At 43.3% G+C, this 72,089-nt stretch overlaps 1 protein-coding gene and 1 pseudogene across 1 annotated transcript; both read right to left on the reverse strand.

Annotated features, from left to right (window-relative positions):
- Positions 1 to 9,329: 9,329 nt before the first annotated feature.
- LOC148453425 (uncharacterized) lies at positions 9,330 to 19,822 on the reverse strand (annotated as a pseudogene).
- A 21,354-nt stretch (positions 19,823 to 41,176) lies between these two features.
- LOC148453426 (zinc finger BED domain-containing protein 4-like) lies at positions 41,177 to 42,010 on the reverse strand. The gene has a single exon (XM_088462152.1). The coding sequence runs from the start codon at positions 42,008 to 42,010 to the stop codon at positions 41,177 to 41,179; it is 834 nt and encodes a 277-aa protein (XP_088318278.1).
- Between the last annotated feature and the right edge of the window lie 30,079 nt (positions 42,011 to 72,089).

Consider the following 72,089-nt stretch of genomic DNA (forward strand, 5'->3'; position numbering starts at 1 on the left):
GTAAAAAATCATGCTACAATAGTCGACTTATGTAAGGTTCAACAATCTAATATTTACAGACAAGGAATGAGACTTTAATAAATCAAAATATTATTTATTTTTTTGAACATTTTTAATGTGAAAAAAAAAATAAGTGCCGCTGGAGCGCCAACAAATGATCCAGGACCACGAGCATGCCTACTACATGGCCCCTCAAGCTCTGCAATCCGGAAAACAGGTCTTGGTTCCACCTCTGGTCCTCTGTGGGTTATAAAAATGTGTGGATTACTAAAATGACACCTTCATTTATATGTCACCAACCAACTTAAAAATCAGACTATACTTAAAAACAAGTGAAATAAAAAAACAACAACAAAGTAATGCCAAACGCAAAGATTGACTAAAAAAAAAAAAAATACCGTATATACTCGAGTATAAGTCGACCCGAATATAAGCCGAGGTACCTACTTTTACCCCAAAAAACTGGGAAAACTTACTGACTCGAGTATAAGCCTAGTGTGGGAAATGGCAGCAGCTGGTAGTGCCCCCAGTAGTAATTCCCCCTGGTTGTGCCCCCAGTGGTAATCCCCCCTTTCAGTGCCTCCAGTAGTAATCCCCCCCTGGTAGTACCCCCAGTAGTAATCCCCCCTTTTAGTGCCCCCTGTAGTAATCCCCCACTGGTAGTGCCCCCTGTAGTAATCCTCCCCTGGTAGTTCCCCCAGTGGTAATCCCCCCTTTTAGTGCCCCCTGTAGTAATCGCCCCCTGATAATACCCCTTGGTAGTGCCCCCTGTAGTAATCGCCCCCTGGTAGTGCCCCCTGATAATGCCCCCTGTAGTCATCGCCCCCTGGTAGTGCCCCCTGTAGTCCCCCCCCCCTAGTAGAGAGAGACGTGAAAAGATTTTAAAAAAAAATCACTTACCTGAACTCCCGCTCCTGGTCCCGCCGCTGTCCGCTCCTCCGGCCGCTTTGCATGGGAGAGACGTCGTCATGACGACGTGTCTCCCATCACCCACTGCGGGAGCCGGAAGATGGCTCCCGCAGTGGGAGCAGCAGCAGCCGCTGAGAGTCTGACAGACTCTCAGCGGCTGCTGATTACACCAAACACGCAGCTGCCGGCTCCGGCGGCTGTGTGTTTGGCAGTGTGTAGCGCTGACCGAACTCCGTCCGGTCAGCGCTACACTTGACTCGAGTATAAGCCGAGGGGGTACTTTTTCAGCACATTTTTTGTGCTGAAAAACTCGGCTTATACTCGAGTATATACGGTACCTCAAAAAATAGGGTGAACTACGCAAAAATACTATATTTGTTGGTACCGTAAACAAGAAAGACACAAGTATGAGTGTTTGGACATGTGTCATATGTGTAAGGGGAAAACATCCTAGACATTGTTTCACAAAGATATATATCCAAAACATTAGAAATACTTAACAAATTTGAAATGCACAGGCAAAAGGACAACATTAACCACAAACAAAATTATGCAAAAGCAACCATAGTTTAAAAGGGAAACATACCGGTCATAATGATGACTGGGCCTGGAGGGGGGGGTGGAGGGGAGGGTGATGAAAAGAGACGGGGGGGTGGAGGGGAGGGTGAATTTTGAGGAATGGGAATGTGATGAGAGGGACGGGCATCATGGTCTGCCAGGTCTGGGGTGGAGGGGGAATTTGGGGAAGGTTGGGGAGAGGAGGTTTGGGTGGGAGTGGGGGATAGGGGACGAGCCCGACGTCGTAGACGTCGTAGTCTGCGCTCAGCCCCTAAATGATGGATAAAAATTAATATTATTAAATATTTTATTTTTTAATTTTTAAATTTACACACCCAAAATAAAAATAAAAAAAGCGCTATACGGAAAACATGCACACGCAGGTATGTCCTAAATAAAGAAACAGGGCTATACAGAAAACATGCACACGCAGGTATGCTTACATTTAAAATGTAAAAAAAAAACCCACTTTCAACAATTTGATGACGCAAATTGGCCAAAAGGCGTGGGGATCTGCGGCATAGATTGGACCATCGCCTTTCGAGCTGGCCGATATTGCGGCGGTAGCCCAATGTACGCAGCCGGCGCCGCACCTCTGCATAGGTGAGCCGCTTGAGGAGGTTAGTGATGGGGGCCGGATGTTCTGTTATTCTCCGCTCCATCACATCTGTGAGGACCAGGAGTTTGCGGCGACAAAATGCTGCGGCTCTCATGATGGCAATGATTTTTTCAACACAAAACAGTTTTAATAAAGGTCCCAGAAAAAATTTGATTGGCTAATGTACTTTGAAAATTAACAGAAAGCATTCTATTGGTTATTGTATGAGTCATGTGACCTACACCCTCACAAATATAATGTGAGTTATGATAGGCTTGATGCAGTGACATGCGTAAGTTAATTTAAATATTATTAATAAATATGAAAAATCGGCATATAAACAAACGCAAAACAATAGTAGCATTCAAACAAACTTTAAAATTTGAAAAACCATCCCCTTGGTACAAACGTACGTATTCTGCGGAAGGAATGACACACACTAACAATAATAAAGTTTATTGAGATTGTTAAAAAAAACGGATTGCAAAGATGTGAATACCAATTAAGCTAATGAATATACTGATTGCTATTAATCGATTCAAGTATGTTTGCTGAATGAAATAGCAGGCAAACGATAAATGACAGGCCCACTTCCGGATTTGACTTGTGCGAGCATTCCCTGCAACCAAAGAGGAGACGGACGGTCGCTATTTTGAACGTTCGCTAGCTAGAGGAGGGGTTGGGAGACTATGGGGCGGAAGATTAGCTGCGAGCGAACATACGAGCGAGCGCTTGATTTTACATTTTTTCGCTCTTACGCTGAACGAACGAACGGCCACTTGCGTCCGGGTCTGAATCAGGCCCTATGTGTGGGGTGCCTCCATGTGTGACCACCCTATACGCTCTGCCATTAAGGTGCATACACACGGTCAGATGTGTCAGATGAAAGATCTGATGAACGATTTGACCAACGATTTGAACTACGAACGATTTCTGACTGCATTAAAATGAATGGAATCGTCCAAATCTGACTGCAAACACATCAGATGTCAGATATCGTTATCTGACCATCGGGAACGCGCATTGTTCATCTGACAAACATGTCAGATATGTCAGATTTTCCTTCAGATATGAACGATTTTTAAAATCGTTATCGTTCAGATCTGAAGAGAAATCTGACCATGTGTATGCACCAATAATCCGGCACTACAGAGAGAGCAGCTCCATCAAGCTGGCCTCCTTGTGACTGACTGACTGAGCCCTGTCACCTGGGAGAGGTGAGAATGAGGTAGATAATATGAATTCTCGTCAGGTTTTTTATCATTATAGTATGTGGGGTCTGGAGGGGATATTTATGTATTTATATGTATGTATGTGTATATATGTATGTGTGTATATATGTCCGTATATATATATATATCTCCAACAGATCCCATATATTATAAATGTGTGAAAATATATAGGGCAGGGTGTAGGAGATCTGGTCATAGGGGGTCATTCAGACCCGTTCGCGAGCAAAGGACGCTCGCAAACGGGTCGATGTTGCCCCACTGTGCATGCGTACGACGGAGGGAGCTCCGTCGTGCGCATGCGTGAGACCCGGACTGTGACAGCCAAGCTGTCGCTCCGGGTCTCGCACCAAAGGGGGTGTGCTGTCGATGTTGATTGACAGCACATGGGAACGCCTACCGTCTGAAGCCGGCCCCACTGACATCACTAGTGATGTCAGTGGGAGTGATTTTGGCTCTGATAGAGCCAAAATCTCTCCAGGGCTTGTGGCAGGGAGACCCTACCGCAGGGTCTCCATCGCAAGCCCGATGGTCGCGATGGTCTTGACCATCGCGACCATCATCATGGACGCTCGCTATAGCTGTGGGTGACCAGGAGGACGCTCCATTTTCATGGAGGAGGGCCCTGATTCAGAGCGAGCGCTCTGGTCAGAGTGTCCGGCTCTGAATCAGGCCCATAGTGTAGGGTGTAATAGAACTGCAAGATGTTTCTATAATTGGCAGTGACATGCCATGACTGTTTATTGTTGCTAAGGGGTCAATTTGTCATTTCCCACATTTTAAATGTGGATGGGATATGATCATATTGCTTACATTTGACAATTACAATTTTCACACAAATTTAGGAATAATCTCTTGCCGGGACACTGGCTCTGTCTGTGTGTGTACTGCGCATGCTCGTTCGTTGGCCTGGGCATGCGTCATCAGGGGCAGATGGAAGATCACTCTGGTATACAGTAGCCCATAGGCTACTATAGGCATCGCTTTTCAGAGCTTGGTAAATCCGTATTGGAACCTATGGGAGCTGCTTTGTAGTCAGAAATGGAGGGAACGCAACAGATATCGGTGCACATTAGTAGCCGGTACACATTAGAATATTTAATGAACAACGGAATTATGTAGGTCCAGCCTTCATTAATATGCACTGCAGAGGATGTGATGAACGAAGCACAGGAGTGCGCAATAGTGCGTACACAGTAGACAATGTGGACAATTTGTCATTTCAACTCGTCTAAAATCGTGAAATGGTCCAATCTACTGTCTAGTGTGTACCCAGCTTAACACATAACACCATCTAAGGATAGCGTAATGTGTGCCCTCAGGGTAGATAAGCAGGAAGAGACCGTTCTCTTCCTGCTCTCATTCATACTACATAGCGCCCCACCCTGGGCCCCAACCCAGCTCATGCATGCACAGCTAAACAGCAGTAAGTTAACCCCGTCCTGGTCCAGTATTACCACTGCAGTTTTATTAAAAAGGAACAGCTAAAGATGGCAGTTCATTTATTAATTTGCTGCAGTGATTAGGGAAGTGGGATGAACACTTTTGGAAATATGGCAATAATCAGTGAACATTTTTTTAAAAATTAAACTAAACTGTTCTAGCAGTCGAGGAAAGACAGACAATACAGTTCACACCCGTTCACAAAAAACAAAAAAAACATTTTTCTTGCTATTTCTCTACTATAAAGTGGTTGAAGGTAGGCACTAGCTATGCCCTCCATGAAGATAGCCACACCAATGGCACAGGTCACACCCCCTGTGTAGACCACTCCACAGTGGTCATGCCCCCACATCACTAGTAACACCACCGCAGCGATTGTCACACCCCCTGCAGTGACACACTATAGGGCCTTCATGAATTTCAGCTACAGGCCCATGTGGACATTAATCTGGCACTGATGAAAGTTGAAACGGGATGCAGTCATAATACTGACCTCAGGGATTCCGGGGCTCAGAACGCAGGCGCCGTAATCCCAACACCTGTCAGAATCCCGGCACTGGCATTCTGTGTGGTTAGGGGGAGGGTTAGGTTTAGGTACCAGGAAGGAAGGGTCAGGGGTGTTGGTATTCTAACCCTGTCGGGAGGCCAGCGTCAGGATTCTGACCGCCAGTATCCCGAGCGTCGGCATTCTGTACCCAACCCATATGAAACAATGGCCAGAATATAATAGCCTGTACATTGCGCTGCTTTTAGTCTCCAAATAGCCGGATGTAAGAGTCAGTGATTTGGAGGCTGAGAAGCCTAGCTGTTTGCAATGTGTATTGGGTTTAAAATCTCCACACTGCCCTTGTTACCATAGTATAAAATTAGAGCTGATCAGTATGTGTGCAACATATAAATGTATAAAGTATTTGTCCTGCATGCAAAAAAAAGAAAACAAACTTGACCCTGACTGTAAATTAGCCCCTTTATGTTTAAAGATAGGGAAAGTCACACATCTGAGAATATACAGTGTTTAATTATGGAGTCATATTGGAAAAGCAAATGATAATCTGAAATAATGATCAAGATAATTAGCTAAAATCATTACAGAGGTGTGTAATTCCCCAGACATCCACTAGCTGGAGCTGTATCCTAATATATTCTATAACAACCTTAGGACATTTTGGAACTGATGTGAAGTTGGACAGAATTTCTAAAACATACACTTTTTTTTTCCCTGTCAGTGCAAAGTCTCTGCTAACTGCAGCAACAGATACACCATTTAAGAGGTCTATCTGGCCCTTCTTCCATACTTGCATAGCTCGTTGGGTGCGTGGCTCAGCCTTTATGCACATGGGGGGGCGATTCAATTCAACTCGAATTGAATAGTGGCGGGAGCGAGCTCCTGGAGCTATTCAATTCAGTGCGCTGTGTGGTCGGAGAATGCCGGTATTCTCTGACCAAAGTGCCGGGCATGAGGCTGTTAGCGCCACGCTATGCAGAAAAACAGCTGCGCGCCCAGCACTTTGGCCGGATTTCTCCTTGCATCCCCAGGGGGGTGCGAGAAATAATCCTTAGCCCGACCAAACAGCGTGGTGTATTGAATAGCTTCAGGAGCTCCCTCCCATCACTATTCAACATCGCACTGAATTGAATTGCCCCCATGGATAGATAAGACTGCATAGAGACTGAGATAGTCATTTACACTTTTACATGCAAAGACGCAGCTGCTGTGGAACAGCATCCATCTCTAAATAAGGCCCATAGTCTCCAATGATCCAAACCAGAACTGCCACCTACAAAGGCGCTCCTGCACTGCTGAGTGCCACTGGAGGAAATCTGACAAGAAAACTCACCTCCTCTACTATATATTCATCCTCTTACCTTACAACACTGACCATTTAGCAATTATCACATACTCAATGTCATCTGGACGCGATGTTAGCGCCCATAATCGCATTGCAGTATGCGATCATACCGCCATCCGGATGTATTAAAGAGCACCCGCAGAGACATGGGGTACAATAGGAGCTCGTCCCCGCAATGTGCTGGGAGTAAAGTGACCGCGTCAGAGGTCTCTTCACTCATATGCAGGGACTCCTACGCATGCGTGGTCTACAGATCAAGCATGCGTGATGGCCATTGCCGGGAAGGGGTTAGCTACAGAATGCCGGTGCTCAGAATCCCAATGATGGCATCCTGACAGGGTTAGGATACCGACACCTGCCGCTATGTAACCTAACCCAACCCCTACCCCTAACTCTCCCCGCAGCCTAACCCTAACCTCCCCCCCCACACGCAGCCTAGCCCTAATACTCCCCCTTACCCCAATACTTACCGTTGGGAAGAATGGCATAAAGCAGTATTTTTTGGTGAAAATAAGTAGTCCAGTTAAATTTGGGGTACTTGAAAATGGGTGCGAGCATATTTTTATGTCTCTAAGGTGAACTTTTTGAAAACAAGAAAAATCCACCTGCTGCATGCACCTGCAATCCCAAAAACACCTGACCCATACTTTGGGATCCCCAAGAAGTCTATTTCGCTACTTTTTATATTTATCCCCCACTTTTTAAAATTTTCACCCCAAAAAGTAAATTTATTTTTTGGGGTGTTCTTAGGTTTTTGTTTTTTTTGCAGATTTGTCCTTTGGGGGCTGTCCCAAGGCTTCTGAGTCGTGTCCCCACGTTTGCACCCCAAAATAAAGATTTTGCACTTCTTTTCACCTGCTATGGATAGGAGAATATTTTTTGCCGAATTTAATGCATCGAGTTTCTGTTTAGGCGAAATTGTCCTGGAATTGAATTAGGAGAAAAGTATTTAGGTGAAATTTTCACAAAAAAACTGGTGAAAAAGGCTTCTCGCCTCTAATTGAATTCCCTCAATGAGCGAACAGCCAAAATTGTGGTTTTTAATTAATTAAAAATTTACAGTAATTCATTTTGATTTAAAAAATTTTTAGTTGCCTCCGCCGTGTTTTAATACGCTCATATGTAATATTTCACGATCTTGGCTTGTACTCTGTGGATTTGTATAGAAAGACAGAAGGACAAATTTTCACTTTTATATAGCAGATATACTGTATATATAGAGATATATATATAAATACATCTGGGGATACGTAATATTTGAGGCTACCCTCCCTAAGTTTTGTTTTATTAATGTTACTAAAGATAATAATAATAATAATAATAATAATAATAATAATAATAATAATAATAATAATAATAATAATAATAATAAGGCCTATTGTCTACTTTTCTACACTTAAGCTCATGTATCTAATTGAGCACAAAACTTTTGGCAATTCCATTTTTTCTTACAGTAGCGAGTACAGATGTTAGTCACACACTTTCCTGTGACTCGTGAAGTCACTGAGCTTTACAAATATGTAACATAAATCTAACTTTTAGTATTTCTACAAAATTGTATTTTTCCAAAGGTGGTAGTCAGTATATCTAGCCCTGGGAATGTAAGCGGAGTGGTTTATCCATAGAATAACATGAAGTGCTGATGGAAATGAGATGATCCTGTAGCCTTGTGTCTGCACTCCGGCCCTTACATACACAGCATGTGCACTTTCATTAAAAAAGAAATAAAACCACTCACACTCTGGGCTTGATTCAGAGATGGATGACATGGAAGCGGCTGTGAAATACCGTCCCACTAATATTGTAATGAAGCAGGAGGCGTCTGTAAGAAAAAGGACGTCTCCTGTCAGCATTTTTTTTTCCGAGTGCTGCGTCCGAAGATTCAGCCTAGGGATACCTGCGGTGATCCCTCCCATTACAGACGGCAGCCGCCTCCCCCACACGTTTCTATGGGGGAAACGATGCTGCCAAATTTATCAATATCCGGGAATGCGATGCATTCAGATATTGGCCCCCACAGCTAACGCCATCTGATGATGACGTTAGCAGCTGTAGCCTTGGGCTACACCACGCACTATTAGCTGGCGGAGGGATCCGCTGGAACCGTCCCCGGCTATGGTGAATGTGCATGTGCAGTCCACGGGACTGCGCATGTGCACCACCACCTGTAGTGGCCGGCAGCTCTCCGGAGACATCGCAGGGACGGGCTCCTTTTGAAGCCCGTGTCCCTGTATGTCCCGGATGATACATCCGGCCGAAGAGATCGCTTTTTGCAATGCGATCAGGGGCGTTACTGGCATGTCCTCATCGCGTTGCAAAAGCGATCAATGATAAATGGGGCCTTAAAAGAGAGAGCTGGAGTAATAGGGGGAGAGAGAGGATGTGGAAAAAAGGGGGAAATGCTAGAGAGAGAGAGAGAGAGAGCGAGAGAGACAGATAAAGATACAGAGGGGCAAACTTACTGAAGTGAGAGTTTTTAGAAGTGGAGATGTTGCCCATAGCAACCAATCAGATTCTAGCTATTATCTTCTAGAAGGTGCTAGTTAAACATTAAGTAGAATCTCATTGGTTGCTATGGGCATTATCTCCACTTCTAAAAAACTCTTACTTTAGTAAATATACCCGAGTGAGACATAACCCAGCCAGCGTTGGGTCAGCTGCTAGTATTTGAATAATTTGAACAATCAAGTTTAGACAGTTGATGTAATAATTTAATATAGTTTCATTCAGATGTGTTCTATATTAAATATTTCCCATTTGGTCCATGCCAAGTCTGTCAGTATTGTACGTAAGGTACGTCACAGCATGTTCATTAGAAAACATCTTTTCTGTGGGAACATATTTTATGGTAAGGTCTTGACAAGTCTGTGTCCACAGTGCCTGGGTGCAGAGAAACGAAGACCACCTTGCAGGGCCGTAGCTAGGGTAGTGCAGTCGGTGCCATCGCACAGGGCACCACAGGTCAAGGGGCGCTGTTTGGGCCTGTCAAATTTCTGTTTATTATCATGCTTGCTTGTAGCTTCCTCTTATTTCATCCCCAGCATCTCCTGGCCTCTCCTATCTCTTCCCTGGCCCTTCCCAATGAAGCCATGGCCCTTTTTTTGGTGCATTATATCCCTTTGAAAAATGAGGGGGGCGCCAATGCTCTTTCTGGCACAGGGCACCAAAAAGTCTAGTTATGGCTCTGCCACCTTGCCCTTTCCTCTTCCCAGATCCACAGAATGGGTTTTGGTGGCCATATTTAGAGCTGCTTTAGACATTCTGTAGCTTTACCACCCACCTAGGCCTGAAGAAATAGAGATTCATTAATGATTTAATGTGTATTAAATGCATCAATATAGAGCAGGGGTTCCCAACCACGTTCCTCAAGGCACACTAACAGTCCAGGATTTATGGATAGCCATACTAGATCACAAGTGACTTAGGCCCTGATTCAGAGCCGGACGCTCTGACCAGAGCGCTCGCTCTGAATCAGGGCCCTCCTCCATTAAAATGGAGCGTCCTCCTGGACGCTCGTATAGCTGTGGGTCTCCACCCACAGCATATACGAGCGTTCAAAAAGATGGTCGGACTTGCGACGGAAACCCTGCGGTAGGGTTTCCCAGCCACAAGCCCTGGAGTGATTTTGGCTCTATCAGAGCCAAAATCACTCCCACTGACATCACTAGTGATGTCAGTGGGGCCGGCTTCAGACGGTAGGCGTTCCCATGGGAACGCCTCCGTCTGGCAGGCACGCCCCCGACACGCCCACCAAAGGGGGCGTGCTGTCAGTCACCATCGACAGCACGCCCCCTTTGGTGCGAGACCGCGAGCGTCAGCTTGGCTGTCGCTGTCCGGGTCTCGCGCATGCGCACGACGGAGCACCCTCCGTCGTGCGCATGCGCAGTGGGGAACATCGACCCACTTGCGAGCGTACTGCCGCTTTAATTAGTACCCCAGTTATTTTGATTTAACCATCTGTGCACAATCATGGATATCACTAAATCCAGGAATGTTAGTGTGCCTTGAGGACTGACGTTGGGAATCACTGATATAGAGCTTTTAGTAAAGAGACATGTGCATCATTTCAGAAATGTCTCCAGTTGAAACATTAAAATGCAGTTTCTTTATGTTTTATGAAACATGCAGAAGAATAAGGTTCGACGTACAGTAATAAGCCAATATACATTAGTAGGAAAAAGGGTGAAAATAAATAGTAACTTGGAAATAAGTTGCTCAGTTTGGGCTTCATTTAGATCTGCATGATCATAAATATATACATTTCTGTACTTTGCATGTATACTAAAATGCATCTGTATCTTAGACCTGCGGCCCCTGGAAAGCTGAAATGGGTGGCCAAAGGAACACCTAGGAGAGGGTTTGAAGCGTGTTTTGCAGGGTGCCTCCGTGAACAAGCCCTCACTGAAACACTCATCAAACCCTCTCCTAGGTGTTCCTTTGTGCGCACAAAAGATCCCACACTGCACAGCCTAACACCACACTGGTTTTCGTACAGGTACCTTATCTACTCTTATTCAAAAGAACTCTCATTGGGGTTTAATCGCTGGTGCCACCCTGCACTGCCTTGTGCATCATGGTGGGATCCAGGGGTTTGCCCTGACAGCAGATGCTGTACCTTCTCTGATTTACACTGTGCTTGTCAGGCTGTGACTCTCATCCCTTGTCCAATGCTGTTTGGCAAACAGGGGAAAGCAGATCATAGCACACATAATTGCACAGGTTCTGATCTTCCTCCAATCAAATGCTCCATCTGTGGATATTACTCATATAGTGTTATTCCTGTACCTTTTTGGAAATGATCCTTGTGTCTCCCAGTATGTGGCTAATGTTAGATTTCGTTATGGCTATAGAGCAGATTATTATAAGACATAATGAGGCTTGCATTGCTGTTTTATTTATGCACGATTGAGTTTGTTTATATGTCACATGTTTTCACATTTTGCCACACGTGTCACTGTTTTACACATACACTTATTTTGTTTATGACCTATTGGACTGTCATTGAGAAAAAAATGATTCCTTATATGCTGAATAGTACATATCTCATATTTGTGTTCATTATTTGATCATTATTGATTGATTGATCAGCAATGCCTGAAATACACCGTCAGTCATTTTAATATTTTTAGAATTAGTTGGGGAATATCCTCCATTTTGATTAAATGCTGGCGTTCTGCTAAATAGTTACAGAGTGAGATCTTTTTATTACAGAAAATATTAAGCATTATGTTTTAATGGGTTTCTATCCTGTAACTAATATAGAGTGTGTCCCCACAAAACAGTACTGTTCTCTGTGCTTCCCCTGTGTCTATATAATATTGCTCTGGGGCAGATCACAATGCTTAAAGCACATTGTAGCTATAATTTGATTCAAATGGACATTTTATTCCATATAGATGATTTTGTGTATTCACAGCCTATATCCCCTTAATGATGTAATACTAGCTCCTATGCAGCCCCCTTCTCTCCCCTCCCTATTTCCCATGCTTCATAGTACTTCATTCTTTTCCATTGGGGTTACATTAGATCATGTCATGGACGTCGGTTCACATTACTAATTTTTCATTTCCATATGGACTACTGTATAAAAAAAGATTCCAATTTGATTTTTAAAGGAGGTAAACATAATATATGGAGGTATTTTACTCAATACCATTTTATCTGAAAAATGTGGCATCTACAAGTGGCACTGTACGCTACTGTATACTTGGCATAACGTCTGGTGCAAATGTTGTTTGTTTGTTTTTTTTAGCTGGATACATATTGAGAAGCATCCACCTCAACAGATAGGTAAGCACACTTTTATGGCATGTATCTTTGGTGTCAGCACCTCCTATGTGTTAAGTATTATTTTAGGGGAATTATTGCATTTATGCTTAGTGAATGTTATGCATTTTTGTTGTTGGAAGTCTATGCTCTCATATGCTTCATCACTTATAAACAAACAATAAATATGTATTAAACTAAAAACATCCAATCAAATGTCTAGAGGAAGCAACAAATCACATCTCATTAATGCACACCTCTATAGAAGCTTTACCAAAATACACTGAAGCTATTTTGGTAATACCAAGTGTGCTTCTCTAAGGTGTTCTGTCTTCTGCATATAATGCACATATGAAGTAAATATATGTATGCACTCCTGTAATTGATGTCTGTATAAACCTAAGTTATGATGTCATCAACACAGCGTTCAAAAGGAAACCGTGTATGTATAAGGAATAATGCACCGCTAGTGTAAAGAACTGCATTTTTTAGCTGGGTACATACTAGGACGATGGATCAGCCGCCTGGCCGATCCGCCGTGCTATCTGACTATTGGTAAGAGCATACACACTTACCAATCATTGGCCCGATGTGTCGTGCCGGACGTCACAACTGGGCGGGCATTTACATGTGCCTGCCCTGTTGCGGTGTCAGTCACCGGCGACATCTGCAGCAAGTGTACGGACGGTCTACAGATATTTATTTATTAACAGTTTCTTATATAGCGCAGCATATTCCGTTGCGCTCTACAATTTAAAACAAAGTTAATAGAACAAAACTGGGTTGTAAGAGACAGACATAAAGGTAAAAGGGCCCTGCTCGCAAGCTTACAATCTATAGGATATATAGGCCATGAGTTGTGCTGCACAGCCGATGTGATATGTCTATGAACGACGTAGGTCAGACATATCGCTGGTACACACCTGCTGACAAGCACACGACATATTGGCCAGTGTGTACCCAGCTTTAGAAGTCACCTTGGACTGCTGTGAAATGTATATAGTACTCAGTCTACATAATCTGGCTTTTATTGTAACACATATATCATTGATGGTTTCTACTATTTATATATGTTACAGTAGATCGAGCATTATCCCATATAAACACACATAATTACATTTACAGCAACATGAGTGTATTACTTATGCTTACCATTGTCAGTTATAGAGCCTACTTTAGCACTTATGTTACTGTAACTAAAATGGCATTGTGTTGCTTGGATTGGTCAGATGACTGCGCTCCGAACATCCCTCTTCCCGTCATAAGAAGCGGAGAAAAATATTTTGCCATTAACAACGGACCAATGGTGTTTGTAGCAAGTGCCAGGGAAAGGCCCTACAGAGTAGAAAAACAACATAAACTTCAGTTAATTTTCTCAGGTGATTTTCCAGGACACTTTCATTTTTTCCATGCTGAAAGTTTAATTCCCAAAGCTTTTATTCTGATAATACACACTCCAGGGGCACCCACATTTTATTTTGTTCGGCACCAAAGGCAAAGTGTGGGATGGATTTTGTGTCTTTAGTCCCTTAGGGTCACATGGGTCTCCTGGTTTTCATTTCAGATTGACTGATGCTCCAAGGGGTCTATTCAGCAACAGTGATGATTTTGCCCCGAATATTATCTGGCAACATTGTCACAATATTTTAGCAATTATGATAAAATATGTAAGCTATGCAGCAATATTTTCAGTAGGGACAGCGGTTGCGGTAACAGACTGTCCCTGCGATGTCACAGAAGGGATTGTTTTCAGGATTACGAAAACAATCCCTTCTGTTTGTTCCCTGCGCATGCTCAGTCATGCTCTTGGGAACAGTCTCCGTCCTGGCTTCCCGGTGACCATGGAGGGGTAAGTCCAGCTTTAGCCTCTCAAAATTGATTGATATGTGTATATAGGCTTTATACTAGCCTGTATACATGTATATTTATGTGCTTTTATATTTAACATTTATAAATAAATTATAAATGTAATCGCACATTAATATACATGTATACAGGCTAGTATAAACCTAGAGATGTGCGGGTTCGGTTTTACTTAGATATGTTCAGATCTCAAAAACGGCATTTTATTGGCTATAGCGCTATCGCGTGTTTTGGATAGCCAATAAAATAAATCCGAACTACTCCGAACTTGCGATAATTTTGGTGTAAAGAACCGAGTAAATCCGAACCCGCACATCTCTATATAATAAACCCTGTATACACATATCAATCAATTTCGTGGGGTTTAAAAGCCTCTAGAGTGACTTACCTGCCGCAGATCACCGGGAAGCAGGGACGGAGACTGGGCGGGCTTACAAGATGCTGCAGGACCTTATGGGAAAATTTCCCTCTGTCCTTGCAGTTTTCGGGATAGTTAAGTATTTTCCTCATATAATACCATTTTGAAATGGCATTATAATAAGGCTGAATAGCAAAAAGTGTTAAAGCACTCTAGAGATCAATGGCTGATCCCTACAGTGCGGTACTCTGCGAGATGGGCATCAATGGACAAGATAATTGCATTATCTTCTATATTATCTAATTGCTGAATAGGAGATTTACATAAAAAATACAGAAATCATAGTTTCCGTATTTTTTATGTAAGAAAATCATTGCTGAATAGACCCCACAGTATTGTTCATTATTCTAACATACCAACCGAAGATTTTGTTTGCTATTTTGGATACTGTATGTCATAATAAAAATATACTTTCGTATCGTGGGCTCACTCTTAAAGGAGGACAATATGTGTGAGCAAAGTTTTGTGTGGCGTGCAAATAAGTGTCGATACTATGCAGAGCTGTAACTAGACTTTTTGGTGCCCTGTGCCAGAAAGAGCACTGGCGCCCCCCTCATTTTTCAAAGGGACATAGGGGGTCATTCAAATCCTCTCGTGAGCCGCAGTACGCTCGCAAGCGGGTCGATGTTCCCCACTGCGCATGCGCACGATGGAGGGAGCTCCGTCGTGCGCATGCGCGAGACCCGGAGAGCGATGGGCTCTCCATCGCTCCGGGTCTCGCACCAAAGGGGGCGTGCTGTCGATGTTGATTGACAGCACGCCCCCTTTGGTGGGCGTGCCGGGGGCGTGGCGGCCAGACAGAGGCGTTCCCATGGGAACGCCTACCGTCTGAAGCCGGCCCCACTGACATCACTAGTGATGTCAGTGGGAGTGATTTTGGCTCTGATAGAGCCAAAATCTCTCCAGGGCTTGTGGCAGGGAGACCCTACCGCAGGGTCTCCGTCGCAAGTCCGATGGTCGCGATGGTCAAGACCATCGCGACCATCATCATGGACGCTTGCATATGCTGTAGGTGGTCACCCACAGCTATGCGAGCGTCCAAGAGGATGCTCCATTTTCAGGGAGGAGGGCCCTGATTCAGAGCGAGCGCTCTGGTCAGAGCGTTCAGCTCTGAATCAGGCCCATAATGCACCCAAAAAAGGGCCATGGCTTCATGGGGAAGGGCCAGGGAAGAGATAGGAGAGGCCAGGAGACGCTGGGGATGAAATAAGAGGAATCTACAAGCAAGAATGATAATAAACATAAATTTGACAGGCCCAAACAGCGCCCCCTGACCTGTGGTGCCCTGTGTGATGGCACCGGACGCACTACCCTAGCTACGGCCCTGATACTATGCAGCAAATGAAAATTATGGCCTTGAATTCAAGTAGGCACATTTACGTGGGTTAATGCGACCGGGTGCACGTTTTTGCTATTCAAATAGATGCAAGTCATGGCTCTCCATAGGAATTGTGAATTTTTCTTCGCACTCCCTGAGCAGGTGATAAGGTGGTGAAAATCCTTATTTTAAAGGTAAAAATGGGTGGATTTAGATCCTTGGGACCCCTCCCCCCCAAATGATAAATTAGGCACTTGGTTTTAATTAGCATAATTTGCCAATAATTACGTAACATTTTGGGGGTGATATTTTGCAAAAAGCAGAATAATGGGTTAAATTATGTGGGACAGGTATATAGAGGTGCGACATTGATGGGAATGGTATTTTTAAGCTTGTAGATGGGAGTTAGAGAATTTATGACATTATAAATGGCTTAAATCACCTTATACCCCTTTCAGACATACTGAGATTCCCATGATTTTGGCCTGCCTCGGCCAAAATTCCCGGGTCTCATGTCTGTGTGAAATGTACCTACCCGGGAACACGTTCCCAGGTAGCCACCCGTGCAATCGACCAGGGTTTTTCCCGGGACTAAAGTCCCGGGAAATTACCCTGCTTCTGTCTGAATGGTGCTACCCGGGAAATTACTACTCCCGGGCAGCATCAAGCAGCTTTTGCATGTAGCTGACAGCGCAGAGCGTCCTATAGGACACTCAGCGCTGCTGCTTTGAGCTGACAGCGCAGAGCGTCCTATAGGACGCTCAGCGCTGCTGCTCACCACCCCCAGCACCGGCCGGCTGTGCCACAGCGGGCCGCCCGCACTCCCGCTGGACCACCAGGGAATTAAAATAAATGTTAAAAAAATGATAGTAGAAAAAAAAAAACTGCATTACGATTGGCCGGCTTTTGGCTGCTGAATGATGACATCATCATCATCAGCCAGAGAGGGGATAGGCTAGGAGGAGCAGACGGCACAGGAGAGGCAGGTAAGCAGAAAAACCCTGCTCTTGTCTGAAAGGGGTCTACCTGGGAATTTCCCGGGTAGACACTGTAGTGTGAAAGGGGGGTCTCGACCAAATACCTGGGAATTTGCACAGGAGAAATTCCCGGGTCTGAGCAGGAAATTTCCCGGGTTGTATGTCTGAAAGGGGTATTACAGGCTTTTTTATGCACCCCAAAATCATATACAGCCTTTACATTGCTGGGAAAACCCTTGCTTTCTATAATTTTTTTCTAGTTACTAAAAAAAAAATGCAAAAATCAGTTATTTGAAAACTTTTAAGAGACCCCAATACTTTGTTTATGGCTACTAATAGTCTTTTATACAGTTATCCAATGTTAGTTGCCATTTTTTGGTGGTACAAAGTGATTCCCCACACTTAACACAGGTATTACCAGCCAGATTTATCGTGCGACCGCCAGGATAAGTATTTATAATTGAATAGCACAACTAGTGGGAGCGTCCATATGTGCGGTAAGCAAAATTACCATGCAGTATGCGCATTAAGTCAACCTGCTGTAAACCATGAGTGTACCGCGGCTAACTGAATTAGGAGAGTGTGGTATGTTAAGTCAACATTTATAATGTCGACATGCATCAAGTCAACATGAGAATGTCAACATGGTTGAAATGTTGACATGCTTAGCATGTCAATAGTGACCACATCAACATTCATGTCTACACAGATGAAATGTCAACATAACTGAATGCTAACCTAACATCCTTGGTGGCCCAGCAGTCAATTACCTTGTCCCGACAGCTCCAGCGGCTTCTTCCAGGTACAGACGGCCATGTGACATGGAAATCCGGTGCAGGTGTCTGAGGAGTGGCGTTCTGGTAAGTATTCTCAAATTATCCCTACCAGTAACCCTCTCTCTAGTGCCTAGCCCTAACCTCCCCATGCAACCGAACCCTACCTCTCCCGGCGGTGCCTAACCTTAACAGTCGGGATTCTGGGAATGTCGACATTTCACATAGCGATATTTGAAATGTCGACATTGTGAAAATAAATTAGTGTTTTTCACAGAAATTCCCCAAAGCCGGGTGGCACCGTGAAGATGCTGTTGGTTCCAGCAAGCAAACGCAGAAAACTTTCAGTTTTTGGATTTGCTTGATACTAGGCGGTCCTCTCAGGCCCCTAACAATGAATGGGACCGTTACTTAAACCTTGCACAATAAATGGGACCGTTACTTAAACCTTGCACAATAAATGGGACCGTTACTTAAACCTTGCACAATAAATGGGACCGTTACTTAAACCTTGCACAATAAATGGGACCGTTACTTAAACCTTGCACCATAAATGGGACCGTTACTTAAACCTTGCAGAATGAATGGGACCGTTACTTAAACCTTGCACAATAAATGGGACCATTACTTAAACCATGCACAATAAATGGGACCGTTACTTAAACCTTGCACAGTGAATGGGACCGTTACTTAAACCTTGCACCATAAATGGGACCGTTACTTAAACCTTGCACAGTGAATGGGACCGTTACTTAAACCTTGCACAGACGAGCATTTCCGCATGTGTAATGGACCCGTTAGTGATAATGAATAGCCCCCATAGGGGGAATATGTATCAAATCTTTTAGAGAGATAAAAAAGAAAAGTTGAGCATAGAAACTAGTCAGCTTCTGTCATTTCATAGACTTTGCTAGATAAATGACAGAAGCTGATTAGCTACATTGGGTAACTGCTTTATTTTATATCTATCCAAGTCTTGATACATCTCCCCTTTTGTGAGCAACATACGTTTTTAAGGTGCATTGAAACAGAACAAGAAGCGCTCCTATAATAAATCCACTACAATTCACATAAAAATATGACTGTATACATCCTTATTTATGGGGGAAATGTATCAAACCTTCTAAAGAGTGGAGAGGTATAAAAGTTGCCCATAGCAACCAAACAGCATTTATCAAGTACAAAATGAGAGGTAGAAACTGATTGGTTGCTATAGGCAACTTCTCTACTCTTTAGAAGGTTTAATACATTTCCTCCTTCGATTCTTTCAAATTTCCCAGCAGTTTACATGCACTTACCTTGCATTAAAAATGCAGAATGATAATGCCAGTGACAGTATGTAGTCTACTATTATAATCTATTAATGCAGCAGCCTGAGGCACCAGACCAGGGACAGGCACATTCATCGATGGTCATCCTTAAGGTGCGTACACACGGGATGACTTTTGTCAATGTTATGAACGATAACGATATCGTTTATCATTAGATCGTTCATATCGTTTACTTTTTTTGCATTGAACGACCAATGATGCGCGTGGCCGTATGGACGATAATGATATCTGAGGTCGACCGTCCAGACTGGCCAACTTGCTCGATATCTATGAATTCTTCATCATTTATATTCTGTCAGAAATCGTTCATGTTCAATGATGAAATTATTGAACTAAATTGTTCAAATTTAAAATAGGAAAAATCGTTCAACGATAACGATGATTGAGCAAGTCGTCCCATGTGTACGCAGCATTACTCCTGCATCACCCATCTCTGTGTCAGTACCACCACCAGTGACTCACCTCAGAGGAGACCTCCCGGAGACAGGTCTCCCCATTCCCACTGGGGTGCAGCATCCCTGAGGAATTAATGAGGAGATCCAGGTGGCCAAACTCCTGTCCCACCTTGTGTGCAGCCTCCTGTATATCCCGCTGGCTGGTGACATCCAGCTGCAGGATGGTGACTGTCTCTGGGTTCCTCTCCCTCAATGCCTGCAGCTCAGCGGCCAAGTCCGGCTCCCTACAGGTCCCTATTACTTTGGTCCCATGTCTGGACGTAACCAGGAATTTGCAGAACTGGAGGCTGAGACCTCGACTTGCTCCCTGCACCAGCACTATTCCGGCTGTCATGGTTATGATAACACGTGCCAATGGGTCTGCTGAGTAGCGCAATATGCCATTGCTGCTTCTAAAACTTCAGAAATGCTTTTGTTATATCCTGATTAAACCTCGGTACAATCCTGCCTATAAACCTCTAGACAATCCTGCCTATAAACCTCTAAACATAGATGGCACTAAGTAGCGCTATGACCAGTCGCACACCCCAATAAATGCTCTCAGACTTTGGCACTTGTAGTCCAATGCACAAAAGTTATTATTCAAGAAAAGTACAGATAGTTACACGCTGTGATCTAAAGACAATTAACACAAATAAATCATACAGACCCAAGGTACAGTTGTTATATACGCACGCGCTCTGGGCCCAGATACCGGCATCAGCATTAGAAACCTCCGGCAACAGCACAGCAAGAACATTCAAGACTGGGGTCAGAGAGCGCACATATATACTCTTTCAGGAATTGGCAATACAATGGACATGAGCTGGTATTATTTCATTGGTTCTTCTTCTTTGGTCTTCTGTTACGACATAGTTCACTGGTCTGTTTGTACTTGAGAAGTTCAGCCTCCCAGTGGCTCTTTGTGTACTTTCTCCTGCCGCATAACTAAGCAATGAACACTTCATACATTTTACATTCTATCACCTAATTCCCTATAGTTCATAACTTGCAGATGCTTGTAGCGATTTCCCCACCGATAGTACCGGAGATCTGTAAATACACAGTGGATCAGAATGGCACCAAACATGATCTACTTATTATGTACTAAACCATAAATATCATATAACATGCACTTCACATCATTGCAAATATAAATAACACTTTGGGTAATAACCTTTATTACTGCATAACCTTTTTATGTAATTTGTGTATGTGTAAGTGTAAGAGACTATTGCATAAAGTTGCTAATATGCGTGGTGCGTTTATTTGTAGAGTGCTTATGATAAACAGCGCAACTGTGCGTAATGTGCGGTGTTTATGCATGTGAGTTTATGTGTGTGTGTGTTTTATGCATGTAAGTCTATTTATGATGGATTTAACATATATATATATATAAATATATATATATATATATATATATATATATATTTTATCCCTTACTGACATATTTTTAAAACTATAATGCAAGGTGTTTCAAGCAGCTAGGTTCACTTTCAAGCAGGGTAGGGACCCCCAGCTGATTGTCGTTGCCACTGCATCTGGTAAGCAAAACCTCTGACCATTGTTAATTCAGACAAATTCAATTGTGCATATCAATGTCTGGGTTATATTTCAATTGCCACAGCCATACTTGTCTATATGTGGGGCTTCCCAATTTATATGTAAAACACTCACAGTATCCTAGTGACATGTATACAGAAGCTGTTTCTTGTTACTAACTAAACCCTGCATGAATATTGTGTTTGTCAGTGTGAGAGTGTTGTATATTATTCACTATTTAGTGTTGTGCGATTGTGTGGATACGTGCACACACTGGGTGCGTGCGCACGCAATGTTACATCGTGGATTGTACCAACATAAATCGGGCAGCGGACAACCAAATCGTCTGATAACAGTTGAATTGCGGTCGCATGCAATTATTCGACTTCGACAGTCCACCCTTTGATAGCCAACCAAACACTATCACAACCTGTTTTGAATCTGTTTAGCCATGCATGAGAATATACATTTAATGTTATTATGGTATGACACAGTTTGGTCTTTTGAACCATTAGATAATGCGTCTCAAGGAGGGTGAAACAACCCTTATACGCCATCTGCGGATCCTTAAGGGACCATGGGCAGGATGTGGGAACTCATCTAACCTATAAAGGAAGTTTGGGAAGGGGGATTGGGACTGCATTACCTAAGATGACTTAAAATAACATCAACGTTATATTTATGCACAACCACACAAATCCAGATCACATTATTATAGGGTACATTCTAATTCAGGGTTGTAATACAGTTCTACATTTACCTCAGTATTCATATTGTCACTACTGACCACTATCATAATTACGTTCTTCCAGTTTACCTTATTCTTAAATTTTACACACTTCAACACAGCAGGAACACACCTGACACATATGGCAATTACAATGAAGACAACCAGTATGAGGATCAGGAGTTTACCTATGCTTGCAATCATTTCTTGGACCCATTCTCCTAGACCTGAGAACCATTTCACTGGGATCAACCATGAAACCCATTTCTCTACCTTCTCCTCTACTTCAGCCACTGAAGCATTATGGTTCTTTCGAAATTCCCATTTTAACTGCAGAATTTCATCCATCTTACGGTCTATCACCTCCTTGGGGTTGCTGGTATCATTTGTGACGTAAGTGCAACACTTTACTCCAAATTGGGTGGCCAAAGTTACGCAATACCCTCCAGTGACAGCTGTTAAATAATTTAACACTAGTCTGTGTTGCACCAGTTCTTTCTTGTACGCTTGCAACTCCCTACCTGTATACCTGAATGTGTTATCATACATCTCGTTGATATTATCTATTCATTTATCATCTTGGATATATCTAACATTTAGTGCACCCCGAGCGATCCTGGTGGGATCCAGTGCTACTAAAACTTGAAAGCCAGTTGTCTCACTAATTAACTGTGTGGCTTTATGCACATCACCAGGTATCATATTTCTTTTGTCTCTGTGTTCATACTGTGTGTGAAGATATGGTGATGGTGTGTTTTTATGAATACCAAGCATTTCAACATGTGTGAGGGTCATAACCTCTGGGACTACACTTCCCAGATAACACAAACCTTCGGAACTCGGAGAGAGACACTTATATGCCTTTCTTCCACATATAAAATATACATCATCGGGGAGAACATAAGGAATAGTATGCATCATGATCATCAAACACATTTCCCTCACAAATAATCCTATCTCAGGTTCTCCCATCTAGTGAATACATGTTTCTGGTTGTATAATCTTAGCACAGTACCCTTCTGGTATTTTACCAACCAATTATTTGGTGGAACAGTGTATATTTATACCGGAAGTGTCTCCCACCTGACCTAATTTTGTGTAACAGTTCATAATTCATAGGCTCACGGTCAGCTCTTAGTGAGAAGGTCATCGTCTGATTATTTCCAGTCACCTCCCAACTTCGTGGTTCATTGAAGTTGGTGATGTTTAAACAAAAAAGTGAAACTCTGGAAGAGAATATAAAAATGAACACAGCAGACCAATCCATCGCCACAGCAAGGACCTGCAAATTTCTTTAGCTCAGGTATCTCACTGCAACCTTTTAATCCTCCAAGAACAAGCTCGCGATCAACAGGTCCACTTTATCAGCCTCATCTCCACCTTCTTTCTCCACCGGTTGGTTGACCTTTTTGCAGTGAGTGGAATGGACCCATGTATCTCTCTCGGCCACCTTCAAAGATGTGGTACTCGTCAGCAACACCTGATACGGACCCTCCCAACGATCAGTCAAACAACCTGAACGCAAGAAATTTCTGATCATAACATATTCTCCAGGTTCAACATCATGACAGTTTGTTTCAGGCATATCATGGGACAACAATTTCAGTTTCTGCTGTGGCTGTTTTAACTGTTTACTTATTGATATAAAATACTTTACAGTTACCTCATTGTTACCTTTTAAATCTTCCTGCGGGCTTATAATCAAATGAGGTGGTCTACCAAACAGTATTTCAAAGGGGGACAGATTTAGAGAGGGGTCTAGGAGTGGTCCTTATGCTATGTAGGACCAACAGTAATGCTTAAGGCCATCCTGGTCCAGTCTCTGCCATGATTTTGCTTAATTTGTTTTTAATAGTTCCGTTCATCCTCTCCACCTTGGAACTGGCTTGCGGTCGGTAGGGGGTGTGAAGTCGACTATTAATACCCATCAGCTTACACATATTTTGAAAAACATCACCTGTGAAATGAGTACCCCTATCACTCTTGATAATTTTAGGGATACCGTATCTGCACACAAAATCCTGAACAATTTTCTTGGCAGTAAACGCAGCAGTATTAGTGGCCGCTGGGTATGCCTCAACCCAATTGGAAAATACATCAGTGCACACTAATACATACTTGAGATTCCTGCAGGGTGGTAATTGGATGAAATCAATTTGTATTACCTGGAAAGGTCCGTCAGTCGGAGGAATGTGAGATGGTTCGGTAGGGATTGTTTTCCCAATGCTTTTCCTCAAGCAGGTCAGATAGGACATTGCTCTCTTTTCCGCTTGAGAAGAGAAACCCGATGTGCACCAGTATGCTCTCACCAATTTCCACATATTTTGCTTTCCCAAATGAGTCAGACCATGCGCTTCCTCAGCCAGGCTGGGGTAGTATGCCTTGGGAGCCACTGGCTTACCTTGTCAGTCCCTCCAGAGTCCAGATAACTCTTGCTCACATCCCTTGGACCTCCAGTCTGACTTTTCCTGGGTAGAACACAAATTTTGCATCTCAATTAATTTCAGCATATCAATTGTTTGGAAAGTCATGATTTGTTCAGTTAGTACATTCATTTTTAACCCTGCTGCCCATTTTGCAGCTTCGTCTGCCCTGTTGTTGCCCAGTGACACCGGATCATCTTCACATGTATGGGCTTTACACCTAATTACTGCCACTGACTTTGGCAATTGGATTGCTGTTAATAGTCCTTTTATATGTTTGGAATGTGCAATTGGTGTGCCTGCTGCTGTCATCAATTTTCTCAGACGCCATAAGGCACTGAAATCGTGTACTACTCCGAAGGCGTACCTAGAGTCAGTGTAGATATTAGCAGATTTACCTTCCGCTAATTCACACGCCCTCTTTAGTGCCACCAGTTCCGCCTCTTGGGCCGAGAGTGGTGGGCCTAAAGGTTCGGCTTCTATAATGTCCTCGTCATTTACCACAGCATAACCTGTACATAACTCTCCAGTGTCAGTCTGTCTATGATAACTCCCATCCGTGTAAAATGTCACATCTACATTTTCTAAAGGTGTATCCCGTATGTCAGGTCTTGCAGTAAAGGTTTGATTCAGATATTCCATACAGTCATGTGCATCAATATACCTGCAGAACTCACCTGCTGCCAGCGGCTCACCTCTCTCCACCCTTTGTGTATCATGTTGCACATATGGTAAATACGTAGCTGGGTTTAACGTACTGCACCTTTTGATGATGATGTTTGCAGGTGCTATTAAGGCTAGTTCCCATTTTGTGAACCTAGCTGAGGAGACATGTCTGGTTTGGGCAGAGTTTAGCAAAGCAGATACAGCATGGGGAGTATAGACAATCATATCATGGCCTAATACCACATCCTCACTCTTACTGACCAATAGAGCAGTTGCTGCTACATTTCTTAAACATGTTGGGAGTGATCTTGCCACAGTGTCCAATTGTGCACTGTAGTATGCTACGGGCCTACTGGCATCACCATGTTTTTGTGTGAGGACACCTGCTGCACACCCATCAGCTTCCGTACAATACAAATCAAAAGGTTTTTCATAATCAGGTATTCCCAATGCAGGTGCTCTTGTCAGACTCTCCTTAAGATCAAGGAAAGCCTGCTCTGATTCCTCTGTGTGTATGACACAATCTGGCTTTGAGGAAGAGACTAAGGCCTTCATTCAGAGGCGGCCGTACGGTCTACGACTGCACGGCCGCCTCGATGTTTGTCAAGTGCGCATGCGCACGAGGGAGCCGGCTCCTTCGTGCGTATATGTGAGACCCGCTATGACCGACAGCGCCGGTCGTAGCGGGTCTCTTTTCAAAGGGGGCGAGCTGTCGATGTTGATTGACAGCTCGCACCATTTGGAAGGCGGGCCGGGGGGGTGGCAGCCCAAAAGGAGGCGTTCCCATGGGAATGCCTGCCATTTGGGGGAGGCCCCACTGACATCACTAGTGATGTCAGTGGAGAGCTTCCAGCTCTGACAGAGCCAGAAGCTCTCTGGGGCTTACGACAAGTGAGACCCTACCCTAGGGTCTCGTTGTAAGCCCCGATGGTCTCTGACCATCGCGACCATCACCCTAGCGGTCATTAGAGCTGTGGGTGTAAACCCACAGCCTAACGACCGAAACAGAGGCGGGCGGTCAGGATGCAAGCGGCCGCCCAGTTTCTGAGCAACCGCTTGCATCCTCCGACCGCCTCTGAATGAGGCCCTAAGTCCTGTAATGGCAAGGCCAAAATCGAAAAACCGGGGATCCACATTCTGCAGTATCCACACATTCCCAAGAAGGTACGAATTTGCTGTTGGTTCTGCAGCAGTGTCATGTTCTGTATGGCCTGGATTCTGTCATTTGTGAGATGTCATAACCCCAGAGTTAGGCAGTGTCCAAAATATTTAACCCTGGACTGGCATGGCTGTAGTTTGTCCTTGGCAACCTTGTGTCCTGTTTGCGAGAGATGAAGCAACAAAACTCTACTATAATTTAAACATGACATAAACGAATCAGAACATAACAATAAATCATCCACATATTGGATTAGAACAGATCCATTGGCAGGTTGAAAAGTTTGTAAACAGTCGTGTAAGGCCTGGGAAAAAATTCTGGGGCTGTCTATGAAACCTTGGGGAAATCGTGTCCATGTGTATTGTACACCCCTGTATGTAAAGGTGAATAGGTACTGACAGTCAGGATGAAGAGGCATAGAGAAGAAAGCAGAACAGAGGTCAATGATAGTGATATTGGTTGCATTTGGTGGGATCTGCATGAGAATGACAGCTGGATTTGGCACTATGGGAAATTGGCTCTCTACCACCTTATTAACCCCTCTAAGGTCTTGTGCCAGCCTATAACCCCTCCCACCACTCTTCTTTACAGGAAATATGGGACTGTTGGCTACACTAGCAGTACGAACTAAAATTCCCTGCTCTAACAATCGCTCAATTAAAGAATAAAACCCCTAATTCAACCTCCTGTTTTAATGGGTACAGGGGAATTTTTGGAGCTTGCCTACCGCTTTTTAAATCTACCATTACGCGACTTACGTTTGCCATTAATCCAGTGTCCTGTCCATCCTTGGTCCAAAGTTAATCTGGAATTTGGGACAACATTTGATATACCTGAGATGGATTCTTACTTAACCTGGTAGAATGATACATTATCCTTTGGGGAGTGTCCAGCATATCCCTCACCTCATGCGCAACTCTGTCTGGGATATCTAAAAATACACCATCAGGGGTACAATATATGACACATCCCATCTTACATAACAAATCCCTTCCCAGTAGGTTAGTAGGAGCCGCTGCTGCCAGGAGAAAAGAATGTCTGGTATGCAATGGCCCGATAGTGACCTCTGTGGATTTTGTTAAAGGATAATGTTGCACTTTACCCGTTGAACCCCATTGCTGGTACTGTCTCGTTGGTTACCTGTAAATTGATGGGAGATTTTATCACTGACCTGGTCGCCCCTGTGTCTACAAGAAAAGGATATTTAGTACCAGCTACATCAACCATCATTACCGGCTCTTCCCTAGTACTTCCCGTTAACCTGACTATCTGTAGACTACAGGTATGACCTGACCCCTAGTATTGACTCACACTCTCCAATAAAGCATTAACGGCCACAATTGGAGCTGGTGCCTGATGGACATTTGCTGGTCTCTGTGTATATCCCTTATGGGGATATCAAGGTACTCTCTGGTTAGGGGGTCCTACCCTCTTTGCTGTACAGTTCCTATTCACATGTTCTGGTTGGTTGCAATTAAAGCACTTTCGTGAGTGGTGTGGATGAAAGGATTGCTGTGTGGGTTGAGCAGGAGGGAAAGGTGGTGGGTATGGGTAAGGATATTGAGGGAGATATGGTGGTTGTGGATAGTATGGGAGTTGTGCTTGTGTGTGATAAGTGGGGTAGGGCTGTGTTTGCGGTGGTGTAGGATTAGTGAGTACGTGTAGCTGTGCAGGTGCGTCTGCTGGCTGTGATGTTACAGTCATTCCTTCTAGAGCTTGGATACTAACAGCCATTAGTTTCTTGCTCTGGGTCTCTCTCTTTTTAGAGATGTTCTTATCATGTTCAATAGCGGATTCTATGAGGGTATCTACAGTGACTCCCCTCCATCCAGGCTGTGAGGTCTGAACTCGGGTCTTTAGATTCTCTTTTAGACCATCCACAAGTACAGTGACAATCATTCCCCTGTGGCGAGTGCTATCTTTAATTTCTTCTAACCCAGTGAACTGGGCGATAGCCTGCAGAGTTCGGTTACAATAATCCTCTGCAGATTCACTCTCTTGTTTTATGATGAAAATTTTGCTCCAGTTAACTACTATTGGAAAACACCCAATTGAATTACAATGCGGGAAATGTTACCTTGGTTAACTTTGTCTGTTAAGGGAACATCTCCATCCAATACACAATCCGTGATAAATGTTGTCACGTCGGTATTGCGTGGAAGACAAGCCCTTAACACCACTCAATCATTGTTGGCTGGCTCGTGAAAACTACCCAAATTTTTCAAAAATCTTTGACATTTGGCTAATTCCTTTTTAGGATCCGGGAAATCATTCATTATGGAGTTTAGCTCTGTTCTTGTCCAAGGACAATGCATTGCTACTTCCCTTGTGGGTACTACACCGTTCGCATCCGCATTCCCATTCGGAACAGTTATTGTCCGGATGGGATGCAGACCGGCCGCACTGCTACTTTTGACCTTATTACCTGGCTGGGGGTTTAGTCTACTACTGCTACGTATAGGATTAACAACTTCCTCTATGGGTGCAGTGGATGTTAACACTTCCTGTACTATCACTGATGGAGATGGCGGCACCACTTGTGCTTGTCGTGGTGGAGCATCTAACGTGTGTACAGCATGGGAAATGGCAGACATAACAATAGGCTCATCATCCGCATCATAAACATTTTCCTTATGATTACTTAAGAGAGGGTACAAATTACTTGTTACATTTTTATGGGTTTTTTCAACAACTGTACCTGCACCCCCATCCACATAGGGCGGCGGTGGTGCGCGTGAACCACTGGCAATACTTTCCACAACGCTACTTTGCTGCACGTGTGCGCTATCACGCGGCGTGCACGCACCGCAGTTTAGCATTGCGGGTGTACTTTCCGGTATCGTGCTCGCGACGCTAGTTTGCATCGCTTGCAAACCTTTAAGCCACTCATCCCCTTCATGCTGCCATAATTTTAAACATTTGTTATATTTTACCTTTTTCACTCGAGAATGCACCAGACTGATGTGATCTCGGACATTGTTCAATACATCCTTATCAAAGCTACCAATTCTGGGAAACGGTCTAACACTCTTCATCGTCATCTTAAACCATACATCACAGTACCTAATTGCATACGCACCGTACTTAGGCCCTGATTCAGACCCACTCGCAAGCGGCTGTCCGCTCGCAAGTGGGTCGATGTTGTGCACGGCGCATGCGCACGACGGCGGGAGCTCCGTCGTACGCATGCGCCAGACGCGACGAGCGAAGGAAAGTCCTTCGCTCGTTGTGTCTGATCAAAGGGGGCATGCTGTCGATGTTGATTGACAGCATGCCCCCTTTGGTGGGCGTGCCGGGGGCGTGCTTCCCTGACGGGGGCGTTCCCAAGGGAACGCCTACCATCAGAAGCCGGCCCACTGACATCACTAGTGATGTCAGTAGGAGTGATTTTGGCTCTGATAGAGCCAAAATCACTCCGGGCCTTGCGGTTGAAAACCTCAACCGCAGGCTCCGGCTCGCAGTTTCGATGGTCGCGATGGTCAAGACCATCGCGGCCATCAAACTGCACGCTCGTTTAGGCTGTGAGTGGTGACCCACAGCTATACGAGCGTCCAGGGGGACGCTCCATAGTTATGGAGGACAGCCCTCATTCAGAGCGTGCGCTCTGCTCAGAGCGTACGGCTCTGAATGAGGGCCTTAGTATGCATAATACGGTGTGCCGACCCAAGCGGCTCTTCCATTAGCAGCACATCATTATCTAACATCTCTACTGTTTGCGTGGCTCCAATCTTGGGAAAACCCCTATGTTTTTCAATAAAGATTTAAACTGGTGAAAGACACTCAAGACACTTTCACTTACCTGTGGACATCTTTGAAACAGGGCGTATCCACAAACCCTATGGAAGACCTCTAGACGCCTCCACTCACCTATGGAAGAAGCTGCTTCTATGCAGAAATCCCTTTTTGACTACCTTTCAACTGCTAGGGGGTAATACTTACCCTTTGTTTTCCAGTTGCATTCATCCACCCTCTCATCAGTTCACAATCACAGTTTAGCCAAAACTATGTGGTTCAATTACAGTGCTCAAATAAGCCTAACCGATTACTGAATACTGTGATCACACTGGGAGCCGAACCCTAACAAAAATAACAACCCATACACCTGCTTTGTGTATAGTAAACGGTAAGCTGCTACCGAGTCACTAGGCCGTCTCCTACGCCTAGCACTTAAGGGTCCTACGATACCCATAACATTTAGGAACCGTGTTACACCCGAAACCAACAAATGCTCACTGTTACACACTTTTTTCCTTTGCAGAAAAATAAACATTCTCCCAGAGAATGGCAACACTGATCGAGATACTTACAACAATGTTAACTATCAATAACACAATGCAATTTCAATGGCTTTGTTCAAAACACGTGGCAGCACTACCGGAAATACGTGTACGCTATTGTGCGACTGGTCGCATACACAATAATGCGACTTCCCCTTTTAAACATACAATTCTATCAATGAGGGAAAACAAACTTTTTCCTTCCTTGTCCCTGGATTCTAATCAGCACTCCTTTTGCACAATAACCGGCAGTGCGCTCTCAGCAACAAAATGGTAACAGGCGACGGCTAAATGCATCTCCTGTTATGGCGCCTCCACCCTTTTGCTGAGACACAACTGACCGATTGTTACCGTGTATCAGATAGCGTGATTACACTGCGAGCCCCCAACTGTTATATCCTGATTAAACCTTGGTACAATCCTGCCTATAAACCTCTACACAATCCTGCCTATAAACCTCTAAACATAGATGGCGCTAAGTAGCGCTATGACCAGTCGCACACCCCAGTAAATGCTCTCAGACTTTGGCACTTGTGGTCCAATGCACAAAAGTTATTATTCAAGAAAAGTACAGATAGTTACATGCTGTGATCTAATATAATAAGCGCAAATAAATCATACAGACTCAAGGTACAGTTGTTATATACGCACGCGCTCTGGGCCCAGATACCGGCATCAGCATTAGAAACCTCCGTCAACAGCACAGCAAGTAGACTCAAGACTGGGGTCAGAGAGCGCACATATATACTCTTTCAGGAATTGGCAATACAATGGACATGAACTGGTCTTGTTTCATTGGTTCTTCTCCTTTGGTCTTCTGTTACGACATTGGGTCTGATTCAGAGCCGCTCGTAAGCGGCCGCTCGTTCGTTCCGAGCGATGTTCGCACATCTGCGCATGCATATGGGTTGTAATGCGCATGCACCAACAAGTCAGTGCGGTCGGAAATTGTGTGCTCGCAAAATAGCGAATGCCTGCTAATTTGATTGACAGGATGAGGCGTTTGTGGGTGGTAACAGGGGAAGGTGCTTGAAAACGGGGAGTGGAGATCCGAACGCAGGCGTGCCAAACGGTCTAAACGGGCGTTTTAAGGGTGTGCATAATTAACAAAGCAGCGTCATCGACCACGTCACTTGTTTGTCTTTTAGCCTGAACTGCTCGCATGATTGCGGTAGGAAAATGCTACCACAAGAATAGCGAGCAGTTCATACGCCTTTCGATGTACTCGATTAATCGAATAAATAGCGGAGATGGCGTATGATGCGAACGGCCAAGGGGCGTCTTTACAAAATAGCGATCGCATGTTTCGGACGCTCGTTCAGACATTGAGGCGTCAACAGACCGCAAAGAGCGAGCGCTCAATTTAAATATCCAGCCCCTTTTTCTGAACGAGCGTCCGCAAATAGCATCCGGCTCTGAATCAGGCCCATAGTTCATTGGTCTGTTTGTACTTGAGAAGTTCAGCCTCCCAGTGGCTCTTTGTGTACTTTTTCCTGCCGCATAACTAAGCAGTGAACACTTCATACATTGTACATTCTATCACCTAATTCCCTATAGTTCAGAACTTGCAGATGCTTGAAGCGATTTCCCCATCGATAGTACCGGAGATCTGCAAATACACAGCGGATCAGAATGACACCAAACATGATCTACTTATTATGTACTAAACCATAAATATCATATAACAAACACTTCACATCATTGCAAATATAAATAACACTTTGGGTAATAACCTTTATTACTGCATAACCTTTTTATGTAATTTGTGTATGTGTAAGTGTAAGAGACTATTGCATAAAGTTGCTAATATGCGTGGTGCGTTTATTTGTAGAGTGCTTATGATAAACAGCGCAACTGTGCGTAATGTGCAGTGTTTATGCATGTGAATCTATGTGTGTGTGTGTTTTATGCATGTAAGTCTATTTATGATGGATTTAACATTATATATATATATATATATATATATATATATATATTTATTTTATCCCTTACTAACATATTTTTAAATCTATAATGCAAGGTGTTGCAAACAGCTAGGTTCACTTTCAAGCAGGGTGGGGACCCCCAGCTGATTGTTGTTGCCACTGTGTCTGGTAAGCAAATCCTCTGACCATTGTTAATTCAGACAAATTCAATTGTGCATATCACTGTCTGGGTTATATTTCAGTTGCCACAGCCATACTTGTCTATATGCGGGGCTTCTCAATTTATATGTAAAACACTCACAGTATCCTGGTGTATTGTTTTTTTAATTACTTTTCTCAGACATGTATACAGAAGCTGTTTCTTGTTACTAACTAAACCCTGCATGAATATTGTGTTTGTCAGTGTGAGAGTGTTGTATATTATTCACTATTTAGTGTTGTGCGAATGTGTGGATACGTGCGCACACTGGGTGCGTGTGCGAGCAATGTTACATAGTGGATTGTACCAACATAAATCGGGCAGCGGACGACCAAATCGTCTGATAACAGTTGAATTGCGGTCACATGCAATTATTCGACTTGGACACTTTACATAACATACAATACTTTGCCACCTAGTGGAAGGCCTTTAGAGCTGGCCTAGTGGCCTCATGAAGAGGCAATAGAAAAGCTTTGACAAGATGGCTCCTGTTTAGAGGACACAATGTTAAAGCACAGCCATCCCCTAGCATTCAAAATGCAGATACAGACAGAAACCTGTCGTTGGGCGATGCTCCATCCATGCGCCCCCTCTTCCCGTCGTGCAGTTCGGTTTGGCAACTCCTGTTTGGAGGAAATTTAAATAGAGATGGCGGCGGCTGTGGAGACGCACAAACTGTCACTGCACTGCTACACCCTGAAGATCTTGGAGGACTGGGATCCCTCGTGTGACCACCTGAGCCCGGTGATATGTGAGTGCTGAATGGGTTGTGCCTCTGTGTGGGTATATAGAAAAGCCACATAGGTTATCCTTACACCAGGCTTAGTACCTGCTCTGTCTGTGCCTGTAGACTCCAGCTGCCAGGGTGTCATTGTATTCTAGTTCTATAGCACTCAGCTGGGGATGCACAGGTTGTCCCTCCCTCCTACCTGTCCTGATTTTGTGAGCTACGAGTATTCTAAGGGGTCAATTCAATTAAAGTGAGTTGGCGTTATAATGCCATTAAAAAGCAACCAAAGGTCCTGCATCTTGCCCCTTACTTGTGTATTTCTTTGTATGTAGCCCAATGGGGCTGCAAACAAAAATCTGTAAGTCCGGTGTTGTTGTACTTATTTACGGTTACAAGTAAATAGCTTCTAGTTGAATCTACCCCTAACATTGCATCAATAATAATAATTACTATCATTTAACACTGTAATCCTCCTGTCCCCTATTGTTAATTCTATTAAATATGCATTTACCAATGTATGTGGCATATGCTATAAAAACAAAAAAAGTGCTGTACAACTTAAATGATTCTCTTTTTGGGGGGCACTCGTTGATAAATAGTGTATTTATTTAAAACTTAACTTTTAATACGGAGTATTCATAATACAGTATGTATTTCAAAAAACGAACATGCAAGCGTAAAAACAAGAACATTTCTCAGTATTAAAAAGAGCAATACACATGTATATGTGGTTGTATTTGTGTGTGTGTGTATATATATACAGTATATATATATATATATATATATATATATATATATATATATATATATATACATACATACTTATACACACACATGCAAAAAATATTTTACTGCTAATATATATATCATTTTTCTTGTTTGATTATACTATGCAGATATGTCTATATGACATATCTTGATAGGAAACAGCAAATGTTAACTGCTGGATCCACATGGAATATCCTTTACAACATACAAATTAGAATGTTGTTATACTTATCATGAACTATGTAAAAGGTTACTAGTGCATGTGTTTGCAAGGGGATACTCCAGGATATATATGACTTAATGGTCTCTCAGACCATATATACTGATTAGCTAATTATCTGAATGAATACTATATAACTATATTTCCTCATATCAGTTTATGTACAAAGGTACACCACAAACTCTCCTACATTAAATTAAGCTGTGGGTTGCTTTTCTTCCTTTAATATGATCTTTTGAATTGACATGCTCTTATAATTTTGATATAAATAAGTACATTGTAAGAACAGCATGATCTGTGATTAGAAACAGCACAGTGCATTGATTGTTACATATCAACACTAACAACCGACAATCCAATCAGGATCCCAGATACACTTACCTACCAACCCACCAACCAAGGCAGGTCTATGATAATGACCAAATCATTCTCACCCTGTGATTGGTGCACATTGCTAATAAATCAGCCCCAGCCAGGGAAAGAACTCAGCAACACACTGAGGACTAGTGATGGGAAATGTAGTTCATTTTGGTGATCAGTTCATTATGATCTAGTTCACTGAAAAGAATAGTTCAAATGATCAGTTCATGTAGTTCATTTAGGTCATTACATCACTGGCTCTGAAACACTGCTGTGAGAAGTGATTGGAAACATATAACTAGTCTATTACACAAACAGTAGGGATTTCAACTACTAGCTCATTAGGGGCTCTATTTATTAACATTATTTTTACTAAAATAAAGTGAAAAAGGGTGTTTTCACACCCTTTTCACATTATTTTAGTTTCACCTGTATTTATTACAGGGCAATTGGAGTAGAATTAGTAAAATTCTACTCCAACCCCCAGTATCACTTATTTTTAGTAAAGCAGATCGCATTTCCCATAATTGTAATGGGAAATGTGATCTGTGTGCAAGTTACTAAAAATAAATTGTAAAAAAATACCGGGGGAAGCCCTGTGATAATAACGCCACCTGGAGGTGGCGTTATCCAGGGTCTCCCCCGGTTACCGGGCTCCCACTCTGCTCTAATGGGGAGAGCAGAGGCGGGAGCCGGTACCAGTAATCAGCTATGTGGTCTAAATAGATCGCAAGCTGATTGCTGTAAAAAAAAGAAAAAAAAAATTAAACATCTTTTTTTTCACTTACCTGAATCCAGGGACCGGTGATCGGGCCTCCGGTGATGGCTCCTCTCCGGTCAGCTGGTCTCCCACAGTGCACTGGGGCCCGGCATCAGGTGATCGGGCCCCAGTGCAGTATGGGAGATCACCTGATCGGGAAGCCCGGAGAAGACCACCGGAGGCCAGGACGATGCAGGTAAGTGTAATGAAGGGAGGGGGGTTTGCGGGGGTCCGCGATCGTGGGGGGCGGGGCTTAGCGCCGGGGGGCGGGGCATAGCATCGGTGGGGGGGTAGTAGCGGTGGTCGGTCGGCGCATGCGCGGGCTCTTAGTCGCGGTATTTTTTCCGAAAATACCGCGACTAGAGTGCGGATGAGATCCGCAGGGACAGAGCTTTATCGCAAGCTCTGTCCCTGCAAGGGATTTATAGTAAATCCCTGTGATATTACCTGAATTCGCAATGCGAATTCACTCGGTAATATCACACTACAATCCGCATTCAATATGCGGATTGTAGTAAATAGAGCCCTAGGTGAGTTATAGTCTTGTTCAAATGGTCAGCTATGTTTAATATGTCTGATCTTTTAATATTTAAAAAAGCAATATATAACAAACTACTAGTAGTAGTGACATGTTTAGCTCTGCAATGTTAATTTAATTGTTGTTATAATTTTTATTTCCATAATATAGAAGTGAGAGACCCAAATTCAGAGTATTGTAACATGTCATTTTTTTTTCTTTTAAAATACAGAAATTAGAATGAAAAAAACTTTGCCTAATTTTTGAATTGCACCCATTAATGTCACTTAATGCACACCAGAGCTACTGTAGATTAGCAATAGGGCGGGTGGGATTACAACCTACACACACATAAAAATAGGGGGTGGTCTCAATACTGACATCGGAATCCCAGCAAGGGACGTAAGATAGGAGCCAAAATACAGACGCCTATCTTAATCCCGAAGCCAGAATGCCGATGACGCCAGCCCGAACGAAGATAAGTCCGGGGTGCCCTTAGCATTAGCCGCAGGGGGGAGGGTTAGGTTTAGGGAGTCTAGCGCTGGTTAGGGTTAGGTTTTTTTTGGGGGGAGATTAGGGTTAGGCACCCTTAGGAGGGCGGGTAAGTCACACCCCGGGAGGGTTAGATTTACGGGGCAGTAAGGGGGGGTTAAGGTTATGCACCCCCGGGGGGAAGTTAGGGTTAGGCACCACTAAGGGAAGGTTAAAGGGGAGAGAGGGGTTGGGACAGAATACTGACCCATCCTGTCACGGTCTTCTCCCTTTGGGCTGCCGGCATCAGGATATGAACTTCATACCCATTCCAATAATAGACCCATCATCATTCATTACAGCAATGCATAATGATGCCCAGCTGCTTAGATGGTACACGGTCTGTCATAAATCCTAAAGTATTAAAATTACAACTTTCCTCGCAAAATTTACAGTTGTTTAATTGTTATTTATTTAGGGAGATAATGGGCTGATAATGTAGGGGGTTTTCACGTCCTCATGGCACTGGTCACACCTCCTCCCCTTCTCAGAATAGACCCCTTGATTATTTTAAGTGACAGGCTCAGGTGGCTCCTAATCCGACCCTGCATATTGTACTCCCTATGTTTATACCTATAGGCTGTGTGGTGAACACACATACTGTTGAAGTCAACTAATTGGTTGTGATCGATTGCAAATTATTATCTGACGATCTAATAGTCGATGGTCTGTTGAAGAGCGAGTTGGACGATGCTCTGCGTCAGCTTAGTCTGATTGCAGCCCAAATGTGTATTTGTGTCTGTAACAAATTAATTAAAATGTACACAGAGACTAGTATGCTCAAAGGGAGTGGTCTAAATGTAAAGTTATGAATTACTGCCATGGACCTGCAAGTCATTAGCAGTTGTATATCTATTGTTCAATGCTGTTTTGGTCCATAGAAACGAACATCTACATTTTAATTACTTGACCAGACTATGGCCCATATTCAATTTGAGCCGAGCCACGTTAACTTAACGCGGCCCGGACTTAACGCCGACTTTGCATGTTTTCCAGGCATTAAAGTATCGCGCACGTGCCCACGTATCTCCATATTCAATTTGAAAGTAGGCAAAAACGGGACCCGGCGATACTTGGATCGGCGGTAAAAAAACGGGAATTTTCGGGAAATAATCCTAGGACCCCCCAAAAGATGTCCAGGCATGGGGGATCACTATGGGTACCCCCGTTTTTGGCTGCAAAAGAAAGTCGGGTTTTTAAATAGCCACGGCAGGTGTTTTTTTTTCCCGACTTTGAAGAAGTGATGCAGAAGAGCATTTAGCTTATTTTTTTCGTTTTTAAAAATGGTCCCATCAAATTTGAGGTACATGAAAATGGGTGCTAGCATATTTTTAAGTCCCAAAATGCGTGTTTTTAAAATTCTGCAAAAATGCACCTGCCACGGCTATTTGAAATCCCAACTTTCTTCAGTAGTTAAAAATGGGGGTACCCATAGTGATCCCCCATGTCTACCTATCTTTAGGGGGTGTCCCTAGATTATTTCCCGAAAATTCCCATTGTGTTTAACCTGTAAAAAAAAGAAGTAAAAATTTACAAAAAAAATGACATAAGGTCCCCCCCCAAAAGCTAAACCAGCCCCAGGCTTGCCAGCCAGTGGTGGTTTCTAAAAATATGGGGAACAAAAAGTTTGGGCGAGTCACACCACATGGGGACTGTCATTAGCCAGAGCCAATCAGCTCTACAGTCAGCGCGGCCGCTGATTGGCTGATGGGACTGCAAAGCCCCGTTCAGTCCCGGCAGCTGCCATTCGGGAGCTATGAGTATGTGTGGCAACACACATACTGATAGCTGTTGCGTTGATCGGGTAAACTCGTTTTTTTGTTTTGCCACGGAGACCTGCGCCAGGATATAGGTGAGTATGAATTCTTCTTTGCAGTGCCATGTTATAAGGATATTCTACTGGAGTAGGGGACAGATTCATCTGGTATAGGTAAGTATGTGTGAATGGGTAGGTGTGTGTAATAAAGTTATACTGTCACGGTGTGTGTGTTTTGTCTTTTTTTAACTATTTATTTTACTGTGAAGTTACAGGTGCCGCATGTCTGCTGGCATTTGTTGTTCCACAAGTGCAAAATGGCAGGCATGTTGGCACTTGTAGTTCCACTGTAAAACACAATAGTTTTACATTATTTGGCCCCCCCATTACCTCCATACCCACCAAGCCAGGGGTATGGGGAAGAGCCCCGGGCTTCAGCGTAAGCCTGTGGTGCTCGGGAGGGGGGGCACCCATCTTTGGGGGGTCCCCGACTCCCCGAGATCACCGGCTTGTGCTGACCGACTTGGGGTGTAATGCTTTGGACCTGGAGCCCCAGTGATTGGGTCTCCGGGCTGTGGCATTACACCCCAGTCGTTTGGGTCTGGTGCTGGTCTTAAATATAGGGGGTACCCCACGTCTTTTTTGCCCCCTATATTTAAAACCAGAACTGGTCCCTGCAGCCTTGGGTTGGTTCCTAAAATATGGTGGAACCCTAAACTTTTTGTTCCCCATATTTTTAGAAACCACCACTGGCTAGCATTTTTTTTTAGTAAATTTTTACCCTGTTTTTTTACAGGTTAAACAAAACAGGAATTTTCGGGAAATATTCTAGGGACCCCCATAAAGAAGTGTAGACATAGGGGAGGATAAAGGGTACCCCCATTTTTAACTCCTGAAGGAAGTCGGGGTTTCTAATAGCCGCGGCAGGTGCATAAATGCGGCTTTGAATAAGGTGATGCAGAAGAGTATTTAGAAGTTTTTTTAGGGCAAAACAACTCTGGCCATCAAATTTGGGGTACTTGAAAATGGGGTTCAGCATATTTTAAAGTTGCAAAAGTGACTTAAAAAAATTGTGAAAAACCCACCTGCCGCAAACACCTGCAATCAAAAAAACACTTGGGGCATACTTGGGGACCCCGCAGAGTCAAGGTCGCTATTTTTTAAGTTTGTACCCCAACTTTTTTTTTTAAGCCCACTTTTTCAAAGTCAATTTTTGTGGTGTCCTTAATTTTTTTTTTTTTTTTTTACACAAATTACCTTTAGGGGACTGTCTGAAGGCTGCACGGGGGTTCCCAAAATGTTGCACCCCAAAACCCCAATTCTGCACTTTTTAACGCCTGCCATTCATAGGCGATACTTTACCGCCTATTACATTGCATTGACTTAACGCCCAGGCAGAAAGTCTTTCAAATTAAATACGGGGTAAAACTAAAACAGGCGATAATTACGTCATCGGCGGTAAATTACCGCAAATCCGGACTTAACGCCTCAAATTGAATACGGCCCTATGTGGCACCTGCAAGCAGCTGTGGGTCTCTCTCCCCCCCTGTTTAGAAATAAACTTCCATTTACACCTTAGAATTGGTCCAGGCAATGCTTGGATGTTAAAATATGTTAGAAATGGATAATATATATATTAATCCATCACAAATACCCTAAATTACATAACACACACATAGACTTACATGCATACACACATTAAATAAAACATATAAATATACAAGATGCACAGCACACAGTTGCAATGTTTATAAGAGCAGAAAACACATAAATTTGATATTTAAGGTATAGAACACTGTGGACATGTCATGTTTAGTATTGCACTGATGCCCTGTTTATTTGCAGGTTTCCGGTTCTATCGGCAAGGAGATCGCAGCAGGCATTCGCAAGATATGAATTATAGGTTAGAATGTATTGCACCACACATATTAGAATGTATCGCACCACACATATTAGCAAAACTACGCAATATTCTCACACTTACACATACACACTCATAAAAGGTTCCTACACGTTATGGTTCATATTAAAGATATTGGTTATGATATGAAATGCATGTATTTGATATTTAAGGTATAGAACACTGTGGACATGTCATGTTTAGTATTGCACTGATGCCCTGTTTATTTGCAGGTTTCCGGTTCTATCGGCAAGGCATTCGCAAGATATGAATTAAAGGTTAGAATGTATCTCTGTATGTAGTGTTACTTTGTTTGTTCTTCGGAGGGAAACCTACACAAAGAAGCAGTTGGAAAGCTGATCCATAGCTCTGATGACACTATATGAACTAACCAATGAACGTAGTGACCTGAAGCCATAACCAATGAGCATCTGTTATTCTGTGCCTTTGTCTCTGAAACCTGTACTGAATTTAGGCTTGTGAGCTGGGGCAGTAGGCAGTCATTTCCTCCATATCCTTGGGTGACGGTGACCGCAGTATTCAGGATTGAAATACTGCATACTGGGCCAGTGCGCATGCGTAAGTATCGGTTTTGTACCTTGTTAATGTATCATCTTTTGCGCTAATTGTATTTAGATCACAGCGTGTAACTAAATGCTTTTTATGTGAATAATAACTTTTGTGCTTTGGAACCACATTCAAAGTCTGGAAAGAGATTATTTCATATGCGTATGCAACGCTAAATAGCGACTTTATGATATAGAGGTTAAATAGGAATTCATAATACATATAACTGTTCTAATTATTTTAATTTTAATTTTAAAAAAATATTGAAGCAGTTTGAAAAAAAAAAAAAGTTTATTTGAACAGTTATAAAATATTTTGTAACAAAGGTCCAGATTTCAGAAGTAATCTACACCTTAATAATACACCAGATGTATACAAGTATCTGTAATTCTTACCACTACTATTATATTTTACTGATGTATCATTGTATAAACTAGAAAAGTGGAACAATAAACCTAATATAGAAAAATCATATATGGATGCATATATGTACACGTCCAAAATTGGAAAAGAAAAAAAAAAAAAGAGTGCACTCACCAGGGTCTTCTCAAATAAGTTGTTTTACTCATTAGTTCATAGCAACAGTATAATTCAATGTTTCACATATATATATATATATATATATATATATATATATATATACATACACACACTCTCGCATACACATAACCACATTTTCAGATTATGGTTTAAAAACAGGATTTGTCACCACGTTAGATGTTGTGAGTCTGTTTCTTCTCTCTGTGAGTATTTGCCCTGCTTTCAAAAATATTCTCTCACAGGGAACTGAAGAGGCCATAATACACAATCGCCGCATTGCCAGATTTAATGGATCAGCAGTGCTCCGTAATATGGGTAATTGCATATATCTATCCAGCTCTATAATTCCTGCTGCGACTGGATTCTGTACGGCAATAACTTTTCTGACTTCTGTATCAAAGTTATCCCATAGGCATGAGCTGGATTTTGCAGTTCGAGCTTCTTCCACAGGTGCTGTTGGTATTTCTTCTGGAAATCTGACCCCGCATACTTTTCTCTTCAGATTTTCATACGCCATGTGAAATTTTGCTTCATCTGAAAATCCACACCTTTTAAATCTTGGGTCCAAAAGTGTTGCCTGATTATTAAATTCGTTATTTTCCAGGCCTTTGAATCTTCTACCAAGTTGGTCCTTCAGTGTTAGCACCATTGATTTAATTTCTGTTGGAATTGCATGATTGTTCAACAATGACTCCATTTTCTTGTTCATTATTTTTACAAACAGGATAACCTTTGATCTGGGCACAGATTTCTCAGCACTAACTTCTACTGTGACTTCCTGAAGAATCTGTAATACTTCTATTGCTTTTTCAGCAACTGCCCATTCATGGGATGTCAAGGTGTTCAGTTCTGTGTGTAGCACTGCTAAGGTGGCAACTACTGCATCCTTTATCTTGACCATCCAGGATATCATGTCCAAAGTAGAGTTCCATCTAGTAGGGACATCTTGGGTGAGTTTTAGCTCTGGCAGTCCCATCTGTTTCTGCGTGTTATGTAATTTTGTAATGCCATGGGAACTTCTTTTGAAAAATTCAACTATACCTTTAATCTTGTTTATAATTATATGAATGCCAGAAACAGAAATTCCAGCCTGAACTTCCAAGTTCACACAATGTGCAAAACATGGTAAATGTCGCCAGTTGCACAATCTGACAGCAGATACAATGTTAGCTGCATTGTCTTTGACCACAGCAACCACTTTATTTTCGAGGCCCCATTCATGAACTGTGAGCCTGATTCAGACCCGCGAGCACATAGCGCTCGCAAGCGGGTCGATGGCCAGGCAGTGCGCGCGCGAGCCCCGGAGTGAGTGAGAAATCACCCGCTCCGGGGCTCGTAACAAGACGGGGCGGCTGTCGATGTTGATCGACAGCTTGTCCCGTTTTGTAGGCGGGTCGGGGGGGTGGCTGCACAAACGGAGACATTCCCAAAGGAATCACACGTGATGTCATTAGTGAACTTCCTGCTCTTTTAGAGCAGGAAGTTCCCTGGGGCTTGCGGTGGACGAGACCCTACCATGAGGGTCTCATCGCAAGCCAGATGGTCCGGATAATCGAGACCATCGCCAGGCCGCCCGCTAAAGCTGTGGGTTGTCACCCATAGCTTAGCAAGCAGCCTGGAGGCCGGGGTAAACAAAAACCCGGCCCGCCCTGATTCAGAGTGAGCGCTAGCAAATATTGAGCGCCTTTGAATCAGGGCCTATGGCCCTCATTCAGAGCCACTCGCAAGCGGGCGCATGTACGTTAGGCGTACGTACAAAAATATTTAAATTCAAGGGCTCGCTCGTATTTTTGATCGCATCTAAAAATCCTCCCCAAACTCAGACGACCCCTCCTCTAACTAACGAGCGTGCGAAATAGCGAGCGTACATCCCCGAAATGGCTTGAAGGGAACGCACGCACAAGTATAAACCGGAAGAGGCCATGTCAGATGTCGATTACCTGCTCCTTTATTCTGCCTACCTCCATCAATCGTATCATGCCAATCAATGTATCAATTAGCTTAATGTTTTTTTTTTTTCAACACAATGCAAGAAACTTTACTCTTGTCCGTGTTTGTGTTTACCCGCAGAATACGTACGGCTTAAACATTTGCTTTTATTGCTCAAAAAACATGTTAGCCACAATGAGACAATTGTTCTATTGCTGTGGATCCCCGCATATTTTCCGGGGTTCATTTCTTTATTTAAATTTGCTTACGCATGTCACTGCATCAAGCCTATCATAACTCTCCAGAGATTTCTGGCCCTATCGAACACATGACTCATACACTAACCAATCAAATTGCTCCTGTTAATTTCCAAGCTACATTAGCCAATCAGAAATTTTTTGCACACTTTATCAAAAATGAATTTTAAGAAAAACACCATTGCCATCATGAGAGCCTCCGCATTCACCAGGCGCGAGCTGCTGGTGCTAACGGAGGTGCTGGATCGGCGTATCACCAGCCAGCCTCCACCCATCACCAACCGGCAGAAGCGTTCCGCGTATGCGGAGGCACGGGCCCGCCTGCGCTCCTTCGGCTCACGCCGCAACATCGGCCAGCTGGAGCGCAGGTGGTCTGACCTGCAACGGCGAACGCCCCGCTTGCTGGCATGCTTTCGCATGCAGATATTGGAAAGTAAGTGTTATGTATTGTGGTTTTCATGTTTGTCTTTGTGGGGCAAACTGCGTGTGCATGTTTTCATGTCTGTCCTATTTTTTCATTCTCATCATATCTGCGTGTGCATGTTTTTATGTCTGTCCTATTTATTCATTCTCCTCATATCTGCATGACCATGTTTTCCCTCTATTTCTGATATATTCATTCTAATCATATTTGCATGTTTTTTGTTGGTGGTGGGAGATTTTAAAATGTTATTTGGGCAGGATTTGGCCAGAAACTAACCACAATTTGTTTGACATCTTTTAGGGGGACAGGCAAGACTACGCCGTCACCGTCCGGCCAGACGGCGGTCCCGCCCACTCTCACCCACCCCCAGCCAACACTCCACCCCAAACAATTCCCCTATTCCCCCCTCCTCCCAAGCCTTCCAAGAGCCTCTCCCGGAACAGTCGGGCCTCCTTCCCCTCCGTCCCCCTTCCCCCTCTCCTCCAACCACCCCTCTTCCAATTACCCCCTCCCCGGAGTCCGTGATAACCCCGCCCCGTTCTTTGGGGAATGAAGGCTCCTCCGAGGATGAAGATGGAGGGACTTCGGGATCTGCCGTTTTGGCTACCGGTATGTTTTTCTTTTGCGTTTTTTTTAACCACAAACTGTTTGTATGTAATCATGTGTCGTTCCTTTATTCGTGATTTTGGGGTTCTTTTTTGGTGATTTAGCAGTTTGCCTTTACCTCTTCCTGCTGATTTCAACATACACATATCACACCTGTGGGTATTTCTACATAGGCCTTGTAATTTTTGCAGCACCCCTTTTTTTTTAAATTTTGGTTTTGGAGTGATTTCGTTGTGTTTTTGTTTTTTTAATGTGGATTCCCTATTTTTTGATTAATCCACACACTTTTCTCACCCACAGAGGAACAGAGTCGTCGGCAAGAGGTTGAACATTGTGTGGCACACATGCGCCAAAATGTAATTGGGGTGCTTGTGGCCCTTGACCGGCTGTCTGGCATCCTTCGGCAGTAGTTTTTTTTTGTTTTTATCTTTTTCACAATAAATTGTTTATTTCTAATATACGTTCTGCCTCATTCGTTTTTTCAAAACCAAAGATAGTTAACCCTGACATAAGTAGACTGTTCCTGCAAGGTTTTGCATTTTTTAAAAATTAGATTGGGTTTTGTATTTGTATGTAAAACACCCTCAAGAAACACATAACAGTAACAATGTAATTTCCCTTTTTGTGTGTAGTGGCAATTAGATATTTCTACATTTTACAGGTTCCTAGTTGGTGGGCAAGCTGCTTAGGCGAATCTTACAAAGCCAAATGATTGGACAGGCTTCCTTTTGGTGTGGGTTGGGAACCTGAAAACATATTTCATTTTTGCTCAACTGGCGTCAGTACTGGATTACCCCTTAGTCAAATGTAAGGTGTGTTAACCTGGTTAAACTTGCTGGTAACGTCCAAAAAAAGGAAGAACATTTAACTCTCCAAACATTTATTCACAACATAACTGAGAAATCAAAGTGGTCACTCACAAAAAAAACACACAGTGAGAATCTCAAATACAACACATACCCAATAAAAAAACAAAAAAAAAAAACAAATCAAGAATTGGTTGAGGAAGGACCATGCCAAAATGATTCCACAAACATGGCGTTGCGATATGGGTTCCCGAATATATTCCCAAAATGAGCAGATCCAGGTTTGGTAAGGGTAGCATGAAGTAGTGAGCGTTGTAGTGCCAAAGATTATGTGAACAAACCGAAGATGTTGAAAAAAAGAAAACAAAATTAGATGTTCGCAAACAAACACAAACACATTAGGTTAAAACACTGTTTTGTTCAAACTTACCTAAAAAATCTGGCCACCACATCATCGCGTATGGCCCCCCCACATACTGACCTCCGACCAACCTCGGGGGGGCCATCCTCAGGTAAGGCATCCTCTGGCTGCATTGGGACACCACTCCTTATGGCGATGTTGTGAAATATCCCACACAGGACCACAATTTTCGACACCATATCCGGCAAATACATGAGCTCGCCACCAGAGCGGTGGAGGCATCTGAATCGGCCTTTTAAAAGGCCGATACAGCGCTCCACCACTTGCCAGGTGGCTGTAAGTGCGGAATTAAATGCACTTTGTGGGCCTGGTGTGGGAGCCAAATAAGGAGTGAGCAGCCAGGACATGCAAGGACATGCAAGGATATCCACTGTCTCCTATGGAAAAGAATTGACCACATCAGGAACACTGTGTATCAAGCTTAACATTGTTATGTACTAAAGGTCTCCACTTACCCAGAAGCCACGCATCACCAGCTTGTAGGTTGGTTAATTTGTGCCATATCCCTGATTGCCGGATGACGAAGGAGTCATGTGCACTTCCAGGTAATTTAGCATTCAGGGACAGGATCTGGAGGGAGGCATCACATACCACCATTACATTCAGGGAGTGATAGTGTTTCCTGTTTCGAAATATGGCCTCCAGCCGGGCTGGAGGCTGAAGTGGTATGTGAGTACCATCCACAACCCCTATGATGTGTGGGAAGGCAGCTATTTGGTAAAAATTGGCCTTGGCCACACTAAGGGCACCCATATCCAAAGGCATTTGAATAAAATGATGGAGGTGCTTGAAAAGTGCCTCCATCACTGCCCTCAGGATCCGGGAAAAGGAGGATTGGGAGATGCCCGCCACTATTCCCACCGTTGTTTGAAACGATCCTGAGGCACAGAAATGTAACACCACCATAAATTGCGTAAGTGGTGGTATTGCTGTTGGACTGTCAATTTGCCGCTCGAGATCACTTTCTATTAATGAGAGAGTGTCTATGATGATTTTGGGAGGTAGACGGTAGCATCTTAAAACCTCATCATCGGGCATTCCAAAAAGGGTGACACGTGTTCGAAATATCTGGGGCCTTGCATGCCTACGATGCCTACGCCTGGGACGAGATTGAGGTTGGTCGGCTTCCGGGAGCATGGCCAGAACAATCCGCCCCAGATCAACCTGAAATTCAAAGATTTTAAAGTAAGGCTTTTGACCCACCCCAAAACTATATTAAAACAACTTAGCTTGATGATACCATCCATTGCTGCTTACATGCCGGGGTATTGTCATGATACGTCCAAACTGAAAATAAACACCAAAATTACTTGACACATTTCACTCTGTGCATTTTTGTTTACCAATTTTGTGCTAGACCAAAGATAAAATATGCCAAACACCCATTTAGCAAAACAGCAAAGCGACATTTAACACAGTACATCAAAATGGGTCGAAATGTTGGCACAAAAAGCGAAAGAGAAACCACCAAAAAGTTAGAATGATTATTAAGCTGTTAAAAATGCGCTAATTAGTTCGCTAATACAAGTCCCAAGAGAAACTACTAAAAATGCGCTAATTAGTTCGCTAATACAAGTCCCAAGAGTAACTACTAAAAATGCGCTAATTAGTTCGCTAATACAAGTCCCAAGAGTAACTACTAAAAATGCGCTAATTAGTTCGCTAATACAAGTCACAAGAGTAACTACTAAAAATGCGCTAATTAGTTTGCAAATACAAGATAAAAAATGGACTTACCAAGAGCAAATATATAAGAGTCAAAATCAAAAGGTCTTTTGGGTCGAAAATAAACAAAATCTAAAATAGAAGAAATTATGGATCCAAAATTTTAAAAAAATAAGAAACACAATGAAACAATTGAACAAAAGTTAGACTTCACAAAACTTACCAAATCAAGAAACGAGGTCCAAAAAATATAAACCAACAAAGATAACGGAAAAAAAAAACGCAAATCAAACCAACAAACGAATCTACAACCGCCAACTCCTTTCTACGCAATCAATAAACTCCAGCCAAGATAACCTCCAACAATCCAAAAACGCCACCTCGACTTGAGACACACCAAGCCATAAATAGTGTTTCGTTTCCCGCACAAATTAAGGAGGGATCATAGGGCCGCACAATCAATGATGCGGCCGCAAAATAAGGACGCATGTATAAATACGTCACGAAAACACATTCAAATTCTGGTGTATTTCTTGTTTGGACCTCAGACATGGCGACAGACCAGGGAAAAAATGCCCAAGAGTCAGGCGGTAAGTCTTTCATGCATTTTCTATCAACGATTAATTTGAAACATAAGACTAGGCAAGTTGTGATTTTGTGAATTCTGTAAATTTACACAAATAGGTGAGGAGGATGACATGGAAGAGGCTGCTGGGCCCAGTATTCCGGCCAAAGCGGCCAAAAAAAAAAGGCAGCCACATTTCACAAGAAAGGAGATGGAGGTTTTGATCCAGAAGTGTGTGGACATCCTGCCACAGGCAGACAGGAATATGAGTCTAAGCCAGAAGTGGAGAATGTGGGAAGAGGTAGCCGTTGCTGTCCATAGGGTGGGTGATTATGTCCGTCTAGCCCGGGATGTCAAACGGCGGTAAGTAAACCCTTGCCCCCCCTAAAAACAAACCCCATTTTAAACCAAAGGATAATGGCTTCCATTTTTTCCCACAGATGGGGCGACTTCAAATATTGCTTAAAACAAAAACTCGCGGACAGGGCTAGGCATGCAAGGGGGACAGGTGGGGGTCCCACCCCTGTGTCATTGGAGTTGACGGATTTAGAAGAGCTGGCACAGGGGTGTGTGCAGCCTGTGGAGGTGTTTGGCGTGTCCAACATGGATACGGACATGCCAGACTTTGCGGCTCCTCATGTTGTCCCAGGTAAATCTTTGGATGTCATCAACTCTGAAATCTTATTGTGCCAATATGTAGATTGTAATGTGAGGCTTTTCTCTTTTTTCCTAACAGAGACACAGGCGGATGAGTCTGCTCCAGAGGGGAGCCTTGGCCGCCGAATTTCTGCTGGCTCTGCAGGGGAGGAACCAGTACATCCGGCTGAGGACCCTGCAGAAGCCAGTCCAGGACAATCCCCCTCGCAGGCAGTGGCCCTCCTCACAGAACTCAATTTCAAATCGGATTCCCATACGGAGATTCTGCAGAGGATGGACGCCAGTCTGCTACGGGTGGCTGAGGCCCTGGAGCAAAATGCTGCGGCCAACGAGACCATTGGTCAGGCCCTGGCGGAAAATACCAGGGCCAACATCCGCATCGCCAATGCCCTGGAGCAGCTCGTTCGCCAGCACATGGTGGAGCCGACCTCCCTTCCTGCCGGAACATCAGGATCCTCCACCTCTGGCACAACATCAGCCAATCCTCCAAATGTGCCTAGCCCTGTGCCTAGTCCAGAGGCCACAACATCTGGTCACGATGTGTGTGTTTTGGCTTTTTTTAACTATTTATTTTACAGTGAAATTACAGGTGCCGCATGTCTGCTGGCACTTGTAGTTCCACAAGTGCAAAATGGCAGGCATGCTGGCACTTATAGTTCCACTGTAAATTACAATAGTGTTACATTATTTGGCCACCCTATTACCCCCATACCCACCGCTCCAGGGGTATGCGGATGAGCCCCAGGCTTCAGCGTAAGCCTGTGGTGCTCGGGAGAGGGGGGACCCTTTTTTGGGGGGTCCCCAACTCCCCTGAGATCACCGGCTTGTGCTGACCGACTTGGGGTGTAATGCTTTCGACCTGGAGCCCCGGTGATTGGGTCTCCGGGCTGTGGCATTACACCTCGGTCAGTTGGGTCTGGTGCTGGTCTTAAATATAGGGGGTACCCCACATCGTTTTTGCCCCCTATATTTAAAACCAGCACTAGTCCCTGCAGCCTGGTGTTGGTTTCTAAAATACGGTGGAACCCTACACATTTTGTTCCCCGTATTTTTAGAAACCACCACTGGCTGGCAAGCCTGGGGCTGGTTTGGCTATTGGGGGGGGGGACCTTATGTCATTTTTTTTCTACATTTTTACAGATTTTTTTTTACAGGTTAACAAAAACGGGAATTTTCAGGAAATATTCTAGGGACCCCCCTAATGATGTCTAGACATGGGGGATCACTATGGGTACCCCCATTTTTAACTACTGAAGGAAGTTGGGGTTTCTAATAGCCGCAGCAGGAAAAAACACCTGGCAAAGCTATTTAAAAACCCGACTTTCTTTTGCAGGCAAAAACGGGGTTACCCATAGTGATCCCCCTTGTCTGGACATCTTTAGGGGGGTCCCAGGCATATTTCCCGAAAATTCCAGTTTTTTTCCTTAAATGGGGTCAAGGGTCATTTTTAAAAAAACAGGGATAATTTTTCAAATCACTATAGCAAGTGAAAAAAAATGCAGAATAGGGGTTTGGGGGTGTAGGCTTATAAAAAATAGCCTGTAGTTTTGGGAATGTCCCCTTAAAAGGAAATGTTAAAAAAAAAATGTCCCAAAAAAAATCGGGACACCATTAAAAAAAAAATAAAAAAATTTGGTTTTAAAAAAAAAAATTAGGTAAAAAAATTACCAAACTAATGAAATTATTTCTGGTGGGGTCCCCAAGTATGGGGCAGGTGTTTTATTCATTGCGCAAAGTAGCGGCAGGTGCATTTTTGCAGAATTTTTTAAAATTACCTTTAGGGACTTAAAAATATGCTAGTACCCATTTTCATGTACCCCAAATTTGATGGGACCACTTAAAAAAATGAAAAAAAAAAACCTAAGTGCTCTTCTGCATCACTTTTTCAATGTCGGGAAAAAAAACACCTGCGCGGCTATTTAAAAACCCAGACTTTCTTCTGCAGGCAAAAACAGGGGTATCCATAGTGATCCCTGAGGTCTGGACATCTTTAGGGGGCTCCTACAATTATTTCCAGAAAATTCCATTTTTTTTCCGCCGATCCAAGTATCGCCGGGTCCCGTTTTCGACGATTTCAAATTGAATACGGGGATAAGCGGGAGCGCGCGCGATACTTTTTCGCTGGCAAAACTTCCGATGTGCGGCGAAAACCTCGCTGGCGAGGTTAACGTTTCATATTGAATACCCCTGACATTCTATAAAGTGATAGGCAGAAGTGGATTAGTTGCTATGGGCAAGTTCTCCACTTGTCCTCTTTAGAATGTTTTATACATCACCTCTATAAAATTGAGATCAGTACAGTAAAGAAAGGGGGAAGATGTTTCAAACCGTAGCCAGAGATAAAGTAAAAAAGTTATGCAAAGCATAGTCTATTAAAGGACAGAAGCTAATAGGTTCTATTTTATCTATCTTGAAAATTTGATACATCTCCCCCTATGTCTTGTAGAGTAAACAGAAGTACAGTATATAGCAAGCAGCACTCAGTACTGTCTTAAGCTGATTAGGAGTGTACAGTATCTTGTGAACTAATATACTAGGAGAATGAATCCAGACAATAAACTTCAGATCCATGCAATGCATATGTCTGATCACAGCAGTGCCACCTGTGGTCATTTAGCAGTATTGACTCATTATGACTGTATGTGAGAGAGCTAATGGGGAATGTATCATGTGACTTTTGCACTACTCAGTGAGTCATCATGACAACCTATTTCAATCAGCTCCACATGAGTCACTGACCTATTCAAACTAGTGAACTAGAATGCTAAAATGACTCATAGTCATGACAATCTAGTTCAATGAGCTGCACACACACATGAGCATAGCAGTGCCACCTGTGGTCATTTAGCAGTACTGTCTAATGGAGCTGCTGTGCTCTCCCTGTCACTGTCTAACTTCTCCCACTTGTTTTAGCTCCTGATGAACAGATCTTTGCCAGAGCTGTGAACTGAGTGAACTAGTTCATTTTGAACTGATCATTCGTGAACTACCCATCATTACTGAGGAAGCCAAGTCCAGGCACCAGCTGTAGCCAATATATGAGAGGTACAATTTCCTTCTTTTCAGTGGACTGTGTGGAAAAGGCCCCATACATCAGCAATTGATTGCAGCAATCATGCAATTTGCAATCGATTGTGTATAAAAATCTTTCCCTTTTTCAATCGATTGTGGCAATTCTGCAATCTGCAATCGATTGAAAAAGGGAAAGATTTTTAAACACAATCGATTGCAAATTGCACGATTGCTGCAATCAATCTCTGATGTATGGGGCCTTTACTCCAAAAGTTGAGATGGGCCCTGCTATGTCCATTGATATCAGAATCCCTCCACCACCTTAGGATACACAAACTCCATGACATTTAAACGTTTTTCCTATGTCATGACCAGTGCAGCACCGCTCACTCCCCCATTAAGGCTTATTAGCACATGAGGAAGCAGCAGCTTGTAACACTGTGACAAGGTGTACATAATTTTTCACTTAGCCTACACTTACTAGTCTATACCCTCCCTCCCCCAATTTTAATCTTTGTGATACTTCTTCATGACACTACTCAGGGTACTCTCATTGGACCACTAGTACCGGAGGTCCTTGCAGTGAGTCCAACAGCAGATACCCATATCCTTATTCACATCTCAGAGCAAACTATGGGGTACGCTCACTCCTTGTACTAATGCTTGGCACACAAGGAGCAGCAGCTGCACCATAGCATGCCACAGAGGGATCTGTTATTTACATTTTTCTACACTAACTTCATAAGCTGCATACACACAACGATTGAGTTAATGATTTTAGTAAACGATTTTCTACCTTGAAAAAATGAACTAAAATCGCTTACTAAAGTTGTTCATTTACTATGTTCATTTAAATGTAATGAACGATTTTTATGAACTACAAATGATTTTTGTATATTAACTTAATGAAAATCGTTGAGTTGACAAGTCTGACTGAACTACAAACTACAAACGTGAACGCGCATGAACAATAATCGTTCATCGTTTGACTCAGAAAGTGAACGATTTTTAGAAACGATTATCGTTAAACGATATCGTTTAACGATAATCGTTCAAAAAATCGTTGTGTGTGTATGCACCTATAGAAATACTTAATTACCATATACCAATAGTTATGACAATTAAAACATTTAAGCTTATATACTTCAGGTAGATACTCTGATATTGGTATATAACTGTGGGCCTGATTCAGAGCCGGTCGCTCTGACAGAGCTCTCGCTCTGAATCAGGAGCTGTCTTTTTTTTTTTTTTTTTTAGAACGGCCTCCTGGGCGCTCGCATAGCTGTAGGTGACCACCCACAGCTATAGCGAGCGGCCAGGGGGCTTGCGATGAGACCCTTGTGGTAGGGTCTCGTTGCCGCAAGCCCCAGAGATTTTGGCTCTAACAGAGCCGAAATCTCTCCCACTGACATCACTTGTGATGTTAGTGGGGCCGGCCCCAGACGGTAGGCATTCCCATGGGAACGCCTCAGTTTGGGCAGCCACTCCCCCGGACCACCCACCAAAGGGGGCGTGCTGTCACTCAACATCGACAGCACGCCCCCTTTGTTTTGTGAGACCCGGAGCGACGGAGTGCCCGACGCTATCCGGGTCTCACGCATGCGCACGACGGAGCCCGCTCCGTCGTGCGCATGCGCACTGGCCCACCATCAACCCGGTTGCGAGCGCACAGCGCTTGCGACCGGGTCAGAATCAGGCCCTGTGTTCATTTTTAACAGTGTGATATATCATATGCATTTGAGTCAACTCTGGATTGCTGTGAGATATATGCTTTCACGTTATAACAGTTTATTTTTAAATCTGAAAGGAATTGATATCTCTACAATATCTATATAATACAATTGCTGGGCAACGTATCATTCAGTAGAACTGTACTACATATTACTGTATAGATCTGATGACTGTCTGCTGTGCTAAGATTGAAGCATCAATGCTTCTGGATTGAGATATATATATATATATATATATATATATATTGTGACACAGTTAGGTTAGGGGGTCCCTCTCCTGGGTAGAGGACTCCTTCCTTACACACACACACAGCAGCAGGGAAGCAGCACACCAGTCTGGATGCAAGTACAAGCTGGTCGGCGCCAGTCTTTATTGTACAATGACAGAAATATAAAGAAAACATAAACGTAAATCCTAGCCCTGTCGGGGCACTAACTTCACAGGTAGTTCCCTCACTACCAGAACCTGGCAGGGCCTAATGCCCTCACCAGCAAACAAGGCACAGCACAGTACTCACTGATAGGTTTTCCAGTGTCTCTGAGCAAACTCCCTGTCTGCTCTCCCAGGTGAGACAATCAGCCCTCAACATACTAGGCTTATATTGGCCACTCTCAGGTGGAAAACTAACAAGCCTGATACCAGGCTGCGAGAACCAAAACCTGGAGTGGCCGTGGGTGGAGCCCTCCCTCTCCTCTCACCCACAACCCCCAGGTCCCAAACCGGTTTTTCAAAAAGCCGAAACTCAAGCCTGCTACACTGCAGACTTTCTCCTGGGGGTTTAGAACACATAAGACAGGAATCTGGGACAAATGTACCTGCCACAGACCACTTTACCAGTGATCCTATCACAATATATATATATTGATATTCTTGTTGCTTTTCCTTGCAGGGGCATTTGTGCTCCTTAATTTAGTTATATTGCTACATAACCTTGTTGCTCTTTTTCATACTGAGCAATTTTCTTGTGTTTACTATTACATGTTCGTATTTTGAAATACATATTATGAATAATCAGTATTAAGTGTTAGATATACTATTTATCAACAAGTGCCCCCCCCAAAAAAGTTTATTTTTCTCATATTCTGTCCTGTTCCATTTTTACTCAGGGGTGCACATGTGACATGGGTGAATGATATTCACCATTTGATTCATACCAATCAGTGGGTAACCAATAATCATATGATTTAAATAGAATTATCACCTTGTTATTTTTGTCTTACCAGTGCTCAGGTTTTTTTGCCCAAGTTTTCCCCTCCCCTCCACTCTTTCCCTTGTTTCAACTTAAATGATTGTCAGAGCTTATATGTAGTACAACTTGTTTTATGATCTTATCTATTGTAGTACATTATATCCCCATATGCTTTTAACTTGCCTTAGAACCAATGTATTCTTGCAATCTGAATGTTAACATTTACATACCTGCCATACACTTCAAGATTTTGCAGATGATCAGACCAAATGGTAACGAGGAGCTGAGCGATATGACTATGGGACTGATTATCAGGAATCTGTGTGTAAGCAGGACCCTTTCTGTGCATGTGGAGAACTGGCACTGTGTGACTGCACGCAGCCCCTTCTATGCCTCTGCCCGATTGACAGGCAGAGACATTTGCAGGGTGGAGATGGCCAGCGTTCCTGGAAACAGGGGTGTTGCTCAGCTGGTCTAATAGGGCGTGAAGACAGTGAAAATTAATGGGCGCCCACATCAATTGATGTGCAACACTGGGTGCCCATTACTTATCGCCGCCCACACAACAATTGAATCACCCCCAATATGTCTGGCCAGACATCACAACTGGACAAGCATTTAAATTTGCCTGCCCAGTTGTGATGTAAATGTCGGCAGTTCCTGTGGCAAGAGTACAAGAGTTCCACGGGTCTCTCATACACACAGTCAGACATCTGCAAGATATATCTGCATTGGCTGTGCTGCAGGACTGACCTGTTATGTTTGAACAACAGTGTTCACAGACATCGGGTGTACACACCTGCCCATCCACTACCAATACTGTATGTTGTTTGACTGAACAATAGATCTGCAAGTGTGTACCCTGCTTTAGAGTTAGGAACCTGGAATAATATGTTTAGTAGTTGTATATAACCGTGCTTACAAACATGTGCAACAGATGCCTGTGGATTAGGTGAACTAATTACGATTGATGGGAAGTGAAAACTAAATTACTACTGCAATTTATCATGCTGTAGTTCCTCTGAGAATATAAGTGTAGGCTTTCCACCACTTGTGGCTGCTGGATTGTCTGTAGCCTTTTTAGCAGTATGTCACAATGTAAGACGTGTCTGGGTTCAGCACACTGGGTGTTATATCACACTTGCCGACAATCTGGCTGCTCCTTCCGGGAGGGAGCAGCTAGATCGGCAGAACAGGGGGCGTGGCCGGCAAAGGGGGTGGGTCCAAAGGAGCTGAGGTCGGTTTGTGGGCGTGACAGGGGGCGGGGCCACACGATCGCGTCATTTTAGCCCCGTCCCCGCTACACAATGCAGAAAAAAGGCATTGCAAAGCAGGGGGCGGGGCCAAAATGATGCGAATCGCGTCAGCGGCCCCCCGCTGCGGGGGTTAATCAGGTAATGGGGAGGGGGGGTCGGGGGATCGGCGGCAGGCGGGAGGCTTGCCTGCCTTTCCGGGGGGGCGGGAGCTGCACCCGTTTATCGTGAGGCTCCTGCCCGAATCGGAAGGGTAGGCAACCCTGTGTTATATTTGTCTAGTTGGCAAACAATGAACTTGGCCAGAGTGCATAATGGTGTTACTTGTGTTGCACAGTATGTCGGTGGTGGTTAGTCCATACATGGTATAGCTTAACCGAGTCTTAAGCTGGGTACACACTGAACAGATATATCTGCACACTGAACGACCATCATCTGTCTCTGGCCGCAGGTCCCGCGGCCTCTGTTGCAAATGCCGACCGCCCATGCACACTGCCCGATGGACCGATATATCTGCAATCGGCTGTGCAGCAGAGCCGACACGTTACGACGTTGTTCACTGACATATCCCTGGTACACACTGACCGACGGGCACCCAATATATGGGCCGATCAATTGATCGGCCTATACATTTGTCAGTGTGTACCCAGCATTAGGATTGTACAGGCGTAGCAACTGTATAATGCAGCCTAGTGCATAAGGATATTGCTGGGCCTTTTAGTGCAACATTGCAGTAAGATGACAAGCACCCTGGTGCCTAATGATGCTGTTAGAGTGTACTTTCCAGTGGTCTGAGTGACCTCCACTCCTCTTTGAGGGTCTCATAGTTACACAAAATCTTCTCTTTATCAATAGTGACGATTATAATTATAGGAATATGGCACAATATTTTCCTCTTTAATCTATTTTCTCTGTCTGATATTGCTACATCTGTGACACCCTAGATTACCTTGGGAAGAGGGTAAAAGCCGGAAACATAGTAAATGCATTGAAAAAGCTGGAACTCCATAGTAAGTGTATTAGAAAAGCCGGAAATCCTATTACATGTATTGAAAAAGCCAGAAATCCATAGTAAATGTATTAGAAAAGACGGAAATCATAGTAAATGTATTGAAAAAGCCAGAAATACATAGTAAATGTATTAGAAAAGCCGAAAATCCAGAGTAAATGTATTAGAAAAGACGGAAATCCATAGTAAATGTATTAGAAAAGACGGAAATCATAGTAAATGTATTGAAAAAGCCAGAAATACATAGTAAATGTATTAGAAAAGCCGAAAATCCAGAGTAAATGTATTAGAAAAGACGGAAATCCATAGTAAATGTATTAGAAAAGACGGAAATCATAGTAAATGTATTAGAAAAGACGGAAATCTATAGTAAATGTATGATTGCCTGCTTTTTCAATGCATTTACTATGATTTCCGGCTTTTTCAATACATGTAATATGATTTCTGGCTTTTCTAATACATTTGCTATGATTTCCGGCTTTTTCAATACATGTAATATGATTTCCGGCTTTTCTTGTACATTTACTATGATTTCCGGCTTTTCTTCTACATTTACTATGATTTCCGGCTTTTCGAATACATTTACTATGATTTCCGGCTTTCTAATACATTTACTATGATTTCCGGCGTTTTCAATACACTTTACATTGTTTCTGACTTTTTCAATGCAGTTACTATGTTTCCGGCTTTTACCCACACCCTTTTAAATATGCTCACCCCCATTTTCAAGTACCCAAAATTTGCTGGGACTACTTATTTTCATCAAAAAAAATTCTAAATACTATTCTTCACCACCTTCCCAAATCCCCAAAATAGCAGCTATCGAGCCCGTTTAAAGACCCCCAAAACCTTCAGCAGGGCTAATGGGGGGTATCCAGAGTGATCCCCCATGTCAGACCATCTTTTTGGGGGTGTTAGGGTGATTTCCCCAAAAATCAGCGAAGTTTTCGCTGATTTCACTTTCGCCGGGTGCCGTTTTCGACTATTTCAAATTGAATACGGGTATAAGCGGGGGCACGCGCGATACTTTTTCGCCGGCAAAAGCTCCTATGTGCGGCGAAAACTTCGACACGCATAGACGGCAACGTTTACGTTTCAAATTGAATACCCCTCTAAATCTTCTGGCCCTTGCATACCTATCTAATGGAACTGAAGTTAATATTGGAGCTCTTTCACAGATGCTATGCCCCCTTTTTTTGTAGCGGTGTTGATAGTGTACTTCTGATGCTTTGCATGGCTCAGTAGTAACTGGATTCTCTGAGGGCTCATCCAATAACATGGAATGCCATGGAGGAAAGATGTGCCAATAGGTTTTTCAGAGGTCATGTCTCCTGCTGAACTCCGGCAGGTCCCAGAGACCGCCTGCTCAGTTTCTGGATACTGTGTGGATGGAGGCAGCGCAGGGGCACTGCTCCTGCTGAACTCCGGCAGGTCCTAGAGACCACTGGCTCAGTTACCGGATGCTGTGTAAATGGAGGCAGTGCAGGGGCGCTCATCATACGACAGTTATTTGACCTGAAGGGACACAAAATTTGACCAGGTAGGCTAGCTCCATCCTGAGATGGTGTTTACCTTGTGATAAAAAGCAAATAATTGGTCTGTCTCTTCCCATAGAGGTCTACAGGGATGGCAGTAAGCTACTATAACAAGTTTAAAGTTGGAGACCCTGCTTAAAAGCAAACAGGTGGTAGAGCCTTTGCCAGAATCTTTGGTTCTTCACCATTTTTTTAAATAGAGCCCTAGGTTTGTTTATTGTAGCACATGACTAATCTCATACCCCTTTTACACTGCTGCGATAACCCGGGTTATTGCTGGGTCTACCCGGGTCACAGCTCAGTTTAAAAGGGTCCCTGAAAAATAACCCGCGTCAAGTGACCCGGAAATTCATCCCAGGTAGCTACCAGGATAGACCTGGGTAATGAAGCAGTATAACGGCGTAACCCGGGTTATCCGACCTGGTTCGTGCCTAAAATGAGCTGATTGGTGGTTGTGGAGCAGTCACCTCCCACTTTTTATGACCGCACAAGTTTAGCAGGGCAGACCCGGATTCAGTGTAAATGGGGCTGACCAGAGAATAACCCAGATTGATGGGACTGTGTAAAGTGTCAGACCTGGGTTGGAATCATGTCTGAAAACCCAGGTCGGAACCGGGTTTTTGGAAAAGCGGTATCGGAGTACTTGGGTATCAAGACTTTAAAGCAGTTTGACATCTGAGATGCTGAAAGTGCTCTGCTGTGCTTGTGAACACGGGAGATGGGAACCAATATGGGTTTTACCAGATAAGTTTGTGCAATGGCAATGTACGACCATGCTCTATTTTTATAGTAAGGGGTTTTTTTTATAGAAGTTAACATGTATTATGCTAAATTCATAACTAAATTTGAAATATACAGTTTGCAGGAGTGGCAAACTATATTTACGAGGAAGCACTGTTCTCCCAGTAAGTTTTCACATCTGGGAGGCATTAAGAAGCAGCTGGGTGGCTAGTGTAATATGGCTGGACACCAATATAAGTCTCAAAAACCCTTGCAAATAATGCCCATTTGCTGGCTAGACACAGATATAAATGTGTCCAGAAATGAGACACCGTGCACAACTGCACTTTCAGTCTACCCTCACTGCAATCTCTGTTGCTGTGCTGGTAACAGTAACTTAAGCGCATGTAAAAAAGCTGCGTGGAGCGCCCATAAAACTGATCCTGGGTGGAGGGGAGGTATTAGTAAACACTTGAAAACTTATATACATGTAGACATCCGCTACACCATAGGCCCATATGCAATTTGAGGTGAAAAGTCAACTTTTTGCCGGTTTTCCAGGTGGAAAAGTATCGCGCTTGTGCCCGCTTACCCCATATTCAATTCCTAAGGACACAAAAACGGGAACCGGCGGAAGTGGAACAGGCGAAAAGTCCTGTCAATTTTCGGGAAATCATCCTTGTAACCCCCTAAAGATGTCCAGACATTGGGGGATCACTATGGGTACCCCCGTTTTGCCTGCTGAAGGGAAGACGAGTTTTTAAATAGCCACGGCAGGTGCATAAATACGGCTTTGAAGAAGGTGGTAAATAGCATTTAGCAATTTTTTTGGGGAAAAATAACTATGCCCATCAAATTTGGGGTACATGAAAATGGGTGCAAGCATATTTTTAGGTCCCTAAAATTATTTATAAAAATGCACCTGCCGCTACCACCCGCAATGAAGAAAACACCTGCCGCATATTTGGAAATCCCTCAAATTAATTTCGCTACTTTAGTTTTGTCCCCCATTTTTTTTTTCACCCCCAAAATTAATCTTTTTTGGGGTGTCCAGATTTTTTTTTCTTTATTTTTTGACACACTATTTTTAGGTCCCCCAGGGGTGCAGGCTATTTTTTTTTAAACCTGCCCCCTAAACCTCAATTCTGCACTTTTTTTCCCCACCTATTCTGTGGAGAAAACTTATCCCCATTTTTTTTTGCAAAAACTTTTTGCATCGGCAAAGTCTGTGAAATTGAATACTGGGATATATGAAAAGGGTGAAAATGAAGCTCCAAATTGAATACGGGCCATAATCTGATCTTAATGGCTAGGAACCAGTGACATTAATAGTGTCGGATTCTGGGGAGATCAGTGTATAACCAGGGCTGCCATCAGAAAATGTGGGGCCCGGTACAAATGAAAAAAACAGGGCCCCCCACCTCCTTGGTAACTCACCCTAAAGGATTGGTGGACGCAGTGGAGTGAGGTTGAGGTCTGGTACCTGGAGCATGTGCATGCAATGAGCTCCCACCACAGTACTGACATATATTTACACTAGGGATGAGCGGGTTCAGATTTCTGAAAACCGAACCCCCCCCCCCGAGCCCCCCCGATCTGAGTCGTATCCGAGTCAGGCTCGACTTTTCCCGCCTGACTCGGATCTGAAATCGAGGCAAAACGTCATCATCCCGCCTTCCGGATCTCGCGGGTTTTGGATTCAATAAAAGGTCCCCCCGTCTGCGCCATTTCTCACTCCGGCTGTGGACAGTGAAGAGGGAGGGTGGGAGCTAGGGCTGGCTGGGCTGTGTTGTGCTGCTGTTGTCCATAGGGGCTGTGACCACTCAGTCCATAGGGGCTGACTGGGCTGTGTTGTGCTGCTGCTGTTCATAGGGGCTGGCTGGGCTGTGTTGTGCTGCTGTCATAGGGGCTGGCTGGGTTGTGTTGTGTTGTGCAGTCAGTTGTCCATAGGGGCTGTGTCCACTCCAAAGTCTATAGGGGCTGGCTGGACTGTGTTGTGCAGTGTCCCAAAAAGGCTGTAGTCCTAGAGGGGTGCTGTAGTGTTGTCCAGGGGGTGATCTGTGCATCAGGGGTGCTCCCCCAAAGTGCACTCCAAAAAAAAAAAATTTTTTTTTTCTGTGTTTGTGAATTGTGTGCGCAGTAGCCGCACGTGCATCAACAAAGTAGTGTCAAGCGTGCGCCTGTGTCATAAGTAAAGGGCCGGCTGGCTTGACCGTTAAAGGGTGGTGTAACCCCCAAAGGGCACTCCAAACAAAATAAAAATTATTTTCTGTGTTTGTGAATTGTTTGCACTGTGGCTGCATGTGCATCAACAAGGAGCAGCGCCAAGCGTGCGCCATAAGTAAAGGGCCGGCTGGCTTGTCCATTAAAGGGTGCTGTAACCACCAAAGTGCACTCCAAACAAAATAAAAAATTATTTTCTGTGTTTGTGAATTGTGTGCACTGTGGCTGCACGTGCATCAACAAAGGAGCAGTGCCAAGCGTGCGCCTGTGTCCCATAAGTCTGTTAAAGGGTTGTCGAAGCTGGATAATTGGCTGAGACAAGATCAGCTTAAAATTAGATCGTAAAGACGCCATCTTGCGACTGGCCGCAAGACGCCATTTTAGAAAATGAGATCGCAAAACACCATTTTGCGAATGGCCGCCTAAGTGCCATTTTAGGTAAACTCACACTTAAGTACATATGGCGATATTACTATTAGCATCATGCGATTGCATCTTTCACCATTTCTCATACACACATTAATACGCACAATTGCGCTGTTAACTAGTCGCATATTAGCGAATGCATAAGATCCTGTATGAAAACGCTGTTTATTAGCTTCATGCGCACGCATCTGCCCCAAGTTAACTAGCGTCTTTACATCAAACCCCAAATACTTACACATTACATATTCACATAAAAGGTCTCATAAGCTTTAAAGTATAAGATTCAAGTTTGTTCATTTATTATAATTGCTGAGAAATAAAGGTTATTTGGTAGCTAAGGTACATGATAAGTAAGTAATGTTTGATATTATACTGATCTGCACTCTTTCAACAGCATTTTGATATCGTCAGTGTGAAGATCGCAACATGCATTCTCAACTTATGGACCGCAGAGACTTAAATCACTGAAATGTACATTATATGACCAACTGTTAGGATGTGCATAAACATGAAACCAGATACAACCAGTTGTTAGAGGCTGGACTGTGTCTATTTGAATCAACCTGTTAAATGCTCTGCAACAGATGCATCCTCCTCTGAATCAATGGCATCAACGACAAGCCTCTCTATTGTGTTGTCTGTTTCTGTGAGAGTATAAACGTGTGTGTTGTGACCCCAGTCTGAGTCTTCTTGCTGAATGATGATAGACGGGGGTTTCTTGCTGAAGCCTACTTCTGGCCCAGAGCGCTGCATATGTATAACTGTACTTGGGTCTGTATAATTCTTTGCGCTAAATTGTACTTCGATCATAGCGTGTAACTGACTGTACTTTTACTGGAAATATCACTTTGTGCTTTGGAACCACAGGTAAAAGGTCTGGAGTATTTATTAACTATATGACTGCGTACGCAAAATAGCGTCATCCTTAGAGGTTTATAGGCAGGATATTAGAAGGTATAGGCAGGATATTAGAAGGTATAGGCAGGAGTGTATAGAGGTTCTAATTCAATATCCTTAGTTGTGGGCTCATAGTGAAGCCACTTACCTACTCACACGATACATACGGTTATCGATATCTCACCAAAGGGTGGAGTGGCCACATGCAGGGTTTACCTGCAACCGCTCGGTGCTGAGAAATCGCTACCCATTTTCGTGTGAGTCAGGGATGCTAACTAGAATCCAGGGACAAGAGAGGAAAAAGTTTGTTTTCCTTTGTTGATAGAACCTTATGTTTAGAGGGGTGTCGCAGTATTGAGCACGCGGCTGAGTCGCAGTTTTGCACACAGTCAAGACGCACTTTTGTGTACGCAGCTAAAGGTTGTCATACGGTTGTGTGGTAGTCGCATTATTGTGTATGCGACTGGTCGCACAATAGTGTACACGTCCTTCCGGTTGTGCTGCCACGTGTTTAAACAAAGCCGTTGAGGTTTACATTCTTTTCAATTGTTTTTCATTCTTTTCAATCACACGAAATTTCAGGCCATTTTGACAGTAAGGTGGTGTAGAAACAGCAGGTCAAAGAAAGGGTTCCTAGGCTCCTTCGGTCCACTTTAAGTCAATGGAGATTTTTATTTGCTTTAAATGCTTGCAGTTATCGATCCATGTGGTCTACAATTATTGGACCAGTATGGCTGGAAAGAGCTTGTTCATAGCTACATTCACACGAAATTTCAGGCCATTTTGACAGTAAGGTGGTGTAGAAACAGCAGGTCAAAGAAAGGGTTCCTAGGCTCCTTCGGTCCACTTTAAGTCAATGGAGATTTTTATTTGCTTTAAATGCTTGCAGTTATCGATCCATGTGGTCTACAATTATTGGACCAGTATGGCTGTAAAGAGCTTGTTCAGAGGTACATTCACACGAAATTTCAGGCTATTTTGACAGTAAGGTGGTGTAGAAACAGCAGGTCAAAGAAAGGGTTCCTAGGCTCCTTCGGTCCACTAAAAGTCAATGGAGATTTTTATTTGCTTTAAATGCTTGCAGTTATCGATCCATGTGGTCTACAATTATTGGACCAGTATGGCTTGAAAGAGCTTGTTCATAGCTACATTCACACGAAATTTCGGGCCATTTTGACAGTAAGGTGGTGTAGAAACAGCAGGTCAAAGAAAGTATTCCTCGGCTCCTTCGGTCCACTTTAAGTCAATGGAGATTTTTATTTGCTTTAAATGCTTGCAGTTATCGATCCATGTGGTCTACAATTATTGGACCAGTATGGCTGGAAAGAGCTTGTGCAGAGGTACATTCACACGAAATTTCAGGCCATTTTGTCAGTAAGGTGGTGTAGAAACAGCAGGTCAAAGAAAGGGTTCCTAGGCTCCTTCGGTCCTCTTTAAGTCAATGGAGATTTTTATTTGCTTTAAATGCTTGCAGTTATCGATCCATGTGGTCTACAATTATTGGACCAGTATGGCTGGAAAGAGCTTGTTCATAGCTACATTCACACGAAATTTCAGGCCATTTTGACAGTAAGGTGGTGTAGAAACAGCAGGTCAAAGAAGGGTTCCTAGGCTCCTTCGGTCCTCTTTAAGTCAATGGAGATTTTTATTTGCTTTAAATGCTTGCAGTTATCGATCCATGTGGTCTACAATTATTGGACCAGTATGGCTGGAAAGAGCTTGTTCATAGCTACATTCACACGAAATTTCAGGCCATTTTGACAGTAAGGTGGTGTAGAAACAGCAGGTCAAAGAAAGGGTTCCTAGGCTCCTTCGGTCCACTTTAAGTCAATGGAGATTTTTATTTGCTTTAAATGCTTGCAGTTATCGATCCATGTGGTCTACAATTATTGGACCAGTATGGCTGGAAAGAGATTGTTCAGAGGTACATTCACACGAAATTGCAGGCCATTTTGACAGTAAGGTGGTGTAGAAACAGCAGGTCAAAGAAAGGGTTCCTAGGCTCCTTCGGTCCACTTTAAGTCAATGGAGATTTTTATTTGCTTTAAATGCTTGCAGTTATCGATCCATGTGGTCTACAATTATTGGACCAGTATGGCTGGAAAGAGCTTGTTCAGAGGTACATTCACACGAAAATTCAGGCTATTTTGACAGTAAGGTGGTGTAGAAACAGCAGGTCAAAGAAAGGGTTCCTAGGCTCCTTCGGTCCACTTTAAGTCAATGGAGATTTTTATTTGCTTTAAATGCTTGCAGTTATCGATCCATGTGGTCTACAATTATTGGACCAGTATGGCTGGAAAGAGCTTGTGCAGAGGTACATTCACACGAAATTTCAGGCCATTTTGACAGTAAGGTGGTGTAGAAACAGCAGGTCAAAGAAAGGGTTCCTAGGCTCCTTCGGTCCTCTTTAAGTCAATGGAGATTTTTATTTGCTTTAAATGCTTGCAGTTATCGATCCATGTGGTCTACAATTATTGGACCAGTATGGCTGGAAAGAGCTTGTTCATAGCTACATTCACACGAAATTTCAGGCCATTTTGACAGTAAGGTGGTGTAGAAACAGCAGGTCAAAGAAAGGGTTCCTAGGCTCCTTCGGTCCACTTTAAGTCAATGGAGATTTTTATTTGCTTTAAATGCTTGCAGTTATCGATCCATGTGGTCTACAATTATTGGACCAGTATGGCTGGAAAGAGATTGTTCAGAGGTACATTCACACGAAATTGCAGGCCATTTTGACAGTAAGGTGGTGTAGAAACAGCAGGTCAAAGAAAGGGTTCCTAGGCTCCTTCGGTCCACTTTAAGTCATTGGAGATTTTTATTTGCTTTAAATGCTTGCAGTTATCGATCCATGTGGTCTACAATTATTGGACCAGTATGGCTGGAAAGAGCTTGTTCAGAGGTACATTCACACGAAAATTCAGGCTATTTTGACAGTAAGGTGGTGTAGAAACAGCAGGTCAAAGAAAGGGTTCCTAGGCTCCTTCGGTCCACTTTAAGTCAATGGAGATTTTTATTTGCTTTAAATGCTTGCAGTTATCGATCCATGTGGTCTACAATTATTGGATCAGTATGGCTGGAAAGAGCTTGTTCAGAGGTACATTCACACGAAATTGCAGGCCATTTTGACAGTAAGGTGGTGTAGAAGCAGCAGGTCAAAGAAAGGGTTCCTAGGCTTCTTCGGTCCACTTTAAGTCAATGGAGATTTTTATTTGCTTTAAATGCTTGCAGATATCGATCCATGTGGTCTACAATTATTGGACCAGTATGGCTGGAAAGAGCTTGTTCATAGCTACATTCACACGAAATTTCGGGCCATTTTGACAGTAAGGTGGTGTAGAAACAGCAGGTCATAGAAAGTATTCCTCGGCTCCTTCGGTCCACTTTAAGTCAATGGAGATTTTTATTTGCTTTAAATGCTTGCAGTTATCGATCCATGTGGTCTACAATTATTGGACCAGTATGGCTGGAAAGTGCTTGTTCAGAGGTACATTCACACGAAATTTCGGGCCATTTTGACAGTAAGGTGGTGTAGAAACAGCAGGTCAAAGAAAGGGTTCCTAGGCTCCTTCGGTCCACTTTAAGTCAATGGAGATTTTTATTTGCTTTAAATGCTTGCAGTTATCCATCCATGTGGTCTACAATTATTGGACCAGTATGGCTGGAAAGAGCTTGTTCATAGCTACATTCACACGAAATTTCAGGCCATTTTGACAGTAAGGTGGTGTAGAAACAGCAGGTCAAAGAAAGGGTTCCTAGGCTCCTTCGGTCCACTTTAAGTCAATGGAGATTTTTATTTGCTTTAAATGCTTGCAGTTATCGATCCATGTGGTCTACAATTATTGGACCAGTATGGCTGGAAAGAGCTTGTTCAGAGGTACATTCACACGAAATTGCAGGCCATTTTGACAGTAAGGTGGTGTAGAAACAGCAGGTCAAAGAAAGGGTTCCTAGGCTCCTTCGGTCCACTTTAAGTCAATGGAGATTTTTATTTGCTTTAAATGCTTGCAGATATCGATCCATGTGGTCTACAATTATTGGACCAGTATGGCTGGAAAGAGCTTGTTCATAGCTACATTCACACGAAATTTCGGGCCATTTTGACAGTAAGGTGGTGTAGAAACAGCAGGTCATAGAAAGTATTCCTCGGCTCCTTCGGTCCACTTTAAGTCAATGGAGATTTTTATTTGCTTTAAATGCTTGCAGTTATCGATCCATGTGGTCTACAATTATTGGACCAGTATGGCTGGAAAGTGCTTGTTCAGAGGTACATTCACACGAAATTTCGGGCCATTTTGACAGTAAGGTGGTGTAGAAACAGCAGGTCAAAGAAAGGGTTCCTAGGCTCCTTCGGTCCACTTTAAGTGAATGGAGATTTTTATTTGCTTTAAATGCTTGCAGTTATCGATCCATGTGGTCTACAATTATTGGACCAGCATGGCTGGTAAGAGCTTGTTCAGATCTACATTCACATGAAATTTTGGGCCATTTTGACAGTAAGGTGGTGTAGAAACAGCAGGTCAAAGAAAGTATTCCTCGGCTCCTTCGGTCCACTTTAAGTCAATGGAGATTTTTATTTGCTTTAAATGCTTGCAGATATCGATCCATGTGGTCTGCAATTATTGGACCAGTATGGCTGGAAAGAGCTTGTTCATAGCTACATTCACACGAAATTTCGGGCCATTTTGACAGTAAGGTGGTGTAGAAACAGCAGGTCAAAGAAAGTATTCCTCGGCTCCTTCGGTCCACTTTAAGTCAATGGAGATTTTTATTTGCTTTAAATGCTTGCAGTTATCGATCCATGTGGTCTACAATTATTGGACCAGTATGGCTGGAAAGAGCTTGTTCAGAGGTACATTCACACGAAATTTCGGGCCATTTTGACAGTAAGGTGGTGTAGAAACAGCAGGTCAAAGAAAGGGTTCCTAGGCTCCTTCGGTCCACTTTAAATCAATGGAGATTTTTATTTGCTTTAAATGCTTGCAGTTATCGATCCATGTGGTCTACAATTATTGGACCAGTATGGCTGGAAAGAGCTTGTTCATAGCTACATTCACACGAAATTTCAGGCCATTTTGACAGTAAGGTGGTGTAGAAACAGCAGGTCAAAGAAAGGGTTCCTAGGCTCCTTCGGTCCACTTTAAGTCAATGGAGATTTTTATTTGCTTTAAATGCTTGCAGTTATCGATCCATGTGGTCTACAATTATTGGACCAGTATGGCTGGAAAGAGCTTGTTCAGAGGTACATTCACACGAAATTTCGGGCCATTTTGACAGTAAGGTGGTGTAGAAACAGCAGGTCAAAGAAAGGGTTCCTAGGCTCCTTCGGTCCACTTTAAATCAATGGAGATTTTTATTTGCTTTAAATGCTTGCAGTTATCGATCCATGTGGTCTACAATTATTGGACCAGTATGGCTGGAAAGAGCTTGTTCATAGCTACATTCACACGAAATTTCAGGCCATTTTGACAGTAAGGTGGTGTAGAAACAGCAGGTCAAAGAAAGGGTTCCTAGGCTCCTTCGGTCCACTTTAAGTCAATGGAGATTTTTATTTGCTTTAAATGCTTGCAGTTATCGATCCATGTGGTCTACAATTATTGGACCAGTATGGCTGGAAAGAGCTTGTTCAGAGGTACATTCACACGAAATTGCAGGCCATTTTGACAGTAAGGTGGTGTAGAAACAGCAGGTCAAAGAAAGGGTTCCTAGGCTCCTTCGGTCCACTTTAAGTCAATGGAGATTTTTATTTGCTTTAAATGCTTGCAGATATCGATCCATGTGGTCTACAATTATTGGACCAGTATGGCTGGAAAGAGCTTGTTCATAGCTACATTCACACGAAATTTCGGGCCATTTTGACAGTAAGGTGGTGTAGAAACAGCAGGTCATAGAAAGTATTCCTCGGCTCCTTCGGTCCACTTTAAGTCAATGGAGATTTTTATTTGCTTTAAATGCTTGCAGTTATCGATCCATGTGGTCTACAATTATTGGACCAGTATGGCTGGAAAGTGCTTGTTCAGAGGTACATTCACACGAAATTTCGGGCCATTTTGACAGTAAGGTGGTGTAGAAACAGCAGGTCAAAGAAAGGGTTCCTAGGCTCCTTCGGTCCACTTTAAGTGAATGGAGATTTTTATTTGCTTTAAATGCTTGCAGTTATCGATCCATGTGGTCTACAATTATTGGACCAGCATGGCTGGTAAGAGCTTGTTCAGATCTACATTCACATGAAATTTTGGGCCATTTTGACAGTAAGGTGGTGTAGAAACAGCAGGTCAAAGAAAGTATTCCTCGGCTCCTTCGGTCCACTTTAAGTCAATGGAGATTTTTATTTGCTTTAAATGCTTGCAGATATCGATCCATGTGGTCTGCAATTATTGGACCAGTATGGCTGGAAAGAGCTTGTTCATAGCTACATTCACACGAAATTTCGGGCCATTTTGACAGTAAGGTGGTGTAGAAACAGCAGGTCAAAGAAAGTATTCCTCGGCTCCTTCGGTCCACTTTAAGTCAATGGAGATTTTTATTTGCTTTAAATGCTTGCAGTTATCGATCCATGTGGTCTACAATTATTGGACCAGTATGGCTGGAAAGAGCTTGTTCAGAGGTACATTCACACGAAATTTCGGGCCATTTTGACAGTAAGGTGGTGTAGAAACAGCAGGTCAAAGAAAGGGTTCCTAGGCTCCTTCGGTCCACTTTAAATCAATGGAGATTTTTATTTGCTTTAAATGCTTGCAGTTATCGATCCATGTGGTCTACAATTATTGGACCAGTATGGCTGGAAAGAGCTTGTTCATAGCTACATTCACACGAAATTTCAGGCCATTTTGACAGTAAGGTGGTGTAGAAACAGCAGGTCAAAGAAAGGGTTCCTAGGCTCCTTCGGTCCACTTTAAGTCAATGGAGATTTTTATTTGCTTTAAATGCTTGCAGTTATCGATCCATGTGGTCTACAATTATTGGACCAGTATGGCTGGAAAGAGCTTGTTCATAGCTACATTCACACGAAATGTCAGGCCATTTTGACAGTAAGGTGGTGTAGAAACAGCAGGTCAAAGAAAGGGTTCCTAGGCTCCTTCGGTCCACTTTAAGTCAATGGAGATTTTTATTTGCTTAAATGCTTGCAGTTATCGATCAATGTGGTCTACAATTATTGGACCAGGATGCCTGGAAAGAGCTTGTTCAGAGCTACATTCACACGAAATTTCTGCCCATTTTGACAGTAAGGTGGTGTAGAAACAGCAGGTCAAAGAAAGGGTTCCTAGGCTCCTTCGGTCCACTTTAAGTCAATGGAGATTTTTATTTGCTTTAAATGCTTGCAGTTATCGATCCATGTGGTCTACAATTATTGGACCAGTATGGCTGGAAAGCGCTTGTTCATAGCTACATTCACACGAAATTTCAGGCCATTTTGACAGTAAGGTGGTGTAGAAACAGCAGGTCAAAGAAAGGGTTCCTAGGCTCCTTCGGTCCACTTTAAGTCAATGGAGATTTTTATTTGCTTTAAATGCTTGCAGTTATCGATCAATGTGGTCTACAATTATTGGACCAGCATGCCTGGAAAGAGCTTGTTCAGAGCTACATTCACACGAAATTTCGGGCCATTTTGACAGTAAGGTGGTGTAGAAACAGCAGGTCAAAGAAAGTATTCCTCGGCTCCTTCGGTCCACTTTAAGTCAATGGAGATTTTTATTTGCTTTAAATGCTTGCAGTTATCGATCAATGTGGTCTACAATTATTGGACCAGCATGCCTGGAAAGAGCTTGTTCAGAGCTACATTCACACGAAATTTCGGGCCATTTTGACAGTAAGGTGGTGTAGAAACAGCAGGTCAAAGAAAGTATTCCTCGGCTCCTTCGGTCCACTTTAAGTCAATGGAGATTTTTATTTGCTTTAAATGCTTGCAGTTATCGATCCATGTAGTCTACAGTTATTGGACCAGTATGGCTGGAAAGCGCTTGTTCAGAGCTACATTCACACGAAATTTCAGGCCATTTTGACAGTAAGGTGGTGTAGAAACAGCAGGTCAAAGAAAGGGTTCCTAGGCTCCTTCGGTCCACTTTAAGTCAATGGAGATTTTTATTTGCTTTAAATGCTTGCAGTTATCGATCAATGTGGTCTACAATTATTGGACCAGCATGCCTGGAAAGAGCTTGTTCAGAGCTACATTCACACGAAATTTCGGGCCATTTTGACAGTAAGGTGGTGTAGAAACAGCAGGTCAAAGAAAGTATTCCTCGGCTCCTTCGGTCCACTTTAAGTCAATGGAGATTTTTATTTGCTTTAAATGCTTGCAGTTATCGATCAATGTGGTCTACAATTATTGGACCAGCATGCCTGGAAAGAGCTTGTTCAGAGCTACATTCACACGAAATTTCGGGCCATTTTGACAGTAAGGTGGTGTAGAAACAGCAGGTCAAAGAAAGTATTCCTCGGCTCCTTCGGTCCACTTTAAGTCAATGGAGATTTTTATTTGCTTTAAATGCTTGCAGTTATCGATCCATGTGGTCTACAATTATTGGACCAGTATGGCTGGAAAGAGCTTGTTCAGAGGTACATTCACACGAAATTTTAGGCCATTTTGACAGTAAGGTGGTGTAGACACAGCAGGTCAAAAAGGGTTCCTAGGCTCCTTCGGTCCACTTTAAGTCAATGGAGATTTTTATTTGCTTTAAATGCTTGCAGTTATCGATCCATGTGGTCTACAATTATTGGACCAGTATGGCTGGAAAGAGCTTGTTCAGAGGTACATTCACACGAAATTTCAGGCCATTTTGACAGCAAGGTGGTGTAGAAACAGCAGGTCAAAGAAAGGGTTCCTAGGCTCCTTCGGTCCACTTTAAGTCAATGGAGATTTTTATTTGCTTTAAATGCTTGCAGTTATCGATCCATGTGGTCTACAATTATTGGACCAGCATGGCTGGAAAGAGCTTGTTCAGAGCTACATTCACACGAAATTTCGGGCCATTTTGACAGTAAGGTGGTGTAGAAACAGCAGGTCAAAGAAAGTGTTCCTCGGCTCCTTCGGTCCACTTTAAGTCAATGGAGATTTTTATTTGCTTTAAATGCTTGCAGATATCGATCCATGTGGTCTACAATTATTGGACCAGTATGGTTGGAATGAGCTTGTTCATAGCTACATTCACACGAAATTTCAGGCCATTTTGACAGTAAGGTGGTGTAGAAACAGCAGGTCAAAGAAAGGGTTCCTAGGCTCCTTCGGTCCACATTAAGTCAATGGAGATTTTTATTTGCTTTAAATGCTTGCAGTTATCGATCAATGTGGTCTACAATTATTGGACCAGCATGCCTGGAAAGAGCTTGTTCAGAGCTACATTCACACGAAATTTCGGGCCATTTTGACAGTAAGGTGGTGTAGAAACAGCAGGTCAAAGAAAGTATTCCTCGGCTCCTTCGGTCCACTTTAAGTCAATGGAGATTTTTATTTGCTTTAAATGCTTGCAGTTATCGATCCATGTAGTCTACAATTATTGGACCAGTATGGCTGGAAAGCGCTTGTTCATAGCTACATTCACACGAAATTTCAGGCCATTTTGACAGTAAGGTGGTGTAGAAACAGCAGGTCAAAGAAAGTATTCCTCGGCTCCTTCTGTCCACTTTAAGTCAATGGAGATTTTTATTTGCTTTAAATGCTTGCAGATATCGATCCATGTGGTCTACAATTATTGGACCAGTATGACTGGAAAGAGCTTGTTCATAGCTACATTCA

The sequence above is a fragment of the Taudactylus pleione genome, unplaced genomic scaffold (genome assembly GCF_031769625.1).
Source record: "Taudactylus pleione unplaced genomic scaffold, aTauple2 ptg001159l, whole genome shotgun sequence".
Taxonomy (NCBI): Eukaryota; Metazoa; Chordata; class Amphibia; order Anura; family Myobatrachidae; genus Taudactylus; species Taudactylus pleione.

Excerpts from the sequence above, each read along its gene's own strand:
- LOC148453426 (XM_088462152.1), bottom strand. The coding sequence starts at position 42,010 with ATGGGACTGCCAGAGCTAAAACTCACCCAAGATGTCCCTACTAGATGG.